The sequence below is a fragment of the Stegastes partitus genome, unplaced genomic scaffold (genome assembly GCF_000690725.1).
Source record: "Stegastes partitus isolate 25-593 unplaced genomic scaffold, Stegastes_partitus-1.0.2 Scaffold109, whole genome shotgun sequence".
Lineage (NCBI taxonomy): Eukaryota > Metazoa > Chordata > Actinopteri > Pomacentridae > Stegastes > Stegastes partitus.
In genome coordinates, this window is record NW_007577840.1 from 176,887 (window position 1) to 244,481 (window position 67,595).

The 67,595-nt window shown below is 41.2% G+C and overlaps 2 protein-coding genes across 3 annotated transcripts; both read left to right on the plus strand.

The window, feature by feature from the left end:
- The first annotated feature begins 26,971 nt into the window (after positions 1-26,971).
- paxbp1 (PAX3 and PAX7 binding protein 1) lies at positions 26,972-37,134 on the plus strand. Its single transcript, XM_008277848.1, has 18 exons — positions 26,972-27,392; positions 27,661-27,783; positions 28,499-28,711; positions 29,047-29,268; positions 29,370-29,470; positions 29,973-30,196; positions 30,486-30,675; positions 31,790-31,913; positions 32,545-32,647; positions 32,904-33,019; positions 33,158-33,357; positions 33,455-33,602; positions 33,714-33,835; positions 33,960-34,036; positions 34,135-34,201; positions 34,621-34,767; positions 35,978-36,132; positions 36,374-37,134. Exons 1-18 carry the CDS (start codon positions 27,089-27,091, stop codon positions 36,492-36,494), a joined length of 2,757 nt encoding a protein of 918 aa, XP_008276070.1. The 5' UTR covers positions 26,972-27,088; the 3' UTR covers positions 36,495-37,134.
- A 7,385-nt stretch (positions 37,135-44,519) lies between these two features.
- slc7a1a (solute carrier family 7 member 1a) lies at positions 44,520-60,632 on the plus strand. Of its 2 annotated transcripts, none has more exons than XM_008277850.1 (13): positions 44,520-44,601; positions 47,953-48,229; positions 48,322-48,504; positions 49,187-49,345; positions 49,562-49,739; positions 50,616-50,749; positions 52,484-52,706; positions 53,859-53,998; positions 55,387-55,489; positions 55,905-56,110; positions 56,303-56,454; positions 56,555-56,663; positions 57,166-60,632. In XM_008277850.1, exons 2-13 carry the CDS (start codon positions 48,043-48,045, stop codon positions 57,348-57,350), a joined length of 1,959 nt encoding a protein of 652 aa, XP_008276072.1. In that variant the 5' UTR covers positions 44,520-44,601; positions 47,953-48,042; the 3' UTR covers positions 57,351-60,632. The 2 variants fall into 2 exon arrangements, with proteins under 2 accessions (XP_008276072.1, XP_008276071.1); XM_008277849.1 differs by lacking the exon at positions 53,859-53,998 and adding an exon at positions 54,619-54,755 and having other exon boundaries at positions 44,522-44,601.
- The last annotated feature ends 6,963 nt before the right edge of the window (positions 60,633-67,595 follow it).

Genomic DNA, 67,595 nt, shown 5'->3' on the forward strand with positions numbered 1-67,595 from the left:
ACCAGGAGGTCAAATTTACCTGCAAACTTTAGAACACGCACTATACCAACAGATAGGCTTTGGACACGGTTCGGCTGTGTGACGGCTCTGACACAACTCCCTCATGGCTGCGAAATGTTTTTTCCGTGTCAACTGGAAGCACCATCCTGCGTCTCTTGCATCTCACCCAAGACAGATCCACAATCATCCCTCTGGACATTGTTGAAACAGTTGGTTGTTCTGACAGCGTCCTCTGCGAGTTGTTGTTTGTATGAAACCATTGTTATTCATCATCTCCCTGTGTTTTATCACAGTTTTTGTGTTTGTTTTTGTCATTTTTTTTTTATTATTTCTAAGTGCCGAGTTCCGCTTTTCAAAACTATTCCCAGTCTGCGACAACAAAAGTAAATGTGGACTAAGCTGCGAATCGCTTTTTCTTGCTTTTACAGCAAATGCATTCGATGATGCCCTCGCTTATTATATTGTCAAACTCGACCACCACCAAAACTCGTTCTTTCAGCCACTTCCCAAATCTCATGACCACAGGTGAGGGTTGGAACATGGAACATATCATCGCCGAGGCAGTCCGGTACACGTTATCGCTCGTGCTGCCCCAATCTGTCAGTCAATCTCTTGCTCCATTTTACACGAGCTGATGAACGAGAAAGGCACATTGAGCAGAGGGTGGTTCATCAGCTATACTTGGCACCAGAGCACCGCAGGCAAAAGATCTATAAATGACTTTGTGGTTGTGTCATGAAGAGAGGACAAAAGCTGTCAAGTGATTACCACCTGGTGGTGTCATTTAAAATAGTGGCTACTAACTATTTCATTAGGGAATGCAGGGGAAGTCGGTAAGTCCTCAAATATATTAACCACTAACCACCCCTGCCTCACCCCTTTCTGCAAAGATTGCAAGTGCATATATACACTAATCAGCCACAACATTAAAACCTTAATATTGTGATGTTTGCCTCCAAAACAGCTCCTTTGGGCCCCTGTGGGTTTCTTGGTGGAGCCTCCTTGAGTCAGGCTTCCAACACATCCAAACAGATGCTCAATTAGATTTAAATCTGGGGAGTTTGAAGGCCGAATCAACGCCTCTGGCTCTTTATCATGGTCCTCGAGTCATTCCTGAGCAGCTTTTGCAGTGCATTGGGGTTACACTGTCCTGCTGAGGGAGGCTGCTGCCGTCAAGGACTGCCGTTGCTACCGCTCTGGCATCGTTACAGACATACTGCTGGGTCTGATCTGCCACAATGCTTAGGTGGGTGGTAGGTGTCAAGCTAACATCCACATGAATGCCAGGACGCAAGGTTTCCCAGCAGAATGAATCAGATGTGCTTCACCTCACCTGTCAGGGCGAGGAATCAGTAATGTCGCAGCTGATTGATGTAGAAAAGCTTTGGGATAATGTTTTCTGTGCTTTAACTAACAGCAGACAAAGAGAGAACGTCCTTCCTGGTTGGCACCTCTGAGTGACACTGAAGACACAGACAAGCATCGTTTGTTTTGCTCTCAGACTATCTGTACCTGTGCTTGGTTTGATGTGACATAATGTCAAAAAGTTTTGGGGGTTTTGTTTTTTGATGAAACACACTTTTTTTTGGTCAGGAGTTGCTGCAAATTCTCAGTTCATAAACACATCATTTATTTGTCATGCCCGACTGCTGATAGATGTAATCACCGCTGAAGGAAATAATAACCCCGATAATAAAATTCCTCATTACATAAATTGACACTGCCTGTAATGAACGGTGGTGCATTGCGGGGAGATTATGAGCATTTTAGATGAATAATCATCATAATTAACCCACGAAACATTATCAAGATAAACATAAAAAAAATTTCACTTAATTGTCAGCCTCTCGTTAACCATATAAGTGCCTCGTACAAAGCCCGCATCTTGAAGCTCATTCATTTAAATATATGTATGTAGTGTAGTTTGCAAAGACAAATTGCACAACATTTCAGTCAGCTGTTCAAAGAAGAAGCAATTAGTATTTAAACAAAGGAGCATTTAGAGGTTAAAAACAACAGCTGCCTGCTCTCGCTGCCTCCTGTCATCGACCGGGGGCCTTCAGCTTCACAAGATGATTCGACTCATCACGCACGCTTCAGGAGGGGAAGGCTACCTCAGCGTCATGGGTGAGTCACAACTTGTGCGTGTATGTGTCTGAAGCCCAGTGGGCATTTATTTGTGCTTTTCTTTGTGTGGCTACTTCCACCTTTCATTGCTTACAAAAGCCCTGCCTCGGTGTGTCTGTTTGGGTGGTTCTGCTTTGTATTTGTGGGTCTGATCTGTCTGGCTCACAGGAGTGAAAAGGATTTTTATTTATTTTTTTTTCCTGCTTTCTTCCCCTTTCGGAAATGATTGATAGATAGTCATTATTGTCCCAGAGGGAGATTTGTGTTCTCAATTCTGTCCACACAAAACACACAGATAACCACACCACAGCATACAACATACAACTTTAATTCCCCTTCCCCCAGCCGGTGCAGTCTGTGCTGAGGTCTCCTTAAACACACAGCACCAAAAAAAAAAAAAAAAAAGTCAATCTCTCTCCCTCTCTACTCTCCTTCTCCTCCTCCTCCTCTCTCCCACGTCCCTTTTGTTGGTCTCTGTAAATATCTGCTCAGTCTGACTGTACTTCCTGACCTTGATGGTGAACTCTCCAGCACTGGCTGAGAATTACAGGTGGCTGGTGAAAAAGGGAAGCCAAAAGCAGCTGAATACTGAGCTGCACACATTTAACCAGGGCAAGCGAGGGTTTCTCTTTTTTACAGGTGCTCGCTCTCTCTGCAATAATCCCGCAAGCACATAACACGGAGCACACAAACAACGAGTAAAACATATATAAAAAAAAAAAAAAAGATTTCCTTGGAGGCAGGAACAGACACTGTGAAAGACTTCTGTGATCTAAACTCAGGTTCTTGCTCAACAATGACGGCGCTCGGTGCAGCTTGTGAATGACGGGCGAGTCCGTGCTTGTCAACTGTGTTTCGCTATAGATGAAAACAGAAGTAATTGTCAGTGTGGCACCAATATAAATGTGCCGTTGTGTCAATTTGTTAGTGGACCAGTTAACAAAGTCCCAAAACAGTGAAGCTAATATGAAGCCGTGGATTAATCTTCCTCTCTGTCGAAAGACTTAAGATTGTATCCTACAGACACACTACTCCTGATAGCCTTTCTTAAATTCTACGCTGTCATCTATTGATTGTGGGTGAAAACTGTGTCTATATCAGTAACGTCTGTATTCTCTTTAGTAAAACCTCTAAGAAATTGTGATGACTAATAAACTCAAGGGTTCTCTTAAGTTCTGTGTTAAGATACATTATGTAAACATCATGCTGATCCTGTCATTATATTTCAGTCAAAGGAAAAACAAAACTCATTACCACCGGGGCGCAGCTAATCACTTCTTTAAACGTGATATAAGGATCCCGGTTCTTCTCTTTTCGTGTGAATACATCAGCTGGCGATGCATTCAAACTCATTTAATTCCTGCGGGATCACATGGAAGGTGTCCTAATTGTGAGCGTTGTTTCTGCTGATTGCCCAGGTTGAAAAACATCCACCTTTTTGCCTTTTGTGTATGTCTGGAGCCCAGTAGGTAAGTATTTATCTGCACTTTTCCTTGTGTGAGTTCTTCCACCTTTCACTGCGTACAAAAGAACAGACATAGTGTGTCTATTTCGGTGGCTCTGCTTTGTATTTGTACGTCTGACCCGTCTGAGTCAGTGACAAGGGGTTTTTAAAAAAATGCTGTCTGCTTAGAGGTTCCATAAACACATCATACTGTGTTTAAGGTATTTTCAGAAATGATTTGTCCAGCTTTGTGTTGCAAATCACCTCTTTAACGCATATCATATAAGGGTGCCTTGTCACTTAATGTGAATACATCAGCTAGCGCATTATATAAACCCTAAAGCAAAAGAAAAAAAGTGGACATTTAATAGCTATGCAGAGGTATGCAGAAGTTTAGGAAGTTAGCCATCACATTATCTAACTCAATATTGCAGCATTAATGCAAGAAGGAAAAAAAGAAATCTCACCTCCCCAAACTGTTCCTGACAGTGCCGCCGAAAGTTTGTCAGGCTTTCAAAGAAGTTTGCAGGTAAAAGAAAATATCACTTTTCATTTTCATATACTGCTACTCTTTGTTTAATGTATAAATGGGGAAAAAAGTCACACAGGCAGTTCAGTGTTTTTTTGCTTTGTTAGCAAGTTAATAAACTTGTTATTTATGTGACTTTAGTGTTTTGTAGTGGCTTCTCTGGCAATCATTATTTCTCTCACTGTCACACTGTCTCTGACACACACATGCACACACACAGCTGTCTATGAATCCCTGGAGACCAATTTGCTCCTGCAGCTGGCATACTGTAGGTGGTACAGGCCATGGGGCATTTACCCATTTACCAAAGTAATGAGGCTTACTACTATTCATGGGTCTCTTCCTCCTCCGCTTTAAAAAAGCTGAATGCTCCACCATTTTCTCCCACACACAGTGAAGTGAAAGTTGTTTTGTTTTTTTTTTCTACTTTGGCTCAACCTTACTCAAAGACTTCCTATAGCAGACTAAAGTAAAATTTAACACCCTTTTAAAGCACAATGAGCTAAAGGAACCGTTCATCAAACGGGGCTGTTACAGGGCAAGAACAACAACAACACTGCTGCAATCTTGATCACTACACAAACACAACTGTGTGTAACAAAATTGCCTCGTGGAAAAGAAGCACTGAAGCACACCTTAGGAAAGTAAACTTTGCCAAAAGAAGGGGAAAGAACAGACAGGAAGAAGGATAGCATTTGGAAGGAGTTTTAGAAACTTTATCATCTTTACAAAACTACAGTTAACTGGCAGCGGCAAGTGCCAGAAAGCAGAAATACTTCACTGTTGGAAGTGATCACAAAAAATTCTTGTATCCATTCGCCTGTGGAACTATTACTGGACTTTTGCATGAAAGTGGTAAGATATTGGGTTTTGAGATATTGCTCTATCGTGACCCCTCAGTTAGCAAGATTATTATCTGACAAATAAAAAATGACTGACAATTACTAAGAGGTGAAGACCAGACATAATGAGAATATTAGAGAAATACTTCCTACTACTATGAACGAAAGCTTTTTGTCTTAACGAACAAGTTTTTTATGGTTGCAAACTCAAGTTCATTTTTGGGTAAAAGATCAAAATAAAAAAAATACCCTGATAACATGTCCTCATTGAGTTTTTATATGCTAAGACATATGAACAAAATAAGCAGTCAACACCATAACCAAGTGTTTCCACCTTAAAACTGCAATTAGCCTAAAAAAAAAAAAAACATGTTCCAACTTTCTAATTTTCATATGTACCAAACTTAAGGAACCAATCCTATCTACTTTAGGCTGGGGCTTTCTAAACGCTTCTTCTTCTTCAGAATCCACTGCCAGTTCAAACATGTCCAGTACTAGAACTTGACACTGTATAGTACAGGGTCATTTCACAGGGTTTGAGCAGAGTCGTAAGTGAGCTGGTGTGCTCGAGTTGCAGCAAGCAGCGAAGAGGAGTATGTAGATAGAGGCATGATTCTGCACATTCTAAAGCAAAAAGGGGATTCATTTCATGGAAGAACTTCTAAATATGTAACTTTCATACACAGAAATGCATTGTGGGAGGTTTAATCAATGACCAAAGAGGGACTTTAAGCCTTAAAAGTCCTCAAAGTTTGAGGTGCAAAAAATGTGGCACATAAAAGGCAGAAAATAAAAATATCACAGTATCGTAATATAAAAAGACAGTCCACAGGAAATTAACACCAAACATGAGGATAGACGCATATCTCACACAATGCCCCCATAAAAACCCAGACGCAACAGTGTGCACCGCAACAACTGTAGGTCCCGTTATGGAAAACACCAACCCACATCCCGCTTCTCGTTTTCAAGGGACCAATAGGCATCAGCACAAATGGGTTCCTGTAGCTATTAATCACAGCAGTGGACAGCATAAAACAGGAAACCAGCGGTAGGAGTTGAAACTTATGCTGAAGTCAGGAAGAATTTATTATTGAGTAGGTGTGTGTTAAGACAGCCGAGAGAGAAAAGGGACTGGAAGATTCAAGCAGAGAAATGAAAGCAAGTTGCAGTCCCACCAGAGACTCCAGCAGCAGTCTAAGGTCTGAATCTGAATTACAGTCCAACACTCAGCCATTTGTTTACTTGGTAGAACTCACCCGGCTATGAGAGGAATGGTAGATGAGGGCAGAGTAACCTTTGTGGATATGTAAGCCACATGTAGATGAGTTTAGAGATTTGTGGAGAGGTCCAGAAAGGGCAACCAGTGACTCAGGCTGTGAAAGAAAGAGGAAAAAAAAAAGAAGACAAGTCAAAAATATGGTAATTATACAGCAAGTTAGGATTTAGTGTTGCAGCGGTAACATTGTGTTCACAGATTGGCAGGTAGTCGTACAATTAAACATCCTCCATCATTAGCTTCTGTTTTAAATAGTGGTACGAATTTTATCAGGTTAAATATGTGGTATATGAATTGTACTTCTCTTTATGTTTGTGTAATTAAGATTAGGTTAATTGTGTGCTAAAAATGTCCTTGCATCTTGCCTCGTCCAAAGCTTCAACTCCCCATTTCTTTGTATGCCAAATTATTACTATAAAAGAGCCTCTTGAACCATTGATGCTTGAATAAATAATTATGCATTCAAACTCTGTCATGGAAAGTCTGTGGCATACACAGTTGTCAAAGACGCAACAAAATAAATAAATGCAAATGCTCGACTAACTTTCATCTACTCCCAAGGCTCAAGCTAAGCCCGGTCTCTCTGCACACATTTCACTAACACGCCTGTCCCACGGCAGTCCCATGAGTCGTGTAGGATTCTGTTTTAATGTCAGTCTCTATTGTAGATTATTAAAGGTCTGATGGGCGTTGATGCCGGTTAAGAAGACAGGCTCTTTTTTGTAACAAAGTCTCATGGAGTTTGTGTGGGCTGTGCTTGAAAAAGGAAAACTACAGATGATGAAAGGATCTGAAGTGGGAGGTGCCCACTTAACAACACCACGATAACACCAAGTCCCAGCTCTCATTCATCAATCTTCATTCCGTCTCCAAACACGAAAGAAAGTTTCCTCCATAGCCACTCATCCTGAACAGCAGTTACATCAGATCGTGTAAACTGGCAAACGGTCATCTGTATTCTTCTTTATCTTCTCTGCCCTCTGTGCATGTTGCAAAAATGTCTGAATGTGAAATTTAAGCAGCATAAATGTCTCTCGACAAAGCAAAGTTCAAGTGAGAGCCGTGGGACTCGCAGTCCTGCTTTTTTTCCAGAATGACATTCTGGAGAGTTGTTGAGCTTTTTTTTTCTTTTATTCTGTTCTAACTTTCGGTTAAAGGGAAGTTCTCACTGAAAGTCCCATTTTGTATAGGGGATTATAATCATCAACAAAAAATACTACTTGAAAACTTGTTTTTCATCACGAAAACTACAGAAATTATGACAATGTTATCAGAAGGAATGAGCAGTTCTGGTTTTAATGTTGACAATTCAAATTCTGTAGTTGTTCACTCAAAAAATATCACTTTATGAATGCTTCCCAATGATTTAAAAATATTTTATTGAACAAGCGGGTGAATAAAAACAGGTATCTCTGGCAGCGATGCTCATGCAAATGCTAGGTGAGCAGGATGGGTCGAGAGAGAGAGAAAGCAAAAAAACTGAATTAAATTCCTCTAAAACCGACTGAAGCTAATGCACATATTTGCCAAAAGACTAAAACTAAAACACGAGGTGCCAAAATTAACACTCAAAGTAGTAGGAGAAGAAAGTTTATTAAATTTAAATCGATGGCACTGAGAAGCAGCCAGCACTGCCTTAAAATTTGCTCCTTCCCTCATCCTCTGTTCCTGTCATTACTTTTGAGCTACGGAATTAATAAAATATTCATTGATGGTAAAGCAAAGGAATTAAATCAGTAGAGAATGAAATCATGTGTTGCATTTATGATATGTACAGCATGTAAACAGGTATTAATTATGCATGAGTTCATACGGATAAATTATGGATTACTGTTCTCTATTTATATACGATCTCGGTGTCAGTTCTCTACATTAGCTGCTACAGCGTGTTGGTTTTGGATCATGTCCTGTAGACAGCATTTTCATTCACCCTGCAGTGGTTAACTGTCAGCAGCACGACTTTACTCCATTAGAAGTCGATTACATATGTCTGTTACACCATCAAAATTATTCAGCGAGAATTTGTGTTGCACACTGCACAGGGGAGGCCTTTTGCCTCCAGCTTCTGGCAGGTTGTGTGTGCATTCAGTGTGCCTGTCTGCGAGCCATAAATCAATTTTATCTAATTATGCCATGTTTGCATCACTCATCACTGGATATGAAGTAACTCTGACATGTTTAGAAAGCCATCAGTGGCACATTTGCATTTGCCTTTTAAGGGGGAAGAAAGTAAAAAATCTCTCTCTCTCAAGCGTCTAGTAAAGTGATGTTGTCTGTCTTAACGTAACGTCTTCCCTCAGAGACACACATGATGCCACATTGTGACATGCTGCTTCTGTTTCATATTGTTGCGGTTGTCTGCAGCGTGCGAGGCGAAGTTATCCACCGAAGCCACTACAGACAGTCAACTGCACAACACAATAAATATGTGAGCACCATCACCTCCCTCATATGTGTTGCCTTCCACTGTAGCTTTACTGCTGTACCATAGCTTTACTTGGGCAACTTTCTGAGCTGAAGAATCCGAGTGAAGGAGAATATTTTCACTTGGCTCTGCTGCCATCTTACTTTCTGACAACCTCATTTTTGTTCTCACCTAGGAATAGCAGCGTAATTTGTGCAAGACACAATGTGGCACTTTGCTTGTCTTACAGTGCGTCATTTTAAATCAAAGCTAACTTTTTGCCTGATGAAGGTTTAGCACCTAAAGCATTGCACCAGTTTTTGCAAGTTAGACAGTGCGCAGGAGGTTGATTGAAAACTTTAATTCCAAGCTGACTTTTAAAGCATTCTGAGATGTGATCTTGCTTTCTGGAGTCCACTGAGGTACATTTGTGTTAGGAAGCAGAAGCTCCCTACCTGATCATATGCCGACCTTTTGTGTAGCAAGGTGGATACATCGTTTTGTTCTACTGTTTATTTCAGGGGTCTCGAACTCCGGTCCTCGAGGGCCACAGTCCAGCATGTTTTAGATGTTTCCCTCTTCCAACACACCTGATTCAAATGATCAGCTCAGCATCAAGCTCTGCAGAAGCCTGATAACGATCCTGATCATTTGAATCAGGTGTGTTGGAAGAAGGAAACATCTAAAACTTGCAGGATTGCGGCCCTTGGTTCGAGACCCCTGGTTTACTTTATTAAGTCCAGTGGCTGCAGAGAAAACTGTACTTTTTAAAGTTAAATTGTTTGATAAAAATGAGTTGCCTGTCGCCGCTATAGCTCACCTGGTTGGCGTCCCATGTGCAGCGCTACAGGCCCAGTGTGGAGGTCATGAGTTCAAATCCTGCTCATGACCCTTTCCCCCATTCTTCTTCCCTACTTTCCTGTCTCTCTCTCACTAACACTATCCAATAAAGGCACAAAGGCCAAAAAAAATAACTTAAAAAAAACAGCTACCTGTTAAAAAGTAAATGAAGTTTAACAAAGCAATCACCTGAGTGTCTGCCTTGCAGAGGCTGGTTTTCTCTTGCAGCTTGAGGAGAGGACACGCCCCCCAGAACTGCTCTTTTATTGGTTCACTGCGTAGGTGTGATCTCAAATATGATTGGATTATAAATGGGTTCTGATTGGCCAGTTTAAAAAGGAAAGGCAAGCCCCCCTGCCCTGTAAATGTGAGTGTACTGGGAGAGAAGTGAGGGAAAGGTTTGTTTAAAAGGTAGCACTGCTAACTGTTGGATACAGCTTTCTTCAGGTGTTTTTTTTTTTCCTCTTGCCATTTTTGTTGTTTTGTTGTTTGTCTTCCTTTTGGAGATTTAAAAAAAAATGCAAATAAACATCTTCCTATTTTCCAGCACTTTTTTTTCTTTTTTGCTGTTGCCAGTGTGATGTTTGTCCTCCACACGGCTGGCAAGGCGACCTGCACCCTTCCTTGCTACAATTTGATTGACAGCAATAAGTCACAGCAGCTCACAGGGTGAAGGGTGAAGGCACGTATATCCTGTTCAGCCATCTCTTCAGTTGTAAAATTGCAGTTATGTCTGAATGAGGATATTAATGTTGTTTCACCATATTGAGCTCTTTGCTGCTTTACACTAATGTGATTAATATCTAGCTTGACTGTAAACTCTATAACCTATGTGCACATGTTATTAAGTTATGCTTTTAATCCACAAGGGATGATTTTTTTTAATCTGCAAACGCAGGTGCTTACTTTAACGTTTAAGTAATTCCACATCAGTAGGTTCTCTGAGATCGTGAGTCCATCTTTCTATCTGCAAAGTGAACTGAGTGTAGGATTTACCCAACCTTCTTTAACTACCACAGCACTGAGCACAAACTGGAGAAACCAACCCACCTTTTTAAAGAGCAGACATCACAGACTTTACGACGATCAACCTTACCCTCTCTCCTCACCTTCTCTCAGCATCACCCTACAGCCGAATGGTTACCACTCCTGTGTAATGCGAAGGCAATGATGATGGAGAGAAATGTGATATTTTAATGGAGCTTTACAGGTGTTTGTTTTCAACCTTTCATCTCAGAGGTAATCTTTTCCTTCCCTTGGCCACGTGTTTTCTCATCACATGTGTGGCAACAGAGAAGGACGGCCTAGTTACAACATTATGCAGGATATTAGTCCAAAACTTTTTCAGAATTTCATTTTTTAGAAGTCACCCCTGCTTAAATAGGATGATTTCCCCCCTCCCCCCCTACTTAGACAACATTTCTTTCCCTCCTCTCCTCTTCATCCATCTCATCTCTGGCTCTCAAGTTGCCTGTGGCCCAGCAGCAGCAGCAGTTTGTGTTGCCACAAACAGAGAGCAGGCAGGAGAAACCCACCATGACAGGCAGATAACAATGCTGCAACACCACACTAATTGGCCTGGGGCTTACAGGGAGAGTCTGCTGTTCAGCAGCCTGGTATTTTGGGATGTGAGAGCAGAAGGAGGGTAGGTGGGAAAGGATGGTGAGAGTGAGGCGGTGGGGAGGGGAGGTGGAGGCTAGGAGTGTCAGTTTTGATTATGGATGAGTTGTGAGATAAGTTGAGTTAGGACACTGTTGTTGTGCGAGGCGAAAAGAATTGTGTATGTGTGTGTGTGCATGCCATCCATCTGCCACACGAAGCTCTAATCAGAGATAGATGATGTTTTAGCACATTTTTTCATGTGCAACCAAAGTGGCCACTAATAATGCATTTGAACACAACCACAGCTAACATGTAATTTACAGATTCGCAACTATCTGGGATGCTATTTCTATAATTGCCTATGTTAAAACTGACACGTTTGCGAAGTGACAACTGCAGCATCCTGAAAAACGAGCCACAGCACGCACATCGCCAGCATCCAGAAGTGCATTATATTCTCCAAACTGCATTATATCACCAGCAATTCTTCACTTAGGCTCATTTGCCTCATGCCAACTTAACATCCTTTCACCCAGTACTTTTAAACTTTCTTTTAGATCTTGGTAGCTGCTCGGGAAACAAACTGCACCATTAATCATAAGCTAAAGGGAAGGCTGACCTTTGTGACTTAAAACGGTCCACTCAGCAGCTCAAAAATTGAGTTGTATCAGAGACTGTAAGTTTAGTCATATACTGTAGCACAATAATAAACTAGATCTGGGAGTTGTGTCTGAGGTCTCAAGAATGAAAGTGCCTTAGTGGTTTGGGATTAGTGCCAATACAGTGCTCCGTTGAAGGAAAAAAAAAAAAAGAAGCCCCTGGTTTTCACATTTCTCATTCAGTGATAAGTAATTTATATTTTATTCTCAAGCTTTGGCTGTTGTGCGCCTTTTTTTTTCTTCTTTTCTCTCGACAGTACCACTCGGACACCACCTGAGAGTTTGTCGGGGCTGTGTGAATGGACATGGCAGCGGATAGGTAAAGTGCTGAAGGAAAACAATAAAAAGAAAGAAAAAAAAAACTACATAAATACAAAACTTGATGTAATAATGATGCTACTCGCCGTCTGTGGAGATACTAGAAAATCCCATTACAGCCCATTACTACCTAAGTAGCTGCTATTCTCAGAGTTTTTTTTATTTGTGTGCCAATTGAGTAAAAAATATTCTTGTAAGAATGTTGTTTCTTTTTTTCTTTCATTCCCTTTTTTGAAATTTCTACTGACAAACCTTTTCATATGTACACTATAAACTGTTATCTAAAGTCAAACAAGACAAGACAACCAAGTTAAATGCACGTATTTGAAAAGTCCTTCCTTTCATCTTTCTGCTCGTCTCCAAATTCAAGGTGAAAACCTCAAAAACACACAGTAATATAAGGTGAAAGATATTCAGGTAAAACTTCTCCGGCTATCATTTCAATATTAACCTTCTTATATGTCTCATATGTGCATTTTCCTATTCATCTTTTAGAAAAAAAACTAGAAATCACACGTGTTCAGTTTCAATTTCTCGCTATCTGTAATTTCAAAACACCCATTACACATGTACAGATGTGACACACGTTACACAGCCATATTGGAGGCAGATTAATTGAAAGATGTCTTAAGGAAAATGGACTTGAGAAAACTGAGTGGGAACTGCAGGAGAGGTAGTAATAGAATTTTAATGGACTCACTGCACTTACAGAATGTTTCTGTGCATTCACATGCATATGTTAATGTATTCTATAAGGGACGCATTACATACAGAGTGCATGTTTGCAAACCCTGTACCCAAACTGCAATGTCAGAGATTGTTGGAGTGATCGTGATTTATTGCAGAAAATGATTTTTGTTTTTTAAAGGTTTTTCCTAATGTATGTTAGTGTGGTACACTTTAGGGAAAATCATGTGTTCATACTTTACTACAATCATGTGTTTCCTGCTTTTTATCAGGCTTTTTTTTCCCCCTACAATGGCTTCGACTACATTGAGTCACGTCTGCCAAAACAAAATGCCTTAAGACAGTCTTGAATCTTTCCTATTTTGGGGAGGGGGAAGGGAAAAGTTAGGGAATAAAATGACTCTGTCAATATCCTAAAGGTCAGCAAGGGTTATCTCATCAGTCTTTGGAAGGCCAGACTCAGCAGCCTCCTCAAGACCTTTCAAGTAATGACAAGGCTTTGAAAATATATAAGCCTCTCTTATCCAATGACTGCACAAGCTATTGATAATAAATAGAGATGTCTGCAGGGCTGGAGGCAGGAGTGTCAGAGATATATCATATTTTAAAGAGCAAATGCAATTTCCATGCAATTATTTAATTCACAATTCTATTAGAGGTTCCATTAGAAGAGTTATTAGATATCACAACTTGTTATGGGGATGATGCTGTAGGAGTGGGGCTCAAAGAAAATATTAATTACCCTGAGGAATGCTTTGCTTTTTTTTAAAAACAAAATGAATCCAAAGCTTCGCCTCCCCTCAGCTTCCCATTTTTACAGCTCCTTGCTAGTCGGTTCTAAACTCTCAATTGAAGTAAAGGTCTCTGATTTTGTAAGAATATCAAGATGTGAAAGTGGAAAACTGTGTTGACTTGCAGTGGCCAGACTTTAATCTTCTTCGTTCCATTGATCTACACTTTTCTAACTATCTCAAATGCCATCAAGATTTCGAACAATGTCAAATGTTAAGACGAAAGAGGGAGAAGACTTGATTGGGGGGGAAGACTGATTGCTTGAGTGAGTAGCATCCGTTTCTCCTTTTAAAAGTCTTCCAGGATCCTTTCGGGGGAAGTATGAGCTAATCAATAACCTGTCAGAGAGAAAGCCTTTTCACTTTTTGGCCAGTCCGCCTGCTGCTGCTCAACTCAACTCAATCTAACTCTCTCCTTGTTTTCAGCCTTTCTCTCAAACTCGTTTTATTACCTTGACTCTATTGAGTGGGCCTGCCAGCTCAAAGAAACATTGTCCCCTCTTACGCTGCTCAGACTCTTAATAAAAGAAGGGTCACGGTGTCAGAGATGCTCAGCAAATTGGATGGTGGGAAAACCACACATTACAGAGTATGAATTTACTTCTGTAAAACCAAACCTCCCCTTGGTTTTTCTCGAGTGTGCCACTTTCCACTGACTTTTGCTGCACCGCTGGCTTTTGATTCTGTGAACTGAAGAGATTTTGTCACTTTAAAATTGATCGGCTGAACTCTAAAAAGGCTAAAAACAGCGTGCGCAGTAAATCAAACCTGTAAAAATCCCCTTTATCAGGAAAATTCAAGCGGTATCAGAAAAAAAAAAAAGAAAAGAATTACTTTCGGGACTTTATGCTCATTTTTCATTCATTTATGAAACTATTTTTTACGCTTTTTGGTGTAACTCAAACAAATCGATGGAAACTCACATTACTTTTCTATAATAAAAAAATAAGGCCTAGTTCTGATTGACACCTAGATTCAAATTTCATATTTATGATAATAATAATTCATGCGGCTTAGGTACTTGTGCCACAATAATTAGAACTTTTTAAGTAAAGAAATGACTCGATAAGGCATTCAGTTAGCTTTAAACAGAGCTGGAATAAGCACACAAAAAAAGTATTGTGAGCATTGTGCAGTCGATGTCAGTTCTGACCAACTCAAGTGTGGACATGAGATATGAATAGTTACAACTTCGCTCCCTTCACCTTTATGATAGCGCCCTGCTAATATCCTTTTTATGACGATGTAGACGCAACCGAAATATTCAAATCAGTCTCATAAAACCTGTCTCATAAAAGATTAACCACACATTTCATAATTTTAATTAATAATGACATTTAAAAAAGAAAACTCTAACAGAAATTATTGGTGTGGCTTGAATGTCATATAATGTCTCTATTGGCACTTTGTTGGCAGAAGATGGTTGGAGATCACAAGTTTTTAATGAAATATATAAAGCATGTTATGCAGTAAAGTATTAACAGGTCAGGCACAAAATAGTGAATCCTTGTATGTGAGTGGTGTGGTTATGAGAACACAACCAGATGTTTTGTCCTTTTTTCACACAATGGCCTTGAGTAGATTCAGTAAACGCTGAGTCTATAGGCTCATAAGACAGTAAGATGAGAAATTTAATGTAAAGCTCTTCCATTGGATTAAACTTTTTCCAGAGTGATAAAATGTAAAATATTGCAGTAGTTCATTCAGCCACTACATTTAGACATAAACCACTACATGCTCAATAAGAATCCGCTGTTATTGATGTGGTCTAATAAAACTTACAAATGTGGTATGTAAAAGTAACCGAGTCAAGGTTCATGGACGTACTTGATCATTTTTTGACAGCGGATTTTAATTTAATTCGAGCGGATTTATTTTCCCATCCTCGGTCCATCCCGAGTCATCTCGCAACCTGAAACCAACAAAGTAAAAGCCCCGGAGAGGTTTTACCCGCAGGACCAGAAACACCCCCCAGCTCAGGTAATCATCAGCTGCCAATCATCCATCACTCAGAGCCTGTCCGTACATGCCCATGGCTTCGTGTCATTTAGATGATTGATGACCAGTAGGGTTAAAAAAAAAAAAAAATAGTAGTCTTGCAATCTATTCCTCAGAAATACTGCAGATTTTCATGTGTTCATGCACACACATTTGCACTGAAAGAAAACTCCAATAGTTGCACAAGGGATCCCTCGCCACTCTGTGACACAATTAACCACTCGTCAAACCGTGTGTTAAGACAGGCTTCTTATCATTTATGTCAGGAAATGGAAGGATGAGCGCAGATAGTGTTTTCAGGAAAGAATAAGCTGCTGAGAGAACATATTGTCTCCAATCAGAAAACCCAAGAAATTGTTCTCCCAAGCAGAAAGACAATCAACAAAGACACTCCGTCTGAGCCCCACCCTGTCTTCGTTCCATCAGAGGAACTGTGAGCCTAAGGACACCTCCCCGTCTTCACATTACTCTCCTAAACTCAAGCTTTCTCCTCTCTGCGGTTCCTCTGTTTGTTTATTTTTCTATTCCCTCTTGTTTTTTCTTTGACTCTATGTGAGTTCATGGTCACTCTCTTTTATTGTGCTGCCTCGTCTCGTCTGTTACTCTGTTTGACTAGCGCTGATTCTCATTGTATGACTACACTTCCCCGTTGTCTTGCTATCTGATAGAAATGGGAAGAAAAGAAAAAAAAAAGAATTGACAAATTACACAGCACGCTGGATTACTTAGAGCAACACAATAGAGTATAATGGAGGTGACCGCCACAGCGAGCACCGTAAATGCACCGGCCCCGTTTATAAGGAGCTCATTTGTTAAGTTTCATAAACTCAGATCACACTAAGTAGCTTTACATCATCTGCTGACTTAAATTTAGTTAAAATGCTTTCGAAAGATCAGTCGGTGAGAGCTATGTTCTGTAATGGCGCCTGGAAATTGAGTTTCTTCACATACTCCAAACCCTGTACTTTAATGAATTGCTGAAGAGGAAAATGATAAACAATAACTGCCATCTGCCTGTTTGTTTTCTAAGAATTCCATTTGACTTTGTTCTCTCGCGAATAGATCACAGACACTTTGTAAAGCGCCTATATGGGCTTTTTTTTTTCTTTTTTTTTTTTTTACACAGCTCTCATTTCTGCTTTGATCCACGCAGTTAGATGTGACAGACATTTAGGCTACTGATTTTACAGTGCTCCCCGCATTTTCTGCATATACGATGTCTGCCTGCACATATGCAGCATGCGCATTTGTGCTCAGTCAAGTTCTTTCATCCACTGAGAATGTGAGAGGAGTACGCTCACCCTCATCATTATTGTCAGTGACTCACCAGGCAGGCTGCACTTACTGGATTGTATGTGTTTAACTCTTACAAGTCTGCAAGTAACGGTAGCACATTCATGGCTACAAAGTGACTAATCAGCCTACGCAAATTTGTTTGCAAATGCACAAAGGGCATCACAACTGTGAATACCAAAGAAAAATACTGTTCATTGTCAGCTTTTTTTTTTTTTTTGCTTTTACAGAAAAGTTCTACAAAGGCCATGTCCACTGAATCTGATGATGTACAATTAACTGATCACTTGGAGCAATAAATATTTTAATGATTGCAATTATTGTAGTTCAAGCTGACTGAGCCATTGTTGTAGCCTGACATCAGTTTAGGCTAGTTCTTTCCACAGATATTTGCACCATGTGGCACAGGCAGTTTTTCATCACCTATTTAAATGACAGAATGATTGCCAAGCATGGTCTCCTGAACCAAAGCCAACTTTTATGCTGGTTTTTGGGAGGCGGCCATTGGGCACAATGCAGCTTGGTAGCAAGGTCAACTCATTTTGAAAGAGCTCAACCTTCCTCACATGGTGAAGTCTGAAGCCCAGTGGCTTCACTGTGGCGTGGTGATGCTGATACTTTAGATTTATGGGTTGTAATTTTCAAAACATGCATTCACTTATCATACACTAATGGCCGCACTTTCCTCGTGACACATATTTACAAAAAGCTGTCGATGCACGCTGCATAAAATCATCTAATATATTACACTAACACACACACACATATCCTTATAAAAGGTGAGTGTTAAGCCAGGCACGCGCCTTCATCGACCCACGCAAAATGCCTGAAAGCACATTGACCGTGGTAGCCCAGTGGGACTGCAGAGTCAATATAAACCAACAGGAGCTAAGATTGATTGATCCCCTGCTACCCTACTCTCCTTCTCTGCTCTGCCTCATCATGCCCTCCTTCCATGCCCAACCTTCTCTCTCCCTGCAGCCTCTGTGGGCTTGTTGAGACCCAGTATCCTTGGTCCAGATGTATCCAAATTGGATCAGAATCCAGTAGGCGCTGCCGGCAATTCACACCTGGCATTAGAATGTATCTCAGACCAGGTCCACACTAAGCAAGCTAAATCGAAAAACTCTTTGGTTGCGTTTTAGCCGTCTATCCACACTGAGCCAGTGTCATTCTGCCTCCAAAAATGAGATTTTCTAAATCATCTTTTTCAATAACCTGACTTCACCACCATAAAACAGTGATTTGATTGTTGTCTCAGTGCAGCAGAGCAGTCAGACAACAAAGGGAATATATATGTAAATGAACATGAATATCTTGTTTGTTCATAAGTGATCATAGAGAGCAGGATGGGACATAATGGAGGTTTAACCAGCTGAGAGAGCTGAATAAGTAACAGGCCAGTGCCTACCCACTCTTTAGATGGTGTCTGTGATGCACCGTTTGTCTGCATGCTGAAAGAACAGGAAAGAAGAAGAGATCTTCTGTTTTGTTCTATTGTACTTCTGTTGTGTTATGTTCCAAGTATGAATGCAGATCTTTAATAGAGCGACTTGCATATGTGCTAGTCTTGACAAATAACTAGGAGTTTAGTTTTAACTGCAAAAGTTGCTGGGCAGGAGAAAAAACTCGTGTATGGCTGTATCATATTGGCAAAAGATTGTAGTGGCTATTTGGTATGCTTTTTTTGAAACCAACTTCAAAATGTGAGATGTTTGGAAGATTTGGTATATTCTGTGCAAATTTTTTCAGGATGTATTTTTGCTCACGCTACATGTGCGGTCCCTGACTACCTTGAATATGGACTGGAGTGGTCTAATGCCAGTGCATCTGCAATACAGTTTGCATTTCGAGCCACTTAAGACGACATCATCAAAGACACATTTTATTGCCAGGTGTGTACAGAGCCTACTTAGCACCCTTGATCTCACTCTCAACCCCCTCAACCTTCCTTTTACATCCCAGCTATTAAGGTTGAGAAACAGCTGCACGTGTAGGATTTCATCTGTATTTACAGACAGCATTGATAAAATCGCAAATTACTGTAGGTGTTAGGTTTCATTGTCTTATCACTTTTAGTTCGATTGATGGTGATTCATACGCAGTTCTCACTCTTAGTTATTATTTCAGTTTTTAGGGGAAAAAAATTTTGGTTTATGTGTCGGACCGGAACTGAAGTAAAATCGTGATTCATAGTGAACTCCCATCTGGACCCTTTATCAGGGTACATATTTTAATGAGCCAAACACAGAAAGACAGACAGGAAGCGAGGTCAGCTTTAAACACAGTGATTAGCAGTTCAAAGAGAGCAACCAGGGTTTCATCTACCTCTCCTCCTCTTGGCCGTCCCTCCCCTTACACTCAGTTCCTCTCATCTTCAAACAGCCCGGGTGGAGGGTGGAGGGTGAGGGACGGCCTCTCCTGGGTCAACCTACAGGGAGCATTGATGGCAGGAGGATGGAAGGCTGGAGGGCAGCTTTGTTGCCTGCTTGGCCTCTCCCCTTGCTGGGCAGTGATTAAATCAAGGCCCTGGTGCGAGGCCTTCTGCTGGGGCAGCAGTGGGTTTCTACCCATGCTGAGCTTGGATGTGTCCCTGAGAGGAGGCGTTACAAAGTGCCTCTGTTGTTTGTTTTCTGAATTCATTGGAAGTTCTCTCAGGACTCTTTTATCCTCACCATGAGCCACAAACATCACTCGCGTATGTGTCATACCTGCCCAAAATCTCAAGTTGTTATTGTTAACCTGCTGGATATCAACCATAAGATCAGGTTGGATTTTGATGCTGTCGACTGATGTAGTTCACACAGCCCTTGGCCTTCAAGAACAAAAGGCACTCTGTGAAGGTGACAGGAATAACAACATTTTTAGATCAAGTCAAAGGCATGAAATTCTTTGGTTGTACATGCAGAGGCCAGATATGTTTAGGAAATTTAGAGACCACATAACCTGGGTAATTATGAAAAGTACCCTGAAGATGGACGCCCCTATAGCTCACCTGGTTGAGCAGGCGACCCATGAACAGGGGCTGTAGGTCCCCATCGCAGCAGTCGTGGTTTGGCTCCCGCTCGCGACCCTTCGCTGCAGATCTTTCCCCGTTCTTCTCCCCTCTTCCCTGTCTATCTCTACTGTTCTAAATAAAGGCCGAAAAAAAGCCCAAAAATATATATTTTTTAAAAAAGTACCCTGAAGATTAGAAAAAGTTTGCTTTAGATACAAGAGTTCAGGATTGACACTGAGCACCAGGTGAGAAAATCTGGGTCAGGTGTAAATGAGCTGTCCTTCTACAGTTATTATTGAAGTACCTATGAGCAATCCCCATTTGTTCCAGCGGAGCTGCTCAGTGGCAAACAGCAGAATGCAGTTGCCCATGGCAACTCCCTGGTGGGAATCTATGTAACTGTATGAATGTGATACAGTATGGTGCTAAAAAAAAATAGCATGCACACGAAGGGAAAGCCTCTAGTTAAGTAGCGATTCAAAAAGTGAAACGCCATGAAAAACACGCACACACACACACACATATATCTACATACATACATACATACATACATACATACATACATACATACATATATGGTGCGTAAACTTTTGAAGAACTGTAACTCCCTCCTGCAGAGCATTCGCGAGTGATTGCTGTGCCTCAGGTCCTTTTGCTGTTTGCTTGACAGAAGAAGAGGGAATGCATTCAGGGAGAGTTACTCTTATGTAATAACTCTGCAATCAAGAAAAAAAAAAAAAAAAGATGTCTTTTTGTCTTAACATGTAAACTTTTGGGAGATTCTAACTCCCGCCTGCAGAGTAGTAGTGAGTGATTGCTGTGCCCTAGGTCCTGTTCCTGATGGGTTGACAGAAAAGAGGGGAGAAATGCATTCGGGGAGAGTCATCATTTATCCTTATGTAATTACTCTGAAATCAAGGTGCTGAAATATCTGCACTCGGGCTGACAGAAGAGAAAGCCCCTGAAGGACTGTCTGAAACATACGCTGACTAGGAAATGAGTGGGCCGAGAGGAGACGCAAATCGGGGAAAGAAACGTGAAATGAAGAGATGAGAGGGAAAGAAGTCGATACAAAGTCAAGCAGTTTTAAAGGAGATGGTCTAATGAGCAGTCAGATACAATGATTAATCAGCAGACAGTGATCAAGAGTGGAGTGGATAAGTATAAAAAAAAGACTGTGTACTTTGTGTGAGTCAAACTCTAGTCAAACAGTTATTTTAAAATGCATGCCAGTGAGTCAGTTTTTGCGTCAGGATGATTCGTGCTTTTTTCGGTGCTGTGGATTGGTGATCGCAGGGCAGTGAACTGAACTGAGTCTAAATCTATTGTCTGTCATATCAAAAACTTTGGTGCAATCTTTGTTGGTCGGCCGTGAGATGTCGAGTGGGAACATCTGCGGCTGAATGTGTGTATGTTTCTGAATGTGTCCAATTGTGTACAATGAAATACTTATTACTTTTTATACTAAAATGTTGTTGAAATTCCTCTCTGAATTAGCTCCCCTTTCATCTTCTAAACATCCGCATTGAAAATTCTCTCTTTTCATTTTTTCCTGCAGTAATTCTCTCAAACAAGAGTCTCCTCACCCTCCCTTCCCACCAAATGAGAAGTTTAGCTAACACATCCAGCACTAATCTCAGGACCATTATGGGCATTGCGGGGATGAAAGAATAGTAAGGGAGCTGATGAAAAGCTCTGAGGGCTTTCGCTTCTTCTCTACAGTGCTGTCCACTGATGAGGAGGGGTTTTTGAGGATGTTTGAGTTGATCATTAAGGGGAAAATAAATCCAGAATTCTCTTCTCTCCTCTCCTCCTCTACATGCACTTGAAGACGACAGTTGGTGAGCAACACATCTTTCTAATTCAACATGCGTCTTTAAGACACGACTTATATGCTGCACGCGCACGCACTCAAGCATGAGTGTGTGTGTGTGTGTGTGTGCGCGACCGTGACAGGAAATGAATATTTAAGCATTGAGCCGCAGGTGTAGGAACCGCAGCCATTTCTTGAGTCTTCTTGAGCACATCATTTATTTACCAGTTTGAGGCTTCAAAGTGGGTTTAAACATCATCATTTTCTCCCTGTGTTCTCTTTAATCAGGCACATCATCTCCTCCACCCCTTTCCCTCAACCTCAGTCTCCATCTGCTACACTCGCAGGTGCTGCGGGGAAGTTCTCACCGCGGAGGACTCTGAAAGGATGCGACTGTTTCTCCACCTTGTCAAGGGTTACAGATTAGGGTGTGCTGCTTTTTCTTAAATCTTCAATACAAATCCAATACCTACTCCCAAGGACACTCGGGAGGGGTGAAGTTGTCAGAAGAGGGACAGCATTTGAGATATATTTATGCAAAGCTGGAAGAGAAGCCTAGACGTACATGTGAGCAAAAGTCCTGATAGAGTTTTTCTTGCCTGGACCGGATGTGTAACTTTGGCTAAGTCTCCCAGTGATTAGGCTTTGATGTTACCTTGAGTGATAGATGAGAGAGGATGGAGGAGGGTTGGAGGAGAGGAAAGGTGATGTTGCTGACACAGTAGTTTGAGACAACTTTCTTCCACATACTTTAAGTCTTTGCCACTTTTCTATCTGCACTCCTTAAGCGCGGCACGAAAAAGGGGAGAGAAAAAAAAAACACAACCGCTTCACTTAGAAGATGGGGAGGGGTAGGAGGAAAAATAACGGGGCAGAAGGGTGGCAGCCGAAGGGAAGGGTGAAAGGGAGCCGAAAAGAAGCATGAAACGGGTAATGTCAGGTTGTATTCTAATGCATGAAGGAGGCAGTTGGAGGTCACTGCAGTATTCATGACTGTGGGTTCGCCGCCTAAGACAAACACTGCTGTAATCAACTCGCAGTGCCACATACAGTAAACTCTGCTGTGTGACACGAGCAGCTAGAGGAGGCTGATGAGGAATGTTCTCAATGACACGGATCACATGTGCACAAAACATGCCGATCAGTATGAGAGGATGGACTGAAATTCAATGATTAAAACATCTTTTTTTATCTCGTCTTTATGAATAAGGGTGAGAACAGTTTTTCCACACATGCTTTCTGCGTGTTCAGAAAGCCTGCGCCCCTGATAACAGAGCAGTTACGTCCTCGATTTTGTCTTGTGATTGCTAGTAAAATGGCCATTGTAGCCTGTAACCTTCTTATTGCTCTTCTGCTGGAGGAGGAATAATGTACTCTGATGGCACAAAGGATTCAGACAGTCTAAAGAAATTACCTCAGTGAGTCCTGATCCCCTGTTAGTGATAACTAGGCTATAATTAGTTATCCACGGAAGTCATTTTTTTTTATTTTGGCAGCTTTGTACATGTGTGCCTGTATCGCAACTTTAATCTTCTGTCTTTAAAGGGATGCTATTCCTGAGAGCGCCGGGACACGTTTAAGAGGTAATTCAAAAACATTCGATATCGGTCTTCAGAGAAAATTGACTCCATCTATTATAAAAACATGATTGCATTCATGCAAGCAAAGGCACACAGGGGCGAAATGTTTGTTTTAAAACTGGTGAATTTTGACATCCTAATTTAGTCTAAACTGATGTACACAGTCTCACGTTAATGGAGGTCCTCAGTAAGAACTAGCAACTCTTCTTTTTTTTTTTCTTCACTCTCACTCTGTTGTTGTTACCTCCCGACACACACACTGTGTATTTAATAAGCTCGGTTATTCAACCCTGATGTTTGTTCCATCAGTGCAAATGAAACCTTGGCTCCTATAACTTTGCTTTTACAGTTACTGTATCCTGCGGGAGCAATTGAACATGGCATCACTCCTGCTGCACTGCTTAAAGAAGACAGACAATACTCTGCTTCCTTCCACCATAGCCAGCCTGCGCACAAGCAACTAAACAAGTGTTGACGAATGTCCCGTGCAAATTAAAATGCTTTCCCTCTTATGCAAACAGTCACCGGACACACTCGCACAGTGACAGCCTCCTCTTAAAGATAAGAGGAAGGATTTGATGAAACTTATGAACCTTTGAGCAGCAGTATCGATGTCATCTATATTCATCCTGGTTTGTTTCAGATACTTTCAGTGGATCAGGAAATGTCATTGTATTTCATTAGCATTTATACATGACTGACCTATGTGCATACCTTAGCCACAAATAAGACACAGCTTTTCTCTTACAAGGGGCTACACTGCCCCCAAGTGGTTTTAGATGAGTTCCATGCTCCTGCGTGGCTGAAGGACAAAATGACGATCAAGCTTCATTTTTTTTCTTTCGCCTCATAGGACCAAGGCCAGGTTGTCTTACAAACATGGTTTCATCTGATGAGACTGCCCTAACTGTTGCTGACCATCCACAAGTTAACGCAATCAGCTAATCAGAGCACGTGTTAATGGAATCCAAATGTCAGAAGGAAGAAATCGGAACCTTTTACAGAGTAAAATTCAATAAGTATATCCAAAATGCTCTTACAAGTTCCCAAAAGTTCACATTATGAGGAGCTGAGTTGTAATGATGACTTTAGCCAGTGTGACAGGTTGCATATGTTCCTTATTCAACACTGTACTCTAATAATAGTGTACCAGTTATGGATTAACAGGCTCTCTAGTATGAAATGCATGGGGATGTACAGCTATATTTTAAGCTTCATCGTCTATCCATGAGTCAAACAGGACATCTGCTGACTTTCCATCCCTAGTAATTGTTTTTTTTTTTCAACTATATTCAACCTCAAATACAACAAGGTGTCTTGAAGTTAAAACTTAAACAGGAATATATACTTACATATGAAGGATGCATGGATATTAACTCATCCTCCAAACTATTCGAGCTTCATCAGTGGCAATTACTGCACTTCTGCCTCTCACTACATCACAATATAAGAACACACTTCACGCTTCAGTAATGAATGTGCGTGTGTTGCGTAGAAAAGTAGGGCTCTGGGGCGCTAAAGCTGAAATGCTACCATTAATGGGAAGATATTTATCTCCAATTATCATTTTAATGGCAACGGGTCATCTTGTTGCTAATTAATCATAACATATCACTCTAGCTTCGTCTGTGGTGACACTTTAATTTCAGCAGTTATTATCACTGCTGCGGCGTCGACTACACTGTGTCTCTGTAATGGCTCTGTAATGACCCTCGCTAACTGCAGCTCGCATGTCTGGCATTTATTAAAGGAGCTGAACGCTGCCGAAGTCCAGAATACATATTATCTGTTCCTATCAGGAGAGACATATGCTCCTCTCGAGGCTTCCATTGTCCATAATGTGTTTAACATGCTGCCATACATACTGTGGCAATCAGGTGCAATTTCAGAGGCACGCGTCTGGATCTTTCATCTTCGCCATATTATCTTCCAAAAAGCTGTTTGTAAGTCAGGTAAGTAGGTAAGTGAAAGAAACAGAGATAATGAAGGGTGAATGGAAGTGAGCTAAAATGAAAGGAGAGTGTTTAATTTTTTTTAAAATGTGAGAAAAGAAGAAACTTTTAGCAGTTTCAAACACATTATTTCACTTCTATGAGCTATCTATCAGATTTTTTTTAAAGTGAATACATACTGACTGACTTGTCACAGTAGAAAAGGCATCACACATAACATTACTGAAGGTTCTGTTGTTTACAAGTGCCCCAGTGTCTCTGTTATGACAGTGTGAACAATACCAGGACCCTGCATCCAAAGCAGCTAAATGGGATTCATTAAACTTATTATTCGCGCCTGTACTTTTCCTGCTGTTAAAATGTCAGCTGTCAAAAATGCCCACAGTATGACATAATGTTGTCACATGCCTCGGAGCAGCAAGTTATAATTCTGCATAGGCTACAATGTGGCCTGGAGATAGTTATAGCAAATGTGTGCTTTAAAAAAAAAAAGTAAAAAAATCAATGGACAAATAAGAGAACGGTAAAAGTATTTAGCCGATATCACATGTAAAACAGTTCAAATAGACCAAATGATGATTGCTTATGTTTGACCCACTTTAATAGAAGAGCATGCACTAATTTCATTTCATGTGGTGCTGTGATGACCATGTCATAATGACAAGCAGATAGCCCACTCAGCAATGCATGGAAAATGGAATTTATTCATTTAAGTCAAGTTCATGTCTCTTGTGGTCACACTAATAGAAAAAAAATATGAAAAAGTAAAAGCAGACAGCTGGTCAGTTCCAGGAATGTTATGATTACCACCTATGATTTCAATGCCGAAGAGATAACTCCACTGTCCTTCAAACTGGTACAAATGGGAAAACTGGAAGGTCTAGTGCTACTTAACTCCTTGTGCAAATGACAGATATGTAGAGTCATTCACATGATTGTGTCTCTTTTAATGCAAAGCCGGCACTTCCCTGGCCATCATTGTGATGGTAATTTGACATTACTCAAGTGAACATCTGAAACATGGCAACAAAGTGCTGTTTAATGAGTGGTATTAAGCCTAAAATAATTGTTTTAATACTTTTTAAATAAGTTGTATAGAGAAAGATGTTTTGCATGTAAAATCTTAATTTGAAGAAGGACTACAGCTGTCAGACAAAACTGAAATATTCTACTCTAAAATCAAATGTAGACGTAGGGGGCTAGAATTATAACTAGAATAGATAGAAAAGGACTGCATTTCCTTCTTGCAGTACTTGTACTGTGCATTAACAATAAAGAACCCAATCTAATATAGAAATAATATAAAAATGAGGAAGTGATGTACAAGTACCTCAAAGCTGTACTTTGGTACAGTACTTGAGTAAATGTGTGGCATTACTTTTCAACACAGTCAAACCAAAATGGACAGTTTGGGTGAGTACATCACAGCAAGATCATTGAAAATTGTAAAGAATACTGCTGATTTAAGACTAGCAGGGTAGAATAATCAGGCAAACAAACTTGTTATATGCGGAGGATAATTACTACTGTGATCTCAAATACAAGGCATTGGCTATTAACGCTTCATAATGACATTTAAAAAAAGGTAATTGCAATACAACAAAAATAAACCAAACTGCCCTAATAGCTATACATCTAACAAAAAAAAACAAAACAAAACAAAAAAAAACCTTCACAGATATAGTGAATATTTTTTTTCTTCTGCGTTTATCCGTTTATTCATTCTTACATACCACTCTTCTCCGCTTGGGGGCAGTGTTCCGCCGGTGTTGCATCCACTCAACTTTTAATTCCGTAGACGAAGAAGAAACAAACCCTCTCTGGTAGAAAATGGCTGACATGGAGTGCGGCTACAACATCCCTCGGCTCCAAGCACAGTTTTAAGGTGTCCTGCACTTGAGCATGCATTGTAGCGTTTAACAGTAATACACAATGTTTAAAAAGGCGAAAAGAGTAAACTTGCGGCGGAGGAATGAGTCCGACGAGGAGGAACAGGAGGAGAGTCAGCAGCACCCGCTGTTGGCGCCGACATCGTTCGGGCCTGTCGTGGAAATCCCGTTTATGGAGACTTCCAATAACAACGTTACCGGAGCACCGAGCAGCACGGATAACTACCACAGCAACGGCTTCCAGGCTAACAGTGTGAGAGCTGTCAAGAAGGAGAAGAAAACCAAAGAGACAATTCCTCTGCCTGTACCCACAAAGGCCAGCTTACTGAGCTTCGACGATGAAGAAGGTAACTTGGTAGCTAAATGCAATGCTAAGTAAGCTAGCCGGTTAACGTTAGCTGGAGAAAACGTGTTGTACTTGCAGATTTAAGTCACTAATATTCCTATTGTGTTCTACTTAGGCTACGGAAATGTTGTTACTATGTGCACAAAGCAACACAATTAGAGTCTTTCATTGACAGTGAACCTGTCCTGTGTCCACCACCTTACCCTGGATGCTGCACATGGTTCACTGGACTCACCACTGACTTTGTCCTGTGACCTGTTTGTAAACAGAAGGATCCGAGGTGTTCAGAGTGAAGAAGTCCAATCACAGCAAGAAGATTGTCAAACAGCTGAAGAAAGAATACAAGGAGGATTTGGAGAGGTCTGGATATGTCAAACAAGAAGTCAAGTCAGGTATGTCAGCCCACTGACTGTGTGTTATGTCAGCCCACTGACTGTGTGTTATATCATCTACTGTCATAGTAGCATTATGTTAGCAATTTATCTACAAGGATGTGCTGTAGCATTTTACACTAAATATAACGTTGGCTGAAGTTGAACTGAGGCATGCCATTTCAGTTATTCAAAAAATACAGCTAAACTGTAGCAATAGACTGTAGCACTGCAGTAAAATGTCATATGCACTTGCACCATCTTATCGTGGTGTATCTCTGTGAAAAGGAGACAATCATTTCATATTTGTATTGAAGTTGATGCTACAATAGTTTTCCTGTCTACAGGGAAGATGCTGGCATTTTTGTTTGATATGTTTTCCTTAGCTTGAAGCCGTATGTCAGTGTTAGAGTATACAAATCTATTGCTCTGTCCATGATAATATCGCATGTCCACCATAGCTTGCCATGCTTATTGAATACAGAAGCTGCCTGAGCATTGACTGAATGAAAATCCAATGTCAGTCAAAGGCTTGACTTTAAATGCCCATAATTTAAACTACTTGAGTTACCCATAAGATTCCATTTATACACAGGCATGTAATTTGAGGAAATACTATAAGTCATCTGGTTATGCCAGCCATGTGGCAATATGTGAATGTAGTATAAGCTTATAAGATTTCCTCTCCACTTGATGCATCTTTTTCTTCACCCTGTTTTTTTTTTTTTTTTTCTAGACGGTCCACCTCAGCCTGCCGTTACCATAAAAGAAGAAGTTACTAGCAGAGCTGGTAGTGAACAAGGGGAGGAAGAAATGGAGGTGGACAGTGCTGACGAACACGAGGAGGAGGCAAAAAGTCAAGGTGGTCAGGCACAAAGTCAAGCATCCAGAAGCAACAATACCGGAGCATCGTTTAACACACTTTCCTCCCTCGGCAGCTTAAGACCAGGTATAGTGCAGATACCTTCAACTGAAATGCTTGTGCAGTGTTCTGAACTATCACTACTTGTGAAATTGACAAACATAGAGCACTTTCATAATGAATTCCTTGATTCTTTTCCCTTTGTGTAATGTAACAGGCAGTACCAGTGAGTTAGGTCATTTTTAAAATTAAAGTCTGCTACTAATCTTAGGATTAACATTTTGCCCTTCTCTAAATGATCGCTCTTCTAATCTGCCACAATCAAAAATTTTCAGATGTTTTTGTGTGTTTTTTAATGTTTTATTTTTTGTAAGTACAACTGCTTAAGCACTGTAATGAAGACCTTTTTCCATTTATTCCAGGGGAGATCCCAGATGCAGCATTTATCCACGCTGCCAGAAAGCGCCGACAACTGGCTCGAGAGCTAGGGGGTGAAACACCTCTGGTAGAAACAGAGACTCCCAAGAAACGTCTGGTACGAGAAGACCAAGATGTCAGCGATGACGAAGATGAGGAAGAGAAGAGGATCCGTTTTAGTGGAGTCAGAAACAAAAGCCAGAGACAGAAGATAGCTGAAGAGATAGGTACTGTAATCAAACCATACACTGACTGTCTATTGATTATATTCCTCTGTTTTCAATCAGTTGTGTCTTAAAACATTAACATCCCTTTTACACGTGCGCAGGTATCGAGGGTAGTGATGATGAGGCCCTGGAACCAGGTCAGGATGAGGAGGTGAGCCGTTGGGAGCAGGAGCAGATTAGGAAAGGAATCAGCATACCCCAGGTAAGATGAAATGAATCTCTGAACAGCTATATTCTACCTTCATGTGTGACTCCTGACAGTATATAGTGCATGTTTTTCTTTGTCTTTGTTGTTTCCTCTTATGGTGCCATTGTGTTATTTTTTAAAACCCTTACATTTAATTTTAGTGCAACAGATTGGCGTTTAGTCAATCAAAAGATCAATAAGGTGACAGAATGCCCAACCGTTTTTTTATTGTAGGTCAAGTCATTCATTAAGCAAAACTGTGACGTGTTTTTCTCGGTTTCATATAATTGTATACAAACAATAGCTTTTGATTGTGACTCTGACAAACAAGAAATTTTAAGTTATTACTTTCAGTTGTGGAAGGTGGTGTTCAATGGCTTTAACAGTTAATCTCAGAAGTTCCTGATAGAAAAGTTGCAATTAGCTGCAGCCATGATGAATTGGTAGTTGAACAAAAGCATTGCTATTAGTGTAAGTAGTAATGGAACTTTGTGTTTCTCTTGTTTCTAATGAATAGGTCCAAAGCAGCCAACCAGAGGACACCACAGTCTACTACCAGAACAGCTATGAGAGCCAGCCCTATGGCGCTTCCTACAGCATCCCTTTCACCTACAGTACTGTGACCCCACAGGCTGGCAAGCCAACAGGCCGTGCCGACAATGGCTCTGTTCACTTCGGGGCGCTTGTTAGTGATCTAACCCCGGTATCCATTGATCTGGTAAAGAAACGCCTGCAGGATAGGTAGGTTCAGTGGAAGCCTGCAACAACGTGTAATATCCATCTCCAGCTCAGCTGCTGCCATCTCTCTGTGCTGTGGTCCTGAAGACCCAGCAAAAGCTACCTACTGATCTAAGGGTCAGAGAGGCAAATACGATGTCTCTGTATATGTTGTTCATTATTGTGGGTGCATTCTAAAGCAATTTTCTTTTACCTACAGTATGTTGGTAATTAAAATTAGGCAAGTTTTGATTGTCCTCGGTCCCATCTAATCTATTCTTACTGTCTTTCTCTGTATGTCATGTGTTTGTAGGCTCAACCATATGCATGCAGGCCACAACGCAAATGCCAAGCGCTACAAACAGATCAAAGACGAATTAGCTGCTTCTGAGAGTACCATTCAGCAGCTGGAGGGTTCATCCAATGACAATGCAGATCAATATAAATTCTTGCAAGAGATGCGAGGGTATGTTGGAGACTTGCTTGAGTGTTTCAGTGAAAAGGTAAGGGAGAATTCACCTGCGGTCTGATTAGCTGTTTGCTGTTTTGTGTCTGTGTGAACTCTGACCACTTTATGTGATTTTCACAGCATACAATTGAACAACAAGTCAGTATTGCACAGCAGCACTGACTTGCACAGCAATACTGACTTGATTTTGTTGTCACTTAGTAGTTAATATATTAGAAACTATTGTTTTTAAGCGTAGTTAAGAGTACCTGCAAGCCAGTGTGACAGCAATGTAGTCATTTGGAGCACGCCCCATGTGTTTCCAAGTTGCTTCGCACAGTTCCTGTTCTAGTTACAAATACAGCTTTGGTCTATTATCTTAACCACTTACTTTGAGAAGTGTTTTTTGTGTAGAAAGTAAGTGATCTTACACAATACTTTATAACTACTTAAAATAATTTATAGGATATATTACTCATAATATATATTAATGCAGTTAGTGGAGATGGATTGGAGCTGTAGTAGAACCCTAAATAATGGCTGAGGGATATATTTTCAAATGTCCTGCCCCAGCAAAGAGGATGAGTCCAATTGTGTAGAACATACTGAAATCACAACACAAACTATATTTTTGTAAACCTGCAGCTACCCGCTAAATGCTTGTCCAAACAGACTAATGTAGTCTTGAATCTGCAGCATCAGAGCACCGAGGAGAGCAACCGAAGAGGGAACTGGCCTGCCAACATTTGTTTCCTCAACCAAACTAATAAGTGCACAGAACATTGTAATTGAAACAGGACGCTAAACAAAGACATTCAGCATGACTTAGTACCAAGTCCTTTAAGGCAGCGTAAATATGACTGGAAACTGTGTATCATCAGTGTTGGGTAAAAATATTTAACTCCATTCACAATGTAAGGAATGTAATTGTGCCTTAACCTAATTTGTCAATATTTTAAGCTCAAACCATTTGCTGAACAAAAGTTCATGATTTTCAAGCTTTCCATGACATTTTAGAGATATCGAGTTTCCACCCGACACTTGTGATATTTCAGTACCAGTGTTATACTGTCCATCATGCTCCTTTTATCCTTCCAGCAAGACATCCCTGTGACTCCGAGTCCCACTTTTGTTGGGTCAGAGGTCACAGAAGGCATCATATCTTTCAGGTGCCTGCTGTCCTGGAGCTGGAGGCTGCCATGCACCAGTTACTAAGGCAACGGGCCTCACGACTTGTCCAGAGAAGACAGGATGATATTAAAGATGAATCGTCGGAGTTTGCAAGCCTTTCAAGTCAGTCCATCTTGAAGGTTTTTATGATTTATTTGAACGGCCTCGTTAGTTCTCTGTATGTGAGTGTGTGTATGTGTGTGTTTCACATTCTTGTATCGCATTACGCCCGTTCTTGATTACAATTAAGGCTAAGTGATGTGTGACGTTGAGTGAGTGAGCATGTATGTACATGGGCAATGTTTTATTAGAGGAGCTGTTTCGGCTGCTCTTTGATGGCTGAGTCTCACAGTCAGCTGGATGGTTGTAATTCACCTGAGGCAATGAGTCACTAAGTAAAGATGACAAAAGTGATCTGTTAGTGATTTGTCATCTGTCACTTTCACTGTAACATATCTGACGCTGTCGCCAGGTAAGTGACCAGAAAATGTATGATACCAAAATGATTTATTAACAGTATGTTTCATTGTTAGTTGTAATACATTTGGAAGTTTGGACAGATATTGTAGCTTGTTTTACAAATTTAAAACCCTCTTTTTACCAATCAAATATTTTATTTTTAGGTGTTTTAGATAACTCTAAATTTCAATCATATGGCTGTTATGCGAGCTGCTAAGTTCCCAGAATAAGAATGAGGTTGTGGGTTAGCTCAGCTTTTCAATCCTGGTTCTAACATGCCTCCTGTCTCTTGCAGATAAAGCTGTCATGGCTCCGAATCTAGACTCATTTGGTCGAGACCGTGCTGCATACCAAGAGCACAGTCGTCAGAGGAGGATAGCTGAAAGAGAAGCCCGACGGTATAAAGCTTACTTGTTTTTAAATGCATGTTTCCAGAATATTTATCCTTGTACACACTGTCTAGTGGTTTCCTTGACCTATGTACAGAATGCAGGAAAAAACCAAACAAATCTATAGCTTAATTTGTGAAGCATAGGTTTGCTTTCCAAGGTTTAAAGTTCTGTGAGTGATTTTAAGGCCAAGCTGGTAGCAGGCTATCACAAATTCTGCTCTTGTTTTTAATTTGGCTGCCTTTGTGTTTGTGGGTGGATGCAGAACACGGCGGCGACAAGCTCGAGAGCAGAATGGAAAGAGGGCTGAGCATAACGAAGGCTTTTCATCTGATGATGAGGAAACGTCTACTGACATCACCAGCTTCAACATGGAGAAAGGTACATCATGAAATTGCAGAAAAAAAAATGTATACTAGCAACCATATTGAGGAGAATTAGTTGATTAAATGTGATTTAATGCAGATAAAATAGACGCCGTGTAACTGATGCCTAACTACAGCCTGTCGTCCCTTCCAGATCGTATCATCAAGGAATGCAAGAAGGTATTTGAGGATGTGGTGGAGGACTTTCATTCTCTGGACTGCATCAAATCTCATTTCGAAGTGTGGAGGAGAGAGTATGCTGACTGCTACAGGGATGCTTACATAGGCCTCTGTCTGCCCAAGCTCTTTAACCCATTAGTCCGTCTGCAGCTCATTGCGTGGAACCCCGTGGAGGTAGGACGTGTGTGCTTTCCACGTAACATTGTCCTCTTTGAAAGGAAATTTAACGGCAGATTTCTGAAAACAGTTTTGTCTTTGTTTCGCTGTGCAGACGCAGTGTGCCAACTTTGAATACATGCTCTGGTTTGAGTCGCTGTTATTTTACGGCTTTGAGGAGCACAGCACGTTGCAGAAAGGAGATGGAGATATCGGCTTGCTGCCTGCTATTGTGGAGAAGGTCATCCTCTCTAAACTGACAGGTAGAGAAACCCACACAGCAGCACCTAGCATACTAGGAAAGATCTCCTTGGGATACAAGGCAGTACAAAATGTGTTGTGTAATCATGCGTTGTTTGTTTATGTATATGCAGTGTTGGCAGAGCAAGTGTGGGACCCGCTGTCAAGCAGTCAGACAGCCAGGCTGGTGGGCTTCATTCACAGACTAATGAAAGGTTATCCCACTGTGCTGCATGGGGACAACCAATACACACAGGTACCTCCCACTCTTCCACTACCGTCTTGCACATTGTGCACTGTATCTGCAAAATACTTTAGTTTTTGTGTGGATTTTTTTGTGTGGGTAGAACTGTTGTCATACCCTTCATTTTCTTTGTTAGGAGCTTTTGAAAACAATCGTCTTACGGACCAGGCGGACTCTGGATGAAGACGTCTTCCTTCCACTCTACCCCAAAAAGTAAACAGCTGTTACAATTAGAGTCTGATGTCTTCAGTGTGTATGAGAAGCACTTGAGAACTGTTTTAACCGTTACTTTTTTTTCTGCTTTTGTTCAGCGTGTTGGAGAACAAGAATAGTGGGCCCTACTTGTTCTACCAGAGGCAGTTCTGGTCTTGTGTGAAGGTATGTGCAAAAGGGGATCGAACACAATGTTTTTTGTTTTTTTTTCATCTATTCAAATACTAATTACACCAACAGTTACATTCTAATTGTTGTAGATGACACTGCATGTAGAAGTTGATTGGTAGCTTAATGCAATATGTTATAGCATAAAATAGAGGAGGTGGCAAAGAAAACCCTCAGAAAACCATTGAGGTTCCTGGCTTACATGGGGCCAATTGGCTTATCTCTGTAATGCTGCTGAGCACTGGATGAGTAGCATCTAGGACTGTTTGTCCTTTTTTGTAGTTTGTACAGTGAGCACACACTGTAACTTTTACAGCTGTAGCAGCCAAGAAAATTACTGTACTTGGACAATGATATTCTTCTGCTGCTGTCCTCATCTGCATGAGTACAGTCTAACTCTTCTCTTCTGTGTCAAGCTGCTGGGAAACATCCTGCAGTGGGAATCTGTCTTATCCAGTTCCTGTCTGAGGGACCTGGCTTTGGACAGCACTCTCAATAGATACATCCTCTCTGCACTGCAGACCACAGATACAGCAGAGGAAAATGTTCAAAAGTGCCAGAAGGTATGACAAACACATTTTTAAAAACCCCCTTAAGAATGAATTACATTAGTATCACATATTATTAATTTGTACATGTGTATGTAAGTCCACCTTTCCAGGGTAGCTCTCAAAGGCAAATGAACTGTTTTGCTGTGGCCTCTTTGTACATGATGTAGAAAGAAGGCCATGTGAAGCATGTATTTTCATATTTCAGTCTGTGTAGAGGTCACTGAGTTCACTTAACAGTCAGTGTGTCTTTTCCTGCTATGTTTCACAGACAAACATTGTTTTAAAAACATACAGCCCGGTACACATGACAAGCCATGTGACATGAGCAAGTCATCAAAAAGGAGAGAAGTGGCATCCATGACACACTGTTTGTCATGTGTCTGCCCCGCATTTTATATGATTTTATATATGATGAGAACAACTTATAAACATGTACAAAGGGAAACGTTTAATCAGACAGGCGGATCTGTTCAGTCAGCTGTTTTGGCGACTCTTTCGTCAGCTGCTATATGTGGCACACGAACATGGAAATGTGAACGTCTATATTAATTCCCTTAACTATGTCCTTGGATACGAGAGTGGATATTGAGGTGGATTTGAGTTTAATTACAGTTTGACATGGTGATTAAAATCCATTTAATTCACCACTTGTTATTCCAGCAATTATGTCAACAGTGTAATTTCTTTAGTTTTCATTAGAATTTTTATTTTAAATCCAGACACGCTGCTGTCGCTGGAAATTCAAGATACGCACCACGAGCAGTGCAATTAAATGTGGACAAGTCTCTTTCGCAAAGTTTCACATGTTTATTTTGAGATAGGAGGAAATTATAGTTTGCGATCAAACTTAACTTTTTGCAGGCGCCGACTGCTTTTACACATCTGTTAGTTTAAAAAAATCTTCCAGACACCTCGCTGTGTTAATGGTACACGGCGTGCAGTTGTGTCCAAGAAAAGAGATTTATTCTTGTTTTTTTTTTTGCCACCTGAACACTGAATACAGCTCCTCTCCTTGATCTGACAAGTTGATGAGAGGTGTTTGTGTTTTATAATAAAAGCCTGTCTGTGCAGGTCAATGCGATTGGCTGCTCTCCTCTTTGTCTGTGCCTTTACAGCTGGTAGCCTTAACTTGACAAATACACCCACTCAGTTTCGCCATTTGCGGCTCATTGAACAGGGTGACACAGAGCTGGTGCTTTATTCTTTCTTGTGTCCTTTTCAGGTGGCCGAGTGTTTGCCAGCACATTGGTTCTCAGGACTGAAGGGCCAGCAGACGTTGCCTCAGTTGGAGCCGTTCTGTCGCTACCTCACCCACCTGGCCAACTCAATGCACCGCAGCAGCCTGGGAGGGTCCGACGTTGAGCGGCGCACTTCCAAGTAAGGGGGTCCCTCCAGGCTCTTTGTGTACAGCTTCAGATAGGTTGTCTAAATCGAGGGAGGTTGAATTTAATTATAGCTCCATCTGCTGGAATAGTATTAAAGGTGCTTTAAGAGGGTCAGGGTTGTTTTATCAAATTACCTAGCAGCAATTTAGACTCGGATGACTCGCTTGACTTCAAGCTGTGTTGTGATTGTTTTTGCAAATATTGTTTCTAATACATTCCACATCCGCCAACAGGGAGCAAATCAAAGAGGTCGTGAAGATGTTGGGACAGATGAACGCCCTCAACCACATCATCGCTGTGGCAGCAGAGCATGGCATTAAAGACATCAAACCACTGCTGGAAGCCAAATCATAAAGGAAGGCAGGACGAAAGCAACCAACTTTTTTTTTGGTTTTGTGCGCAACATCTGAAGCCGTGGGATCACTAAGTAGGATTAGTGGGAAACGGGTGGACTTGAAAAGACACGATTGTTGTTCCCGGACTGAAAACAGAAGACCTTGATGTAAATATTGTGAATATTGTACAGAAAGGTGTGCTCATACACCTGTTAACACGGGACTGATGCTGAATTGAGGCCTTGCATTGTCAGCCCAAAAAAAAAACTTGAAGACATGCTGGCAATATTTTACATGCATAATTTATTAGGAGTAAAAAAAAAAGGAAAAAAAATTGTTGACACGGAATACTTTTTGGAAAATGTCTTATCCCTAAATTTACACTACATTCACCCTCGCAATCTGTAAAAACTGCTTTAGCATCTTCGCTGCTCTCACAGTCCCCTTTTTTCTCCCCCAATACGTGCCAAAAGGTACAGTCTCCCACAGACTGTAAGGCGATTAAAATAATGACATTTGATCCCTGCTTCCTCCCATAGTGCTCCTGTCACCTCCAAAACGCACCGATGACCTCACAGAATCCGAGAGCGTTTGCTTTCAGATTTGTAAGAGTTCTGTTTTAGTAGTTTATTTGCCTGGGAATAAAATATTCATTTGAATGATTGTTGTCTTTTTGAAAGTAAGTAACCCGACCTCATGCACCGGTGCTACTGTGTTAGTACAGAATATGACCATAAAGAGGACAATCCAACAATGGTAAGGTTTTTTATTCACTGCTCCTTTGACTACTACTTTTTTGCCCCTGCATGCTTGGTTTGTTTTTGACATAATAGCTGTAATAGAACATCTGTGACTTCTTCAATAGTGCAGATTGCAAGTTCCAAAAAAGAACTCCTGGCAAAGCTAGTATGAAGTCATGAATTTGTTACTGATTCCAGCCAGTTTAGCAGATGAGACAAATGATTTCGGCGGCAGTTCCAGCCTAATGGCTATTGCACAACTGTAATAGTAATGAGCGGGCGGGGCTGCTTGTTGCCTCTGGATCCCCTCCTCCATCTGATCGCGTTAAACAGACCAACCCAAAGCCTTAAATTCCTCCTTGCCGCCTCTAAAGAGACGCAACCTTTACCAACCAACGTGTATCGACGTAGTTTTTGAGCTCTACAATTTCTCAGATCCTTCAGTGGAGATTATATCCTGGATCACTTCCTTATGCGCTAACAGTGTTCTGACAAGGTAAAGTACTCTTATTAGAATTTTGCCATTCGCGAAAGGCGCATGTGTGTAAATAATTGAACTGTGCGTAATTACGCGCTCGCTTGTGTTTGTCTCCAAGGCTGGATGCTTTAGAGAAAAGCATGCGTATGCAGCGTGGAGCGGGTTTGTGAATACAACACACACACATGCTCTCATGCTGTAAAGCACATGTTTCACTCAGACCCCATTTTATTCCCCCCATAGTAGCTGCTGCTGCGTGCGCCTCCCAGAGCGGACATACCGCAGCTGAATCGCGTAAATTCCCTTTTTCACGCAACTTGCATCAGTTTGCACAGTTAAAAGTTGATTTCTTACTACAGTTAGTGCAGCGCAAAAAAAATGCAAAGTCTGTGGGAGTGATGCCTGGAGACTGGATTAGTCTGAGTAGGGAAGGTTGCATGTGAGGAAGTTGGTGAGATTCAAAGTAGGGATGCTACTGTACCGGACTGAGGACTGGCCTAACAGTAGGACTGAGCGGTTTCCACCCCGGTGTGTGTGTGTGTGTATGGGGGTGGGGTGAAGGCACTCTGCACTGGAGTGAAGGCAGCAAGTGGTCACTAAAGACACTGGCGTGAAAAAGCAGATAGCAAGTCAGAGGTGGAGACAAAATGTGCTTACTGACGGTGAAATAAACCAAGGATACTGGAGGAAACATCACATCTTTACAATGTTAATTAGAATAGAATAGAAATACTTTATTAATCCCCAAGGGAAAATGTGGTTATTACAGCACAAAGATAAAGTTACCACCACCATAAATGCTGATAAATAAGCAAAAATAATAAGAAAATCTAAAATGCAAAATGTACAATAAGTGTAAAGTGTCAAGTAGAAAAGTCCTGTGTCAAGTGTAGTGCGACAAAAGTACAACACAAGTGACAACAATTGCTGTATTAATTTAAAAAAAAACTTCCTCTTAGGGTTAAATTGATCCATATTTTGAAAAAAGAAGGAAAAAAACAGCCAAACTTGCATATTTTAACATTTAGATGTTCTTTTTGTTTGTCAATCAATCAGTGAGTCACACTTTATCTGGATAGCACTTTTCATACAAATAGAATGAAACATAATCTCCTTTATAGAACAAAAATAGGGGGGAACAACAAACCAGTACCCTTCCATCCCTCTCATTTTCCCCATTAGCAATTATGTTAGAAATAAAGGGCTTAGTAAAAAACTAATTCAGAAAAAATTCAATAAGACAATAATTGACAAGCAAAATACCATAATAAAGCCATCATATAAAGTATCTGATCACATGAAAAGTTTTCAGTGCCAGTACCAGTCCACTATATCCACTGTACTTCTACTTTCTTCTTCTGGAAGAGTGGAGATGTTGATTCTGCTGTAACATGCAGTGACCATGAAGAGTGTAAACCATCAGTGGTATGAAGAACGAGTGGGTCACAGTTGACCTTTTAGAACCTCAGCTCCAAACAGTCTAACTTTAGCTGACCTGAAAGTGGGTCAGTAGTGGGCAACAGCAGGCACTGTATGTATCCCATACATTGTACAGAGTCAGGGTGTGTGTGTGTGCACAAGCTTTCCAGGTTCACTGAGATTCTGGAGATAGCTGCAGCACGCAAGAGGCTCATATTTCCTCTTTACTGCACCTCCAGCGGAAATGTTTGGCTGCATGCACGCCGGTATAAACTCGTATTTTCTCTGAACGGTACCTACAGGGAAGATGAAACAAGATGCAGCCGGTGGTGTCTGACTTTGCAATGCAGCGTGCTAAATGTGAGTGACTAGCTGCAGTTAAAAAAAAAAAAAAAAAAAGATTGCAGTGTGTACAAAACATGGATCAGGGGCTTATTACGATGTTGAGTAACACGAACACACGCGCACATTGTGTATTCATGCTTCCGGAAGTGATAATCTGCTGGAAATAGATTGAGATTCTGAGAACTTTGTTTTCAATGTGCAGTGTTGCCCTTAACCAGCTTTCTTTAATTGCTAACTGTGTTCTTATAAACTAATAATGGCCAAGTAATACCTCGTATGCTGTCCATATAGTAATTAATAATATGAGCACAACAGCAGGATCCACAAATATGACACATTAAAATATACCTTATGATTTTTGTTTGTTGTTTATTATGGGAAAGCTGTTCTTAGAGGAGCATATTTAGTGAATTAGTTTAAAAATTTGTCTTTGCCTTTAAAAAATAGGAATATTGTATCCGTTAAAAGTTAAAAACTGGTAAACAGGATGACTAATGTTCTTCTGAAAAAATAACAGCAACTCCTGGTTGATTAGTCAAGCAACAACACAAATAATTTAATTAGTTTTATCTTTTTAACGCATAAATTCCACCGTTTGCAGGTTCTGTTCTCCTAAATGTCAGGAATTGCTGCTTTTTTTGGTCACACATGACTATAAACTGAATATCTTTTCATTTTTATATTGTCGGTCAGACAAAACACAAAATAAAACATTACCTTCAGATGTCCAAACATTATAACCGAGAATTTTCTGATATTTTATAGACCATAAACTAAATAAAATAATTGTTTGTTACAACCTAAAAACATATGTTCACCATTCCTTCCAAGAGCTCGCAGTGTTAGGGAGAGATAACAGGACATTTTGCATTCTTTCAGTCACTCGCAACCTTGCGTATGAGGCAAGCAGCCATCAGCATTTTAGAATCATTGGTTGAACTTTATCTGAGAGTAACATAGATGGGCTGGTTCCTGAATCCTGACCTATGAAATTCAACTGCCTCTGCAGTTGAACTGAATCGTAGTAAATGGTTAAGCCTTTGTTTGTTAAAATATGTGATGACATTTCTGTCCAGAGCCAGGGTTGACAGTTGGATTGTTATCTGTGCAGACAGGTGGAGGGCACCTTTGCCTGACATTCTTCCTTTGTCAAAAGCGTTTAGTTTCGTATGTCTTAAAGTTTGACTGTGAAGTATTACGTGGTTTTACGGTTAAATCTGCCTGCCAGGGAACTGATAGACACTCAAGGGTTTGAGTTTACTGGAGACAGACATTCTACACTAAGAATACACTCTAGTTGTAGTGACCTGTGGTCCTGGTTTTCTGTCATTGTGTATCTCTATTTATTTAGGAAACATTACAGTCTGACACATTCATGTAATTGTTGCATCATGTGTTGGGTTTTTGGCTTAATACAGTGCCATAACTGGGGCTTTGCTTGTATCCTTCTATTACATTACAAGCTGTTGCATGGTGTTTGCTTTTCCTGATGGCGTTCCTCGTCAATTTCCATGTATTTTTTGTAATCCCTTCATAGCAAATGTCATCTCTGTGTAGGCCTCTGCAGGCCTTTCCTTGATGATAAAGCTCACCTCAAATGGCCCTATGTATTAGGGCCATTTGAGGTGAGCTTTATTATCATTTGAAAGAGCAACAAGATTGCAGAGATTACAGTTGTGGAAACGATAGCAGAACAGGTGACTTACTGGTTCATCATGGTGATGGAGGCCCAAAAGAGCTTGTCCATAGTAGTGACTGTTAAAGACACTCTAAAACTTTTTACTATGTTGACATGTCAATCTGCCATTTTTTATATGCCAGAAGACATATCATGAGCTAATAAACAGTCAATGCCATGGCTGAGTGTTTCCACCTTGGATATGTGCCAAAGCTCGGCTCAAAAACGTGGGTTCAGATTTCTGAGGTTTCATATTTAACAAACCAGTCCTGTAAGCTTAGGGGGTAGGGCTTTCCAAATTATTGTTCCTCTTGAGAATCAGTTTCGATCTCGTGTAGAGTAGTTGGTTGTTTGGTTGAAGCTGTGGTGAGCGGTGACAGGGTGGGTGGAGTATGAGGTGGGAACCTCACAGATCCACACATTCTGAAGGAGGCAAAGGTGTAGAGTTACATCTAAGAGCCAATTCATGCTTTCCAGTAGGTACGTGTCAGAAAGGCACAAAAGACTCTCACGGATGTTTCTGACCGACTGGCTGTGACTTGGCACTTTTTACACGACATAGCAGCCTTTGTGCTGTAGGACTGTGTCAGTGCAAGTATTCGTGAGGTGTGTCGAGGACAGTGGGTGCTCATCGCACAGGGCTTCTGGAGAATTTAGAACTTTCCACTTTGTTTGGCCAGTGTTGTTAGAAAGCACCTCCAGCGAAGTCCAACATCAACTACTTCAATGACAACTCTTTATCCTCTTCTTTTTTTCAACATTTGTTTGAAGCAACATTTCTTGCAGCATTTGCAGTCGGCACAGTTGCAGTGTGAACAGTCCATGTAGTTGCAGATTTTGGACTGCACACAGGCTTAGTGGGTGACACGTCCTTGCAGTCATGCACATGCAGAATAAATGAATGAAACTCTTTCAAGGCAAGAAGAGATCATTGTAATGGGGAAAAAAACTTCTGAATATTTGAAGAGTTCATTTTCAAAAACCGATAACTCCATCTTCACAAACCTTCAGAAAACCCACTTTTCCATTGTGTACCTAAGACAATATCAATCAAAATGAAGTTATCTATGTTTGTTATGTAATTGAAACTGAGTCAAATCCACTCAACTTCAGACTATCTCATGCAAACAACAAAAAAACAAGTTTTCTGAAAATCTACAAAAATTTAGTTTTCTGTTTTTGCAAATGAACTCTTCATTTTTATACATATCTTCCAGTTTTGGATTCTTTAAATATCTTTCTATGGATATTTGTTTTGAGATTTCAATTAGCTGCCACATTTTTGTTTCACTAAGACATCTGAACCTTTACACGACTATGCTCAGCCACAGCGAGTGTACAGTGCACAAAAACATGTTCACATGCAACTATCAAAGGTCAATTACACCGACTTTGACATCCTTTTAATTGGTCACCGGACAACAATTAGCACTAAAAACTGCTGAAAAAAATGCCTATATTAGGTTTAGTGATGGTCAGTCTGACACGGCCTGAGCCTGTCCAGCCCTACTCTTGGCAACGCTTCTTGTTCATGTTCACACAAATGACAGGTTCAAGGTGACCCAGTCATGCACCCTTTGAACCCCGTCCATCACGGTCAGTGTGACAGCAGCCAACACAACACTTGCATCTGCCGGCGCAGACACAGATAAAAACCTGTGTCAGCTAATTAAGACGACACCAGGACATTATTCCAAACATAAGTAAACACGTGGTATTAATGCTTATAGGCTGTTCATATAGTAATTATAATTGTAATTCAGACATGTGGACGTTGCAGAGTTGATTAGTATCATGTATACGCAAAGATGCATGGGATGGAAACAGATGGGAAATGTCAACAAGCAGCTGTCATCAATCCGCCGATGCATGCCGTTCTCCTTCCTCAGTGAACCCACCTGCTACAGCTACAGACTGTGAGCTGGACACTCACTGTGAGTGTATGCTCATTTGATTTTTAGTCACTTTATATAACATGTAGGCATGTAGATGCAGGCTTGTTTCTTTGTTAATTTTGATGTTCTTGCAGATTATCATTCTTCAACGACAGTTTTACCAAATCGTCCATAAATGGTCCTTTTCATAACTTTTGTTAGTCTGGTAAGATGAAATCATGTCAATCAGTCCAACTTTTTTGTGTATTTTTTTTAGTTATTTGAAGAGTTCATTTGCAAAAACAGATAACTCCATTGTTGTAGATTTTCCGAAAACGTATTTTTTTTGTTGTTTGCTTGAGATAACATCAATCAAACTGAAGTTCAGTGGATTTGACTCAGCTTAAATTACATAACAAAAATAGAAAGTTTGAACTGAGATGACAGACAAAGGGATTTAACAGCACATTTGTTGACTATTCTTAAAGCTTCATTTTGATTGATATTGTCTCAGGTAGACGATGGAAAAGTGGGTTTTCTGAAGGTTTGTGAAGATGGAGTTATCTGTTTTTGCAAATGAACTCTTCATTTTATTTTTTACAGGTTAGTACAGACAAATCTGAGAAAGTTGACAGTGTTGCAACAGGAGTGGGTGTTTGTTTAAATGCCTTCGTGTTGTGGAGTAACTGAGGGAATCTACGTCAAGCCAAATCGATCTTCTAGTTCTATGAATCTGCTGTTGATCTGGTGTTTATACGATGGGTTTCATCTTAAATCCAGTTAGTTTAGTAGTTTTGAAAATGACTGTTTCACCCATTAGATTGCTGACCTAAATGCCAAGCGGCGTTGTATTTGTGGTGTACGTTCATTGGTTCCGAAGGATCACACCCCCTTTCCTGTACAGCTACACCCTCCCACGGTTGGGCATCGCCTCTTTTTTTATTTTAACATCTCATCTACTGTACTCTATGCCAAATCATTTTTAAACTGGCAGCGGGTCATGTTTGTGTGCGTGTCTGTACACTAAGATAAGAAGGGAACATGCTTTCTAAAGCCTGAATTTTGCAAGGTTTTTGTGACTTTAATCCCTCCACCTCTGAGCATTTTGGTATTTTGGTATTTTTTTCATTATAATGACTTTAAATAAAGTGTGCATATTATATACATGCTTGCCTGGATGCAGCCACTCGTTGCTATTTCTGTCCCAAAGTTGCTGCTCCTATAGATAAACTAGGTTACTGTGTGACCGTTTGTAAGTATGCGACTGCAACAGTGTGGTTATGTAAGAGTCTGTGCATATCCAGACTTGTTACTGTAAAAAATGCATTTCCTAAGATTTTCATGGTCATCCAACTACGGCTACATTTTGGCCGCGCTTGTGCGTGCATGTGTGAGTGTGTGCTGCTGGGAATAGCTAAGCCATGTGATTCTTCCAGGTTCTATTTCAGAACGCCGACCGTCAAACACTCGGCAGTCTTCACAGCAGCTTTAAGAATAGTCAACAAATGTGCTGTTAAATCCCTCTGTCTGTCATCTCACTTCAAACTTTCTGCACAGATCAACAGGTGAAGAGTTTGAGTAGGTGGCTCCAAGTAAGTACTCACTGTTTTGTCTTATTCTGCTAATGCAGGAAGCAGGTTGCTGCCGTTTGGACATGATCTGCAGCAGGTGTATTTCACATATGTTTCCTGCTTTTAACTGTTGTTTTAAAGATTTTTATTTTTTTTTCTGTCAAAGGTTTCATTATTTAGTCTGGTGAGTTGTGTTGACAGACGACTTCTGCAGTTGCGTAATCTGTCAGTGAGGGGCCACGTGCTTCATATAGCTTCTTTCTTTTGTGTTTGTTCCTGTGTTTGTTTCTATATTTACACATTTGAATAGTATTTCTATTCTGAGCTTTCATCTACGAACTTCCCTGTTTGTTTTTTTTCCCAATATTGGTGTGCGTATGAGAGCGGCTGTAATAATCAGCTGCTTATTCGTCTTGGCAGAATAACACGTAAGCATTAGCTCAGCAGTCTTAATGCCGCTGGTTTAGTCCAGTAATTTAATGGATTATATGTGTTTTTGTTAACAGTACAGTTGCTCAGGTGATTGTTCTGCTGCTGTGTCTGCACTGAGTTTCAGTGGGGTGTGATTCTTCTCAAGAGGCACCTGCACATTTAAGAAATCAGTGCAGGTCTTTCATGTCAGTATGGCATATAGTATATGCCACAAAATGTTTAAAATGCTTACACTGTAATGAAAATCTTCATCATTGTTTAACAAGTTGATTATGTTTCATATTAATCTAATTTTTGACCATCAGGTGTGTGATTAACAGCCAAAGATTCACTACAGAAGACTTAAGGAAGCGAGAAAAATGATCACATGTTGCTCAGGTTTGATTTAATCCAGCATCAAAACAGCTGCTGATCACTTTACTCCCCTTAATATTCAATCGACCTGTTGTTGCAGCTCCAATTAAAACACACATAACGCGACTTCTCATGCGATAGAGAGATGTGCATCTGTGTAAGTCTTTCCACATCAGATATAAAGAACATCTAATGGGTTGTGTTTCTGACTTTAAACACCAAGCTCAGCGCCACCATGTAAACAATAGTGACCCGAACGACACAGCTGCGTGTGCAAGAGATCGACTTTAATGTCTTCTGAATAGTGATTTTAGCCTGATGATGATGGACAATCTGATGCAGCATCAAACAGTTGTTTCATTATGGCAGGACTTCAGCATTGATGCAGCTTCTAAATGCAGGAAAGCTTTCTTTTTTAATTTACAACAGAAATGTTCTTCTTTTGAAGCGTGTATTTTTATTGGATCTATTGAGACTAGTTCAACCGCATTATAAAATCGTATTTTACAAAATATTGCTATATGGCTTATGCATACGATACTGAAGTTTTCAAAGTATTGTGATTTTAGCAACTCATCTTAGTCTGGTATCAATTTGTCGTCCAGGAACACTGGAAAATTATCCTGCTGCAAAATTTAGCTTTTTTTTTGTATAAAAGTGTATTTATTGGACATTTTATAACATATAAAACTAAGTGTATTTCTTCCACATGTGGTCTAATAGGTCAGCTTGGAAAATTGTATTTGAGCCTAAATATTTCCTAAAGAAAAATAAAGACTACAAGGTCGTCACCTCAGCTTACCCTTATGTGGAAGTTTCCATGAGGTGTAGCATGACAGTTGCAGTGTCCACATGATCCACTTGGGTTTATGTCCTCACTTCAGTGGGTTCTGACAAGTTGCCACTATCTACAAATGTATCATGGCGTCATGCCACTTCATGTCACTCACTCAATCCCAGCACTTTTTTCCACAGGACATGCCACCACTTAACTTGCATCACTGCAGGACATTGTTTATACCCCCTCCCCTCTTTTTTTTCCGTTTTCCATTCCTCCATGTGCCCTACATAATGTTTTTTCTCCTTCCAAATATCAAGTATTAACTCCTCGCGTGTGAGCTAAGCACTGGGGAATGTGCATGAGATGTTGGACAGACTACTGACCCAGAGAATCTTCTCTACAGCCACTTAGGGAAGAAGCCTTACAGCTGTGTTTGGTCTCTAGAGGGTAGAGCGACAGTTTGAAACTGGGCGAGTTGCTCATTGCTTCCTAGTCTTAACAACAAAAAAACAACAATAATAAAAAATATATATATATACATAAGCCTGTTTAGGTCTGAAAACTCAAATACACTTCCATTGAGAGTTTCAGCATCCTTAACGTGACCGATGGCTGCACTGATTTTACTCTTAAGGCCCGGATCTCTGGTCACGAGCAGTGCTTCTCAGCCTGTGAAAACAGATGAGTAATATCTTCTGTGGTTATAGAGAAACTGTCTCAAGTTTGGCTTTGGCTCGAGGATTAAACTCAATAACAGAAAGTCTGCGCGAGAGACTGGAGGTGTGTTTTTTAAAGGAGAAATTTAAGGGGCACGAAGGATTTGATGAAAGACGCTATTGACTTGTTGGCTCTTTGAGAATTGTAGGATCCAGTGTTTTTGGAGCTTGACCCACATTGAAGTCAGGATGCCTCGGTCCTTCAGACTTTCAATTTTGACCATTTTCTGTTTTGTGACCTCCAAAACTGTGCAGAAATAAATAGTACAACTTTAATTTTACCACCTTTTTATTGTCTTATTTTCTTTATCATTCTCAAAAAAGCAAACGTTATTCTTAAAATAAGAGAATGTGCCTATCAAATATTAAAAGATGTTCGGTTGACTTTAACTCAACACATTTTTTCCGTATTTCCATTTCATTAAGCGAAGAAAGCAAGTGGTGGATTACCCTTGTTTGAACTGTATGTTCCCAAACAGGGGTAAACAGTAACAGTCGGGATCGCATCTGTTTCTTCAGCTAAGTGTGGGAGTAACACAATGCGACGAACCTCCACAGCATGTATCGCTAAAGTGCTTCTGTGTCATGATTCTTTTTTGTGTTGTACAGTCTGTTCAAATGCTTCTCCTCCTCTCCTGTGAGTTGAGATGTGTTATGTAATATATGTCAGCAACATATCCAGCAATAAGATGGATTATCCCTATAGGCCCCTGAGTTTTTTTGGCTAACAGTCACACATTGTGGATTTGGGTTGCGTTATGTAACGCAGCAGGAAACCGTGTTCTACTTTCGACAAGTTTGTCAGGCACAAGTGAACCCCCTTTGCTAGATCTGTAATGCTCCACTGTGTTGCCGCTGTGCAGCCAGTATTTATAGATGTGATTGCAACAGTAACTTCTATATACTCGCACAGACACATGACTCACTACTGGAGCAGCAAATTGCACTTTTTCTGCGTATTTCTGTCCAAATATTCTTTGATGTTTTCTTACACCAGTCAGAGCAGGCGTTGCCTCCGCTCATGCAGAAACTGATGACAGGAAATAACTGAATAAGTGACACACTTCTGTTCTTCTGCCCTCCCATCAGGGCGTGTGTGGCCTCTCCCCTTCTCCCCTGTGACCTCCGAACCCCAGAAGATCTTCTCCCCCTCCCCTCCCTGAGGCCAGACTCTCATCGATGGCGCTGGGGACGCTGCTGCGCTTCGGGAAACAGTTGCTGAGGGTGAAGGTGGTAAATTGTAACTCAGAGGACTCCCGTCTGTCCCGATGCCTCAACACCTTTGACCTGGTGGCCCTGGGTGTTGGCAGCACGTTGGGCGCTGGTGTTTATGTGCTAGCTGGTGCCGTTGCAAGGGAGAATTCAGGTACCTTAACATTACTGTAAATGCTGAAAACATGTGCTGTGAGACAAATCTTAAAGCTCTAAACTTCATGGTCTTCATTGCCACTTCTCTAGGTCCTGCTATTGTGCTGTCCTTCCTGATAGCAGCTTTAGCTTCAGTGTTGGCTGGTCTTTGCTATGCTGAGTTTGGAGCTCGTGTCCCCAAGACGGGCTCGGCCTACCTTTACTCCTATGTGACTGTAGGAGAACTCTGGGCCTTCATCACTGGATGGAACCTTATCCTCTCCTACATTATTGGTAAACCCCACTGTGTTGTTTCCTGTTTGCCAAGTTGTAGTTAATGTCCAGAAAGAGGTTGGTGGCACCACCTAGGAAAAAAAAAGACTACCTGACAAAAAAAAACACGAGGACGACTGGCACAAAAAAAAAAATACAAAAAAAAAAAACAAAAGACAACAAGTCCCCCCCAACAAAATAACCCCCCAGGAGAACAAAACACCCCACCAGCCGCCGCCACCACGCCACCAACCACTCCAAGAAGGATTCCACCAGCATCCACAGCACCGCCATCACAACCATCATCATGACGTCCTCCACGTCAAAAAAACGCCCCCCCATGACCACCCCCAGCAGCCGGAAAAGGAGAAAAAAACACAAAACAACCAGGGGGGAGCAGGAAGGAGGTTCCAGCACAGCGATGTTCTTCTCAGCCAGGAACTGTCGAATGCTCAGGGCATTATGAGCAGGCACGTTGTCATGGTGAAGCAGCCACGACTTGTCCTGCCACAACTCTCGCCTCTTCTCGCGCACTGAACGAAGCAAACGCCGCAGGATCTCTGTGTAGACGTGCTGGTTGATCGTCTGAAGGGGAAAACCTGTAGTTTGGAGTTTGGGTTTGAAATATATCGTTTGTGACACCAGTTCTGGAACATTTCTGACACTCCTCGTATTAAAATCAACTGTTCTCGCTTCATGCCAGGTACCTCCAGTGTGGCCCGTGCATGGAGCGCCACCTTCGATGAGTTGGTAGGGAAGCGCATAGAGCAGTTCTGCAGAGAGTACATGTCCATGAATGCACCGGGAGTGCTGGCACAGTATCCTGACATGTTTGCAGTTCTCATTATTATCACTCTGACAGGTAGGAAAACGTGTCGTCTTCTTTTTGCTTAAGCATTTTTGTTTTTGCTGATAAGCAGTTTCCCGTCATTGAACTTTGAACACTTGTAACATTGACATCACTGCAGAAGAGGATATTTAGTGTGAATGTATAGTTGACAAATCTGAGAGCTCAACTTTTGTAAGACAACTTTCCACCAAAGTTTTCATTTTCTTTCTCTTTGTCTCCATGTCTAAGGTCTGCTGGCATTTGGGGTCAAAGAATCGGCAATGGTGAACAAGGTTTTTACATGTATCAACATCTTAGTGTTGTTGTTCATGGTGGTCTCTGGCCTGGTCAAAGGCACTATGAAAAACTGGCAGCTGGACCCTGAAGAGATCCTACATGCCAATTATACAAGGAACTCCAGTCACAAGTAAGAATAGGTTCACTAACGGTTTTCACATGTCCATGTTCTTGTGAAAAGTCTTTATGTTTTGTTTTTTTCACTTGAGGTTGAGGTTAATTGGTGATTCTAAATTGTCTGTAGGTGTGAATGTGAGTGTGCTTGGTTGTCTGTCTCTAAGTGTAGCCCTGTGATAGACTGGTGACCTGTCCAGGGTGTCCCCTGCCTTCGCCCTAAGTCAGCTGGGATAGGCTCCAGCCCCCCGGCGATCCTCATAAGGATTAAGCGGTGTATAGATATTGGATGGAGGGCTTATTTTTCTCTGCAATATAAAGTCCTGCACCTCTGTGAAAGCAACACAACCATGGATGGGATTTAAGAGAACACAGATAATCAGAATGACATGGATTGACTGATTTCTAATTTGTTTCAGTACTTGTGTTCTATCTGCTTAGTGTAAACACAGTCTGCAGTTAAACCGAAAAATCCTGGAATCTTGGTCACACAACTGTCGTTTGTGACTAATTTACTCATGTCTTCTTGGTTGTGCTGAGGACCACAGAATTTTTTTCTTTTTTGTACACAATCTGGTTAGAGCCGACACATTTTTGGTGAACTTTTAAATAAGACGTGTAGGATAACGTGATTTTGATGAGATATCACAGCTTTTTAGCTTCGTACATCACATGTGATTTGTTTTTGGACCGTCAGAAAATTGAAAATCTGACCAATTCTGTTTTCAAAGTTTCTGGTTCTAATAAACTTTGTAATTTAGGCGATTTGTATTCTAACATTAACATGACTTTAAAACCTGCAAGTGGCTTTTAAGGCTCACAGGGTAAAAGAACACATTGATCCAATGCAGTTTATCTTTTTGTATAATTATATTTTTCTTCCTCTGTCCAGTCTGACAGACATCCTGCCAACCAAGGAGAGTTTAGGGGTGGGCGGCTTCATGCCGTTTGGTTTCACGGGTGTCCTGTCGGGAGCTGCTACCTGCTTCTATGCCTTTGTAGGATTTGACTGCATCGCCACCACAGGTCAGAACTGGATAAAACCTGAAAACATTCTTTCTTTTGGTTCTATTCTCACCTCGTTCCACGTCTTATATCCCTTTGACTGGCTCATGGTTAAGTTTCATGTGTCAGGGAGGGTGTAACTGAATCTAGGGTTGGAACCATTTCAATCCTAACCTTGTCTAAACATCCAGGAGTATTACATAAGAAGGGCAAAGCAGAAAGAAAAGATGCACTTTAGTGCATTTGGCCTACTTCTGCTCCCGGCAGAGGGCCAGATATTGTGAGGCATGTTGGGGGAGTAAATGTTTTTAAGATTTGAGAAGAAAATGTTCCTTGGCTTTTTCTTGGCTGTGCAGATGTCCACCTGTGAACTTATGTATGTCCTAGACCATCGCGTTCCGTTAGATTGGTTGTCAGAAGGGAAGCGTTTACAGATTTCTTCCAGCTTGCCTGCTCCTCTCTGGCCCACTGGCTTTTCCCACCCCTCTTTTTCCTGAATTCTAATTGGCTAACATGAAGTTAACCCTGAAATGTTTGCTTGGTTTTGGCTTGTATAGGCATGTCTGTCACGCACACTTGCAAGCACCCCTCAGCCATTATATCATCTATGTGCATGTGTGTGTATTCAGGCTGGAGTTAAGTTGGCATGAAGCCATTCCCCCTTCCCCCTCCACACACACACACACACATACATCCACACGACTGTTGCTGCTGTCATGGTTACGACCTCTTACCTTACAATTGGACCAGTCACTAGCTGTAACCTTGTCCTCAAATGTACACGTCAGTCTCACACATGTCTTCGTAATGATGTGATTTCACTGCAGAACAAGGCCTGAATGTTCGCCTGAGGACCTCTGTTGCATAATCGCCTGCAGCTGAACAGTTCGGTGTTTCAGTCTTGCGGGTCCACAGGGAAAAATAAGCTACTTGTTGAATTTATTGCAAAATGCCACACTAAATGTTTCCTAACATCTGTTGGCCCAGTTTTCAACTTTCACTGAAATTCAGCCATAAAGGAATGGCGTGTAAAATTAAGAATCTGGACAAACTTTGCAAAGACGTGTGAGTGGTTAGTTGCCAACAAATAGCATCAGATCGATTTTAGGCTGATGTAGTAAGAAAAAAAAACAAAAGAGCTGCACAAATACATTTTTGATAAAATAGAAGTGATCATATCCTTCAAAATAAAATCATCAATTCAACTGCAACTATTCACAGACATAAGTGTTCAGTTACTTGTAATAAAATGTTCTTCTCAAGAGTGCAGTTTTGCACGATATGTGACACTGGGGAAAATGTGTGTTGGTGACCTAGCTGACCGGGGCAACTTGAACTCTACCAGTTATGTGTCTGCATGCAGTTCCAGCTCCTATTAACAATGCATATTTGCCAGTTGAAAGTAATAGACTTCTGTCCAGTCGACTGTATTTTATGTCTTTAAGCATTTTTTTTCTTCTTTTTTCTTTTCTTTAAAAGCAGATTCTGCTCTGCCAACAAATAGTATAGATTTGACTTTCCTTTAGACGGTTTATTGCAGTCGGTTGTTTGGCCTCATATGCTTTGTCAGTTTCTGTATTGCTTTAAGTGAGAACATATGTTTGTAGTGTTTGCTGAGCTTGTCTTGAAATTCCTATAGGCAGGAGTTTTATTCTTTTTTTTTTTTCTTTTAATGACAGATATTGCAGCACTTGGTGAAGCAATACATACATAAGGTTGCAATTCTCCCCTTAACTGTGTCTGTTTGTTGCTTAGGTGAAGAGGTGAAGAACCCCCAGAGAGCCATTCCTATCGGCATCGTGTCCTCGTTGCTCATCTGCTTTGTGGCGTACTTCGGTGTTTCTGCCGCGCTCACCCTCATGATGCCATACTACCTGCTGGACAGCAACAGCCCTCTGCCTGTAGCTTTCAAATACGTGGGCTGGGGAGGAGCCAAATACGCCGTAGCTGTAGGCTCTCTTTGTGCTCTGTCTACCAGGTAAGCACTTACACACATTACACTTGTACCGGTCCGCTATTATTTGTAAAAATGCATGCTCATGGACTCTGGGTTTATTCTTGGACAAACATGCACACACATGCACACTCAGAAACGTTTCTGTGTGTGCGAGTGTATATTTAACTTGAGAGGGCATTCGATCCCTCAACCAAAAATAAAAGCACTGCTTAGAATATAATTGCATCAGTTGTATGTGATTATGCAACGTGGACCTATACAGGCAGCTACGAGTTGCATTTTTATTAATATTCAGTTTTTATTGATTCATGCTTAGTATTTATGCAAATATTATGTTACATATATGTTTAGCATTATTTTGATGAAGGCATAATTATAATGGACATGTATGAATTACATGTATTCTTAATTTGACATGTGTACATAGTTAATTTGTTTGCATGGATGTGTGCTTTTATATTAACCCTCTGAACCCCAAACATTTCTAGGCGTTTATTGCTCATTTTTACTCACTGTGGGCTCTTTATTCACTGTTCGGGAAACAGCTAGAAGTAGAGAGGACTCATAAAGGACTTTTCAAAAAAATATTTATTTGAATTAAAAAGAAACAAAAAAAAAACTTACGCTTACAACATTCTCAGACTCTAAGTACTGTAGATGTTTCACTATTTTTTGTTTGTTTCTTTACATGTCCATGATCTAACCTCTAAATTGCAAACTGAACTTTGTCACATGGCTCTTGGTTGCAGCTGAGCCACTAACTCCTGCTCGGTTACACAGAGGAGTGCTGAATCTTTTGTATTTGACAGAATCAGCAAATTGTTTATTTTTGTCAAATTGTTAAATGAGACATGCAGAATAAATTGATTTTAATGAATTTTAAGCTACATTTGGGGAAGTTTCTCTGCAGACCAGCAAAACAATATACCTCTAAAAGTTGCTGGTGTTTTTTTGGATTTCAGAGGGTTAAATATGTTCCTACATGCACTTGTAGGTATTTAACTTAGTATACAGTGTGTTAAGTTCTAATCCTATGTTGTAATTTACTGTATGTTTACTGTATGGTGTCCCTTGTATGTGTGAGCCGCTGTCTCTCTTCATGTATGTTTCTTTACGACATTCTCTTGGGTGTAAGTGTGGATACTATATATCCTCGTCTCCCCCCCATGGCAGCCTGCTGGGTGCTATGTTCCCTATGCCCCGTGTGATCTGGGCTATGGCTGACGACGGGCTGCTTTTCAAGTTCATGGCCGAGATCAGCCCCCGTACCAAAACCCCGCTAATTGCAACCCTCACCTCTGGCATGGGTGCAGGTGAGACACTAACACGCATGTCTTAAAACAGCATCCATGTTTACCAAACCTTTTTTTTTTCATGCTGCAAGGGGCTGAGCTGTGCTGGGTTCAGCATCCCGGTCTTCCAGTTGTAGGTTGTGTCTCAAACAAACCTGCCACTTAAAGCATGAAAAACGGTGTCTCTAATCCTGTCTTACATGTCCAGGTCTCTTCTTAGTTAGCTAAGGCAGTTTGGGTTATTGTGTCTCTACTTTCTTGTTCTTCTAACATGGCTCAGTTGATAGGCGTTGCATCTTGGTATTTTAAGGAGAAACATACCAAACTGAACTGCATGGTCAAGTACTAAATATCTGTGCAGTAGACCAAGAGTAACAGCATGTGGAGCATATTTACTACTAAAGGGGGAGAGATTTTGCATTCAGAACATCCTTGGCCCTCATCATGCACCTGTGCTGCCTCCTGTTTTGCACGAACTCCCATCCCAACACTTGCCAAACATATTCCCCTCCTTCCCTAATTCTTTCCCTGACCCCAACTCATCTCTTTCATTTCCTCCTTCTTTTTCTCTTCTTCCTCTGCCCCTACACCTACGATTGCCTTCCCAATCTCATGTTGTCCCCTCCCTCGTTCTACCCCAGTCTGTTGGGTTCCATGTTCCCCCTACCCCGTATCATCTTTGCCATGGCACGGGATGGCCTGCTCTTCTCCTTCTTGGCCCAAGTCAGCGAGAGGAAATCCCCCATAACGTCCACTATTGCCGCCGGAGTAATGTCTGGTAAGATGAAGAGAGAATATGAGGAGGGTTTGCGAAAAACAAAAGTCTGTATTTGCGTAGAGAGGGAGAGAGCTTAATTACGAGGGCCAGGGCACAGAGTGAGGAGGAGGAAGGTAGGAGATGAAGCTAAATTAAAGATAATTAAGAGCAAAAGAAAAAAAGGAGTATAGCACGCAAGGTTAACTTTAAACTCCGTCAGCAGGCATTACTGTCTGCTAATTACACAGAGCAACACAAAAAAGAGCAGTTAAAGCATTCAGCATGGATTTTTTTTGTGTGTCATCTCTACTTATGTGAGTTACACTAGTTGCTGCGTATCTGATTTGTTTCCTACCTATGACAAACATGTTTGTGACCCTTTGTGCTGTCTACACGGAAGCCAGCAGTTGCGTGACACTGTGCTGTACTGAACCTAATGTTATTGTCAGCGTTTCACCATGTTCACAATGACAATGTGCTGATGTTTAGTAAATATCACCCACGGTTTAGTTTAGTGGCATGTTTCTACAATTCTACAATATGGTAAAACGTTAATGGAAAATCAGAGGACCTCTCAAAGGTTGTTGTAATCAAACAATCATTCTCACGCTTCTGTCTCTCTTTTTTTCTCTGTTTTTCTTGCACCTTGAAGCAATCATGGCGTTTCTGTTCGACCTGAAGGACTTGGTGGACCTGATGTCAATAGGGACGCTGCTGGCCTACACGCTGGTGGCTGCCTGTGTCCTGGTGCTCAGGTCAGTGAGGAGATCCCAGCATGTCGAGTTCAACCGGGGACACTGGGCTTTGAACCTGTCCATACTTGGTCATGCATCAATGTGAGGTGGAAATCATGCTGGCAGGCAGCTGATTTTTGTATTGAAGTTGGTGCAGCCCGAGGCCGAAACACTTCACACTGTGAGCCAGCCAGCACATGTGTCTGTATCTTTTTTTAGCAACCAGTGAAACTCAGCTCCGCATTCATGTTGAAAGCGATTTCGTAGTCCGTTGATTTACACGACTGGATAAAACTGCTGTTGCTGTGTTGTGATTGACAGTAGCCCTAAGTGTTATAATAATCTATCACTGCATTATCTCTAACTCATTTCAGTGGCGTGAATACAGAGTAAAGCTCCAATGGTACAACAACTGTGTGTGTTTTTGTTGCTTCAGGTACCAGCCTGAGCAGCCCAGCCTGATGTATCAGATGGCCAACACACAGGACGAAGGGGAGATGAGCGACGGCATCAGCGTCCCCAGCATGGGCATCCTGCCTGGCGTGGAGGAGAGGTTCAGCTTCAAGACTTTGTTGTTTCCAGACAACCCTGAACCATCCTCGCTGTCAGGATTCAGCGTCAACATCTGTGCCTCTGCCTTGGGTAGGACACCATACCAAGACTGCAGTGATAAAATACAATGACTCACAATGGTGGTGCTTTTGTAAAGAAGATAGCGAGACTCTTTGTTTGCTTTGAATCCATGGATTGTTTTATGAATTTATTTAAAATATTCTCACCTGAGCTCTTTTGCAGATTTACACATGAAGTAATATAACTTCTGTCTTTCTGCAGGTTCGTTGATCCTGGTATTCAGCATACTGGCAGTGCAGGGAGGAGCTGCGGGGTGGAACATTGTAGCCCTCAGCGTCATCTTCATGGTGTGTCTCGTCCTTGTCTTCATCATCTGGAGGCAGCCTGAGAGCAAGACCAAACTCTCCTTTAAGGTTGGATTCCAGATCTTTTTCCAGCCCCTTAGGTTTAATGTTTGCTATGTCTTATTACAAGCTGTTATCTTTTCCTCTTCTGCAAAATTTTCACTTTTAGGTTCCCCTGCTACCCTTCATTCCAGTGATCAGCATGTTTGTCAATGTCTACCTGATGATGCAGCTGGATAGAGGCACCTGGATCAGATTTTCAGTCTGGATGGCTATAGGTAGCTGTACTCCATCACTGTCCATCACACCCTGTCATCAAGCAGAAATCGTTCTCCAAAGTTGAAATAGTTTTTTTGAATTGATGTCTTTCATTTGAGTATGTCTGGCTACAGAATGGATGCTCGCAGACCTCTTTGCAGTTTACTCGCAGAAGCTGCTCGAAATGTGCAGGCTGTTTTGTTTTTTATTGCAGTGTGTTGTCACAATTGACAGCAGGGACTGTTATGAAGCGTGTCTTTAGTGGTGCATTTGGAAAAGCATCTGACAACGTGTTTTGTGTGTTGCCAGCCAAAATGAAGCATGCATGTTGTTGAAAACTTAAAGTAAATGTGATTATTATTTTGCTAAGAAAACAAAAGCATTACAAAGGCTTGAATGCATCATCATCCCATCTGGCAGCTTCCATTACCTGAGAGCTTACAAAATCCGTTGGCATGAGCTGAAAAACACACAAGTGACTGTATTACACTGACAGACTTGTGTCTTGCTCTGCCTTTTCAGGTTTTGTGATCTACTTCTGCTACGGCATTCATCACAGCACCGAGGCGGCTGTTGCTCGCTCGTCTCCAGACACAGAGATGAACGGCTTCAAGCACGACCAAGAATTAGAACCAATGTCCCCAGAAAAGGAGGCCTTCCTGCACAATGGCATTGGCGCCATGGAGGAGGATGATGGAGATCTGTAGAGAACTGCTTCCATGCCAACCAGCGTTGACATTAGTCTGTCTGCGTTGGAGTATTTTTGACAGGAAAACTCCCAGTCCCTGACTGGTGGTACTCCCTTCTGGGCAAAGCAATGATAAGTAACTTGGACCTCAAATTCACAAACCTCTGACTTTCCCCTTCGACTGCTGGGTAGAACTCGGAAAACTGACAGTAATACTCGTGCCAAAACAGCCTCAATTGACCTGTTCTGTATCCTCAAGAAGGTCATTACCCCCTTTTGCTTGGCCTTGAGCTTCAACTGCTCACTATCGCTTGGCTGTCTGAGCAGGGAGGAATCGTGTTGGAGACATTAAACATGTCAGTGTTTAAGGGAGGTTTGGAGATAGCGGGAGATGATATTATCTGTGTCTCTTCATGTTGGGATGTAGTTACTTCTTTGGAGTGTGTCTGGGTTACATTGCTGGGAGTAGAACTATGGGCTGACGTCTGGCTGCCAAGACGTCCTGCAGCAATGCATTTTTATATTTCATTTTTTTGTTAAAACACAGCTATATATATCTTTATAATTCTAAAAAGCTGATAACTCGTGTCAGTAATAAATACAGATTGGTACATTCTGTAAAACATACCAATTCTTATGTAACTCGTTTTGAAATGCTGCTCTGACTGTCCTCCCTGATTAGAGGGAGTTGGCACAACGCACAATACATAAAAACACTTGGCTTGTCAGTGATGTAATTCAAAAATCAGTGGCTGCATGTATAAGTGGGGCAGCAGGAAGCCACATCTTACAGTTTCTGCGTATCCAGTTTTAAATCTAAAGTGTTGCATTGATACCATATGAGCTGATGTCCTGTTGCAGTTACTCAATGTGGTTTCACTGCAGGATTTTGTCTTCTCAAGAAGCAATCATCAGCAATCATAAGCCATCAGTCTGCAACTTAGAATGCAGAAACTGCTGTTACAAGACATCTGATTGGATGGTTCCTCACCCGGAGATAGGTGATGGTGGATTTTCACAGTGCTGGCTGCTGTGTTTTTGCATATGTAGCTTGTAACAATTAGTTTTGTCTTTTTAAAAACAACAACTTTTTTTGCCAACTGTCCTCTTCTTTTTTAAATGCATGTTCGGTAGAATATGTTTGTCCTGAATTTGTTCGACATCTGTTTTCATGTTTCGTGATGTGTTTTTATTACACCCTTCCTAAAACGTCTCTATTGTGGTTTTTCAAATTATGAATCTGATTCAGCTTAACATTTACAGGTAAGTGAAAGCTTACGAAAAAATTGATGAGGTGGAATTTGACACACTTGTACATTTATTTGCATCTTTTTTTTTTGTTTGTTGTCATTAAAGTATCGAATACTTTTAGAAATCTTTTTTTCTCTCTCTCTTTTAATTAATTCACAAGATTAGTCCAACAGTTTATATTGCTCTCCCATAACATTGTGGGTTTAAAATGAACAAAAATTAAATATCAAAACTGAAGCAGCAGAACTAGATGTATTCTTCATTTGACTCTGTGCAGTGTTAGAGCTTGCCTACATTACCCACAATGCAACTCCAACCAGCTCCCTCTGTCACTACAAAAGACATTGCGCAACTTTATTTCTAAATAACAGATCTCGATGTGTAAAATCAATCTCATCTCATCATTTGAATCTGGATAGCAGTTTGTTTTGAGAATCCTTCACAACTAAGTAGCTGTCAGTCAAATTGTGTATATAAGAAGTTGTGTATATTTCTTGCAGTAAATTATTTGTAAATCGGAGAAAAGGCTTTTTGTTATTTTGAATGACTTGCGTCTGTCTTTAGATTTTCTTCTGTTTTACTTCTCTGTATGTGTCCGACATTGTGCTTCTTATGTTTACATGATCAGTGCAACGGAAAGTGTGTGTCCTCGGGTGATGAAGGCAACAAAGTCATGGCCTTGAACACTCTTTTATCATGTGCCTTACATTTATTACTTATACAACAAAAAAAAAGTTGCAGTTACAAAACTAGGAGAGTGATATGTTGCTGTGACTGTGGCAGTAACAAATTGTGTAGTTTTGTAATAAAAATCTGTGACGTCACGTGATTACAGCAACAATCTCTTCATACTTTACACAAAACATGACTGAAATTAAGCATTAGCTTCTTTTTATTTTGTTATTCTTTAATAACAAATGTGTAGTTTCACAGACAAACTCTCACAGTAAAGAAAGGAATCATGTGCATATCAAAATATATCTATCTGTTGTGAAACCTCAGTGTTATTTTCTGAAAAAAAAAAAATATATATATATATACGCATATATAAATAAATGTTCCTTTGATGCTGCTTTAAAAGTTTCTCCTTTTACAGAAGTCATGCTGCGTTATGAGGCTTTTGATGTTTAAATACTATCATCAGTGCTGATGACCAGCTGCTTCATGTTTATGTCATTTTGCTTCACTTTTATCAGACTTTTTGTAGTTATTATTGCTGGCTATTTCTTTGGCTCTTCCAGTGTGCTTAAAATTAATAGTAAAATTCTGTGTATTGGGTTTACATCAATGGGTCATTTATTATGAGTGGTTTCTCATTTTGTTATTCATGTTTGTGGTTCAGTTTTCCTTCACTCAGCTTTGCCTCGCTGAAAAGAGTTTTCATCTTGCTGCATTTATTCACAAATCTGTATCTTTCTAATAGCGTCTCCTCATCCTTATGTCAAGAAGTTGGAAGTTCACTCTTGAAATCTTTAGGTCCAGTTACCAGCTTATAGGCATCTCACAGCCTTCATCAGCAGATGGAGATTTGCTCAGTTGTCATGGAGATAGCTCAGTTGTATCAGCGTTGACATGGAGGTGGTCGAAGGTTCACACTTACTGTAGGTTAAATGACTATATGACTGCTGGAACTCCATCTGCTGAGGAAGGCCCTGAAAGCACTAGAAAAACGAGTAACTGGAACTTGAAGTAAGCATATTTGCAATCATGCCTGTGGCCTGCAGATGCAACAGAGCAGCATCGCGTGCAGCTTCTGAGCAGCTGCAAACTCCTAACAAAGAAAGAGAGAAATGTTGTAACCCCCTCTGTTGTTTCACATTTCTTTACTTTGGTGCCATCTGCTGGTATCATCAGCAAGGAGGCAAACCTGGGCATCCTTAGAATGGGACACTTCTCCTGCAAACAAATCCTACACACAGAAACTTTGGTGGACAGAAAGCACGAGTCTAAAATGCCTAAATAGTTTTGACTCTGTATCACTTTTTTGTTTTGTTTTGTTTTGTTTCATGCATCACTTCTGTAAATAAAACCAGCTTTTCAGAATCCAGAATCCTCGTTTTTGGCATCTATGATTGAATTCTGCCTTTTGAGTGTGTGCAGACTCCTCATGCATTTCTCCTTTGATCCAGCAGAGGGCGCAAAAGTGTTACAAATGAGAGGAAAAAGCCCGAGCATCTGAGCAGAAGGGATGCTCAGCCAGGTGTCGGCTGCAGCATCAGCACCGCTCCTCCTCCTCCTCCTCTTCCTCCTCCTCCTCCTCCTCCTCCTCTCCGCATTACCTCTCTCTCTCTCTCCCTCTCTCTCTCTCTCCATGCGTCCACAGAGAGTGAGGAGGGGAGTGGAGGAAGAAGAAGAAAAAAAAAACGCGCTTGTGTTTCGTTTTGCAACTCCTGCATTCTGACCGACATTCTTCAATGAATCAACACTACAGAGAAAGCAGGAGGTAAGTCGCACTGCTAGAGAGAGAAAAAAAACACTGCGGGTGTTTTTGCCACGATGCTTTTTGCAGGCCAGCATGAAGAAGAAGTGTCGCACATATTTTTATTTTATTTTTTTTGCTTGTAAGGATTTGGGTCTCGGTTCGTCACAGCAGCTGCGTATGGATATGTTGAGTTTAATTGCGCAGGCCTGATTCAGTGCAATGTGTGAGGAAATTTGTGATTTAAAAAAAACAACAAAAATAGATATTCTGGTAAAGATGAGGCTGGAAGTTGACACGCAGATCCTAAGTGAGATTAAAAAGGTTGGAGGGAAAAGTGAGGTGAGAAAGACGAGCAGGTTGGTGTGATGGATGGAGCAGGTCAAGTCTCTGTGGGTGCTGCTAATGATCAAGCATAGATTAAAGGCTTTAGACCTTATTCCGGCTATGATCCACTGTACTGAGAGGTGACATCAGATATAGGATGAAGGAATTTAGTGGGAGATGCTATTTATTGTACGCAATTTTTATGTTTTGTTAAATGTTTTGGCAGATTCCTAAAGCCACAACCTTTAACTTTTATGTGTGAAAAAAAAGTGCCCAGATGCTCTTCTGTGTTAGAAATGCTGCTGTATTTTTTTTTTGATTTCTTAATTTATTTATGCTTTCTTTAGACAGAACTAGAGGAATGTAATCAGCTTTGTACTGTGAGACTTCTGCAGACTTGTAAAGACCTCACTTCTAGTTCTCACTACTTCTGTGCAAAGCCTGAGGAACCTCAAACACACTTGTATTGTTACAGTTACTTCTGCACTCGCTGCTTGGAGGCTTGAGGGCAGAGGAAAGAAAAGAAGTGATGGATCAAATAAAGGTGAGCACAATGAGGGCAGGGTCTTCCTCACTTTGATGTCTCTTGTCCTGATTGATCGGCGTCTGATGATCAGCTTGTCCTTGACACAGTTCAGGGGCAGTTTTCCTTTCTTTGTTAGGGACTGTCTATTTGTTTCTTACTTGCCTGCAGTTGTTGTTGCTAATATTTGCAGTTCTGCAACTGTGTAGAAGTTGTTTAGAATCTGATATGATTCCACCCCTGAGATGTTCTACATAAAATGTGTGGGAAGTTCTTTTTTTTTTTAAGTGTTTATCGAGATTGTCTGCTGCCTATATTGATCGCAATATCAGAGACTTCCCACATTTATGGATCTTCCACTTCATTTGACTAAATCTCGCCAATCCCTCCCAGTCACGTTGATGGGGAGGTTGACACTGCATCAAAGCAGGGCAGCAGATCCCATGGCCTCGGCTTGTAGCCGCGCGCCGCCTGCTGTAGCTGCTGTTCTAGATGCTGATGCATGTGTGATTGATTCATTACATCTGACCTCTGCTATGTCAGAACAGCAATCAATTCAGCAGATCTCTGCCAGGAAAACCACTCGCAGCGGTGTGCGTGTCTGTGTGTGTGAGTTTTGTTTAAGTGCTCGGTTCCAGGTGCATATGTACTGTGTGTGTGTATGTGTGTTTCTGCAGGTAAGACAGTTTGTCACAAAGCCCGGGAGTGTAGCGTACCGGTGCGACCTTCAAGGTCATTTTATAGGACAGAACAGAGGAGAAGAAGGAGGAGAGGAGGCAGGGAGGGCAAAAATAGAGAGCTGAAGGAGAGTAGGAAAGAAAACTATGTCAGTATGCCTCTCAGTTATAGGTTATAGGTGCACAGTGGAATTTATTTTTAATCCTGTGTTGCTTTGCTTTCCACTCTTATTTAGAGCACAGTGTTTTTCAGATGGAATTGGCAGTGGCTTTTGATAACAAGAGCATCGTTTGCGGTTGAGATCACCCATAATTAAACAGCTCAGAGACGTCTTTGCTCAGTATGAGGATGTATAGTATCTGTGAGTGTCTGTGTGAATTCAGTGTGAATGAAGTGTCAACACACATGCAAACACACATTCTCAAATTCACACTGCTTTTGTCTGGAAGGTGGCGATGAGCTTGTTTTTAGCTCCTCCCCTGCAGTCACAGGCGAGATATCAGAGGGTGAACGGAGAGGCACGCCTCCGCCGATGACACACACACACATGTACACACAAACAGACACACACACTTCCCTGTCCCGTGGGGCGCCGACATGAAAGACCCTTTCCACTTGTGTGTGTGTGTGTGTGTGTGCATCCATTTGCTGAATATGTGCAGTCAGTTCAAGGCAAGTGCTACAGATGTTTCTGTTTTTAATCCATTTTTGTATTTTAGGTCATTTGATCTCTTTTAGTAGTCTTATTAGGCAAATGAAGGCATTTCCATGAATGAACCTAGAGCATGCAAGCGTGAGCAACAATGTTTTTACAAAGACAGAACCGCAGGAGCTGTAGTTAACTTCAGTTAAGTCCACAGCATTAATTTTTCATGATACTTTTCCACACTCGTTCGTCTACGTTCTTTTTTGAGCCTTGAATGTGCTCCCAAAAATAAACTCCTCTATGAGAACAGCAGCTCATGTGCCTCCTGATCCCAAAGGAGCTCTTGGCCCTGTCCTGTATTGTCTCACCTCCCTTTATTCACTGTATGAAAACAGACATTCCTTACAGCCACTTCCAAATATTACTTTTTCTCTTTGCACATCATCACCCTCCCCAAAAACCCTCATCTCGCTCTATTCTTTGCTCACCTCTCACTGATCCTTCGCCAGTCCTCCCTCCCCCCACACCCCTGGGGTTTGCCACTTGCACATTACACATGCATACACACATTTGCACATTACAATACTAACTAGAATGCCTCACATCCCCATTCCTTTCCACCCCCCTCTTTGCCCTCTGCAGCATCATTTGTTCTATTAGAGTATTTCCCTAAAAATAAGCAGAAGTGACTCAGCCTGTTTAAGTTACACTCAGCTTTTCTTTGTCTGGGCTGTCTCACCTTCGCAGTTTTCATGTCTGACTGTCTGCAGGTTTGTGCGACCACATTCCTTACAGTCCCGCAGAGAATTCCACTGCCATTGCAGTTTTTTATCTGCACAGCTTTGCATCTGAAATGAACTCCTCTCCTCTCCTCTTTGTCCTGCCTCGTACAGTTTCACCCACCAGACATGCAAGAGTTAACATTTTTTCTCTGCGACAGGAGTGAGGGTAGTGGGTGGAGGGGCTTTGCTAATAACAATGCGGTGCTACCAGCAACCAGCATGGACAGACACCCTCTTTTCTCCTCTCCGTCATGCCACCCCTGTCTGGATCTATAATACGTCTTCCTCCTCCTTCTAATTTTCTCCTCCAGCCCAGACGAGTCAGTTCATTTCTAAACATGCTCATCAATCTCTCGACCCATTCCTCTTTGTTTTAACTTAATAACTTATCCCTGCTGTTGCTTCTCTTTCTTCTCCTGCACATTTGTCTTCCCTTTATCCATCAAAAAACTACAGTCCATCCTTACAGGCTGCATGGCGCAGCAAAACCAGACAGTGAAGCAGGACCATGTCTGATTTAGTGGAGATTCATTTCCAGTACTTACCAAAAGTAAGGCTGAAAAAAAATAACAGTTAAAGAGATGGTAAATTTCATCACTGTGTGTGCGTGCGTATGTGTGTGCGTGTGTGCAATAGACCTTTTTATTTGCAAGCCACATTTCCTCTCAGTGAGACGCTGTCTCTTTGTCTCTGCTCCTGCTGCAGTGATAGTCACTGCCTGAGCCTGTGTAGTTGCGTGTGAGGGTGATGCTCATGTTTGTTCGCGTCTCATTTTGCATGCACACAAGTTCATGGCTGAAGCTCACACTTTATTCAGAAAGTGATAGTTTCTGTGGTTTTGGATGTTTTTTTTTGTGTGTGATCATACTGATTTTTAGAACAATACAGCACAGTTTGCTGTCATCTGTTTGAATATCAATGAGACAAACCTTGTGCGTGTGAACATGTTTTGAGCACATTTGGCCATTTTTCATTCCGTTCCAGCTAATAAATCCTATTACCAGCGTATTGTGATTTTCGGTTGATCCCATAGCAGGTAGCAACCACTGCCAGCCTGCACGCAATAAAGAAATAAATCAGCTTTTATTGCTGATGATCTGATTTTCTCATTCTCCTTATTCAGTTAGGTATGACCACCCACTCTGACCCAGGATCCTGCAGAAATCCTGTTACAGTTCCCCTTGTGATATAGAATGACTCCCCCTGGGGTACAAAAAGGTGTCCAACTGTGTGCATGTGGAAGTGGAGTGGGAGAGAGAGACAGAGGGGGGGAGGGCCAAGAGGGGATTATTTGGGCAGATGTAGTCCGCTGGTGTGCCATCTATAAGGATGGAAATAGGATTGATTACTTCATCCTGCCCCTATTAACTGGTATTATTAAGGTGGAGGAGGGACTGGAGGGATGGAAAGGACAGGAGTAAGTGATGGAGACAAGAGAAAGCGATAAAACAGACGGGAATCGTCGGAGGGACAATGCTTCACCGTGAACTGTATTGTGTTGCAGTAATCAGAGGAGCAAAGCTTGTTGATAAGGAGCGTCTCTGTTGTTGTTTCGGAAGCACGTCTATATAGAAAATCAGAGCAAAACAGTAATCAAGCAGCTGCGAGAGGCTATTTCTGGGCATTTTTGCCGTTCTGCTTGCTTCCCCGTTCTGATGGCAATGCGTTTGCCGTGCACAGTGAGTTATTGCTTGGTTCACACATCCAAACACTCAGGCATACTTCAGTGAATCATCACTTGTGAAATTCTGTTTTCAGGGTGTCTATTGTGTCTTGTGAAAATGGAGCATTTAGCTTATTTCGCTGCTATTTCTGTCCGTGTTGTGTCGCTGACGGGAGATGGGAGGAGAAGGACTGGATGACTAAAGCTTAGCTTATTTCTGAATAGACTTTCTCACTAAGCTTTATCCCGCTAGATGATTCTATGTGAATACCGTACGACATAAGGAACATCGTTTTGTTTTTTTTTCCCAAAATGGACAAGAGGATGAGATTGTTTTTGTGTCTGTTTATCTGCAGATGTGCAGAAACCCTGAATGCATTTCTGTAGACTCACACAATTGTTCATTTGATGCCCCAGCATAGCCTTGGGAAACTGCACAAGGATATGCAAGGGTGATGTCATTAGAGATTAATTACATGCATGCAAAGACACAGCATGGACTGCATTAGAGGAACAGGGTTTCATCTTTAGGGATAACTGCTACCCTGCATTTTAATGGAAATCCTGCACTAAATCTAATTGTGTCATGTGGAAACACTCAGGATTCATAAATTACGGTTATGCATGTCACCGCTCTGCCCATTTACGTTGCGTCTCCCACTGTTTTGCTTCTGTTTCAATGTGCTGGAATTCATGTATCTGCAGAAATATGTATATGGATCTTGGGGGAGACATGGGACAGGGGAGGGGATGCATATGTGTGAGTGTTGGGGTTCCCTTGGGACCGCCAAGCTGTAAAACCTGTCTGCTCTCCGGTGGGGGAGGAGAGGAATAAAGCAAAGTGCCAAAGACAAATGGCTTCTGTAATAACCACATGTGCTGCTGGACTGACAACAAAGACGCCGAGGGAAGGCATGCAGCCGGCGTGTGTTGATGTGTGTGTGTGTCTGCGCAGGTAACACTCTTTGTATTGTCACATGTGTACATATGTTTCAGAAAATGTAAACCACCTCAGCAGCAGAATACGAAATGTGCTTCCTAGCTGGCTGACAAAGAGGAATACATAAGATTCTGAAACATTTTCCTTTGAAATGGATTTTTTTTTGAAACTTTGATCCCAGAATGAAAATAGGATTCACATTTTGCCCTCCTTGACAACTGAGAAACCCTCTGATATTTTTGATTCTCCATTGTCTTCTATCCAAGGACCTTTATGAATATTAGTGGCGGGAGGGCAACCCTGTTCCTGAAAGATGATGCTCCTATAAAGCTAAACTGCATTCTCGATTACGTGTAGAGGGGAATGTATTTTCTCACCATAACATAACAGTATGACGGCGTAGCAAGTGTCCTGTTATGTTTTTGTATTTCCTGTGTCATGAGTTCAACACAAGACCCAAGAGACTGTCCTACATGGAACCATTACCTCTAGACATCTTTCATTCAGTGTTTTGGCTAGGCTCAGGCATCTAGACTACTTGGTTAGGTTTAGGAAAAAGCCGCAGTTTTCACCCTTTGTGCGACGCGTTTGAAGCTTCTCCTCCATTTCCTGGGTTACAGGGTCGCGCCCCATTTATTGTATGACTGGTTTATTGAAAAGCAATACAATAAATGGCAAATGTGTTGTGATACATCACAAAGCAAACATGACCTGGGTGACAGCATGTTTCCCCCCGAAAATGTAATCGAGAAAGCAGTTTAGTCGTAGGCCTATAGGAATGTGTATTGTTTCGTAGATGGGGCTCAGCAGAGAGGAGGGCGGAATCTTATATTTCATTTTGCAAAAAGCAAAATCTTCCACATCATATTTAATATTGTCTTTGGAACCTCTCCTTCACCTAGAAAATCAGATTACACACCCTCATCCCCATATCTCTGGATATTTATGGAAAATATAGCAACGTGTTGAATAATTCAGCCGCATTCTCTATTTTTGAGTCAAGAGCGTATAAATTAATTCCTCTCCTCTCTCTCC

Bases quoted from the DNA above. Each gene is read 5' to 3' on its own strand.
- paxbp1 (XM_008277848.1), top strand. From the start codon at position 27,089: ATGTTTAAAAAGGCGAAAAGAGTAAACTTGCGGCGGAGGAATGAGTCC. The intron at 29,471-29,972 runs GTAAGATGAAAT...TCTAATGAATAG, and splicing joins AAGGAATCAGCATACCCCAG to GTCCAAAGCAGCCAACCAGA. The intron at 33,836-33,959 runs GTACCTCCCACT...TTTCTTTGTTAG, and splicing joins GGGACAACCAATACACACAG to GAGCTTTTGAAAACAATCGT.
- slc7a1a (XM_008277850.1), top strand. From the start codon at position 48,043: ATGGCGCTGGGGACGCTGCTGCGCTTCGGGAAACAGTTGCTGAGGGTG. The intron at 48,505-49,186 runs GTAAACCCCACT...GCTTCATGCCAG, and splicing joins TATCCTCTCCTACATTATTG to GTACCTCCAGTGTGGCCCGT. The intron at 56,664-57,165 runs GTAGCTGTACTC...CTGCCTTTTCAG, and splicing joins TTCAGTCTGGATGGCTATAG to GTTTTGTGATCTACTTCTGC.